At 45.1% G+C, this 72,089-nt stretch overlaps 2 protein-coding genes across 7 annotated transcripts in view; both read left to right on the top strand.

Moving 5' to 3' along the window:
- The window catches only part of LOC139555291 (zinc finger protein 40-like), a 111,866-nt gene extending 92,273 nt beyond the window's left edge, over positions 1-19,593 (top strand). For 5 of the 6 annotated variants that reach the window (XM_071368979.1, XM_071368976.1, XM_071368978.1 and 2 more), the window contains 6 exons: positions 1-2,952; positions 3,127-3,263; positions 3,384-3,559; positions 11,479-11,565; positions 15,335-15,867; positions 17,451-19,593. The exon at positions 1-2,952 is cut by the window's left edge and continues 2,885 nt beyond it. In XM_071368979.1, the coding sequence (XP_071225080.1) occupies positions 1-2,952; positions 3,127-3,263; positions 3,384-3,559; positions 11,479-11,565; positions 15,335-15,867; positions 17,451-18,782 (5,217 nt within the window). In that variant the 3' untranslated portion in view covers positions 18,783-19,593. Of the gene's footprint in view, positions 2,953-3,126; positions 3,264-3,383; positions 3,560-11,478; positions 11,566-15,334; positions 16,039-17,450 lie in introns of all 6 variants that reach the window. The other variant, XM_071368981.1, reaches the window with a different exon arrangement.
- Positions 19,594-28,296: 8,703 nt separating this feature from the next.
- On the top strand, positions 28,297-34,594 carry LOC139555265 (endothelin-1-like). Its single transcript, XM_071368926.1, has 5 exons — positions 28,297-28,531; positions 28,987-29,146; positions 29,254-29,403; positions 29,811-29,981; positions 33,347-34,594. The coding sequence occupies exons 1-5, from the start codon at positions 28,471-28,473 to the stop codon at positions 33,465-33,467; spliced, it is 663 nt and encodes a 220-aa protein (XP_071225027.1). The 5' UTR covers positions 28,297-28,470; the 3' UTR covers positions 33,468-34,594.
- The last annotated feature ends 37,495 nt before the right edge of the window (positions 34,595-72,089 follow it).

Below are 72,089 nucleotides of genomic sequence, written 5' to 3' on the forward strand. Positions count from 1 at the left end.
ATTAGAAAAAGAAGGAAAATGAAGAGTGTTGGTGACGATGATGACCAATCACCAACTGACACCAATCCCCCATGCTCTGTTAGTTTTGATTCTTGCCAACTATCAACAGCCAGTTCAGGTCAGACATTTTCTCAGCACTCTATCATGGTTGATCTACTGCCTAAAAGCAACCCACCGCAAATACCTCAAATTCAGCTAGTAGCAGGAGTTACAGAATCAAGACTGTCACCGATCAGAGAAACCCAGGTTAACACCTCTGGTAAAGAAAGAGGCGACCTACAGAGGCAAGGCAGCGGTACATCAGTTATCAGACATACCAACTCTCTAAGCAGGCCCAATTCATTTGAGATCTCTGAATCTATTGACAGAGCCTCTCCTGTTGATTTCCTGGACAAAGATGGCCATAGAACAGGAAAAATTAAGGCAGATGCTACAGCCAATCTTTCATTAGAGAGCTACCATGAAAAGATGTCCATACCTAAATGTGCCAACCAGGGAGGGATGGAAAACCGTGTTGACCGCACATTAGCAGCAGTGGCTGAGAGCTGTGCTGCTGTCCAGCAGTCTCGCCTGGTTCGCCAAAACAACATTCCTGAAATCCTGGTCACAGAGGAACCTGATCGGGAGCATAACGGTCATAGCACTGAGCAAGGGGAAAAGGCTGCAGATACATTCAACTGGCCCCAGAGGAGCGAGAGCCTGTCCAAGCTACCCACAGAGAAGCTTCCACCCAAGAAGAAGAGAATCCGTCTGGCTCAGATGGAGCACTCCTCTGGAGAATCCAGCTTCGAGTCCTCACTGTCTCGAAGCCTCAGCAGGGACAGTAGCCTCTCAAGATGTTCCAGCGTATCAGCCTCCTTCGACTGGGACGAGCCATTAAGGTCCGAGAGTCCCTCCAGAGGAGAATGTGTCAACAAAATCTGTGATCTTCAAGGGCTACCAATAGCCTTCAACACCCTAGGGGTCCCTGGCATGATGAGACGTGCTGCCTCAGAACAGATCAGTTGCACTCAACCCTCAGTGGAGATCTCTTGCGACTATCGCAGCAAGTCCTTCGACTGTGGCAGTGGGTCTCCCAGCAGGTCTCTGCCACCCAACAGGTCAATGTCACCAATGGAACTGCGAAAGAGTGCTCAAACCTCCTCGTCTCCGCATGTACCTCTCATTGAAAGGCGAAGGGGGCCACTGGTTCGCCAGATGTCTTTAAAGATTGGGCCGGAGAGTCAGCAACATGTCGGCAATCATGCCATCGCTGTCCAGAGGCTCCCCACTGTAATCTCTATATCTCAGCAGAGGCCTCAACAGATGCAACAGACTGCCAACAATCCTCCTATTGCCCAACCTTTTATTTTGCATTCTGGAAAAACTCTCCAGCAACACAACAACGAAAAAATGGTGCAAAGCATTAACCTGGGCAGCCAAAGTCAACTGCCTCAAGTTCATGGTCTTCCACACCCTTGGCACCTAACATCAAGGGTTCAGACATGCCAAAATCTACAGCAATCTGCAGTTAATGTCGTGATCAGCCAAGAAGATGCTCAGAACAAGTCTGCTGACTCTCAAGACAAGAAAAGCTTTGTGCCCAAGTACCAACTGCGGTGTCCTGCTCTGAGATCAAGCATAACATACTCTTCCACACAAGGTACTCAGACAACCTTGCCCGTCTTAACAATACCCATTGCCAACCGGATGCAAAGTGTGTCAAAGTCTTCAGATGTTCTCCACAATGTCTATGTGGCACAGCCGTGTCATCAGATTGTAGGGAATAAGACACAGTCGATAATATTGCCTATAGGCCTACAAAACAACCGACCTTCTCAAAACCAGCCAGGTGCTCCCCAATTGCCACAGATCCTGATAACCCATGAGCTGATGCACCCTTCCCCCTCTGTGGCCAGTAAAGGCAGCCTCTACAACCTTCATGTTGTAAATACAGACACAAAGACTGTACCAGATATGAACAAGGACAGGCCTCCAGCATCTGCTGGCCTTCAAGTAAAACACAGTTTAGTTTCCAATACCCAGAACCATTTTGGTGAAACTCAAATAGCTCCCTCCCTGGGCTCCTTACACTGCACCCAGAAAATGGCAGCTGTGACCCTCTGTCCACAACAGGAGCCCATTGCCTCAAGCAAGAGAATGCTCTCCCCTGCCAATAGCCTGGACATCGCCATGGAAAAACATCAGAAGCGAGCAAAGGATGAACATGGTGCTGCATGCCTCACTGACGGCAGGTCCGTCAACTACCTGAACTCCAACATGGCAGAGGTGACTAGACAACGGAAACTAATGCTAGTCCGGCAGGTGTGCGCCACTGAATCATCAGACAGTCCCATTGAAACTGTGGCTCCTCCACTGCAACACGAGAAACCAGAGGATGAAAAGAACGCCCAGACTCCTAATAACCGCAAGACTATGACACCTGAAAGCACCGAACAGGATGAACCATCTACTGTAGTTGCTCAATTACAGCCAAGCTTTGCATTAACCACCTCTCCAGGAAGTCACGTCTCCGCCGTGCCAGCGAACGCCTGCCTGAAGCCTCAAGACAAGAGCGAGGAACAGAAATGGCCCCCTGCCAAGTGTCCCATTAGACCCTCTACTTTCCACGGACAGGTGAAACTGGCCTCATCTGTATCTGTGGTCAACACACGAGACAGCCACCGCCTGTCTTTCCCCAGCCTGAAAACTGCCACCACCTTCACCTGGTGTTACCTGATGAAGAGGAGGCCTCTGCATGTCCCCCAGACGGACCAGAAGGTCTCGGCCTACTCCACCTGGGCGGTGAGCCCCAACAACCCCCACCCACTGGGCCTGCCCACCAAGGTGGTGATGTCTCTCTTCAACTCCAAGCAGAACTCAAAGAAAATACACTACACAGAGGCCATAACGACAAGTATGAAATCAGACATCTTGGCCTATTCAAGCAAGCTGAAAGACGTCATGCCTAAGGTTACAACCATTTTGCACATTTATTTTGTATTTGTATTATCAGTGTTAAATGTTCTAGTCCTTAATCCAATCAATTTGAGCCATCATTTTATGATGGAAATTTGTGAAGGAGCCTTGTTATCACATGATCTTTTCTTGTGCTTAGCTATTTTCTCAAATCAACTTACTCCCTAGGTCCTAAAGCATCAGAAGTCTCTAACAGCTGAGAATAACAGCAAAGTGAAACCTGAGACTCAGGTGAGCAGTGAATCAGACAAGGATTCTTCCTCATCCAAACTAGAGCCACGGAGAGTCAAAATATTTGATGGAGGGTATGTATCTCAGCCATATTCAAAATATTTCACATTTATTTGATTTAAATAATTTAAGGATTTTGAATTGTTTGGTTTAATACACTTGATTATTTCTCACCTCTTCTGTCAACCGTGCAGATTGAAATCTAACGAAGACTATGTGTACGTGCGTGGGCGGGGTCGTGGTAAATACATCTGTGAGGACTGTGGGATCCGCTGCAAGAAGCCCAGCATGCTGCGTAAACACATCCGCACCCACTCGGACGTACGGCCCTATCACTGCACCCACTGCAACTTCTCCTTCAAGACTAAAGGTCAGTGCTGACGGCAGCAGTAGCGTGGTCTGGCTTATAATACATTAATCAATAGTTGTTACACTAAGTGACCAAAAGTATGTGGACATCTCATTCCAAAATCATGGGCATTAATATGGAGTTGGTTCCTTCTTTGCTGCTATAACAGCCTCCACTTTTCTGGGAAGGCTTTCCACTAGATGTTGGAACATTGCTGCGGGGAACTTGCTTCCATTCAGACACAAGAGCATTCGTGAAGTCAGGTACTGATGTTGGGCGATAAGGCCTGGCTTGCAGTCGGTGTTCTAATTCATCCCAAAGGTGTTCGATTGGGTTGAGGTCAGGGCTCTGTGCAGGCCAGTCAAGTTCTTCAGCAAAGATCTCGACCAACTATTTCTGTATGGACCTCGCTTCGTGAACGGTGGCATTGTAATTTTGAAACAGGAAAGGGCCTTCCCCAAACTGGTACCACAAAGTTGGAAGCACAGAATCCTCTATAATGTAATTGTATGCTGTAGTGTTAAGATTTCCCTTCACTGGAACTAAGGGACCTGAACCATGAAAAACAGCCCAAGACCATTATTCCTCCTCCACCAAACTTTACAGTTGGCACTGTGCATTGTGGCAGGTAGTGTTCTCCTGGCATCTGCCAAACCCAGATTCGTCGGTCGGACTGCCAGATGGTGAAGAGTGATTCATCACTCCAGAGAACGCATTTCCACTGCTTCAGAGTCCAATGGCGGAAAGCTTTACACCACTCCAGCCGACGCTTGGCATTGCACGTGGTGATCTTAGGCTTGTGTGTGGCTGCTCAGCCATGGAAACCCGAATCCACTAATTTAAAGGGGTGTCCACATACTTTTGTGTATATTTATATAGGTTATATCTGACTGTAACTTCATTATTTTTATTTATTTTTATTTCACCTTTATTTAACCAGGTAGGCAAGTTGAGAACAAGTTCTCATTTACAATTGCGACCTGGCCAAGATAAAGCAAAGCAGTTCGACACATACAACAACACAGAGTTACACATGGAGTAAAACAAACATACAGTTAGTAATACAGTAGAAAAATAAGTCTATATACAATGTGAGCAAATGAGGTGAGATAAGGGAGTTAAAGGCAAAAAAAGGCCATGGTGGCGAAGTAAATACAGTATAGCAAGTAAAACACTGGAATGGTAGATTTGCAGTGGAAGAATGTGCAAAGTAGAAATATAAATAATGGGGTGCAAAGGAGCAAAATAAATAAATAAATACAGAGGTAGATGTTTGCCCTACATTATAGATGGACTATGTACAGGTGCAGTAATCTGTGAGCTGCTCTGACAGCTGGTGCTTAAAGCTAGTGAGGGAGATAAGTGTTTCCAGTTTCAGAGATTTTTGTAGTTCGTTCCAGTCATTGGCAGCAGAGAACTGGAAGGAGAGGCGGCCAAAGGAGGAATTGGCTTTGGGGGTGACCAGAGAGATATACCTGCTGGAGCGCGTGCTACAGGTGGGTGCTGCTATGGTGACCAGTGAGCTGAGATAAGGGGTGACTACCTAGCAGGATCTTGTCGATGACCTGGAGCCAGTGGGTTTGGCGACGAGTATGAAGTGAGGGCCAGCCAACGAGAGCGTACAGGTCGCAGTGGTGGGTAGTATATGGGGCTTTGGTGACAAAACGGATGGCACTGTGATAGACTGCATCCAATTTATTGAGTAGGGTATTGGAGGCTATTTTGTAAATGACATCGCCGAAGTCGAGGATCGGTAGGATGGTTAGTTGGCAGCATGAGTGAAGGATGCTTTGTTTGCGAAATAGGAAACCAATTTTAGATTTAACTTTGGATTGGAGATGTTTGATGTGAGTCTGAAGGAGAGTTTACAGTCTAACCAGACACCTAGGTATTTGTAGTTGTCCACATATTCTAAGTCAGAACCATCCAGAGTGATGATGCCGGACGGGCGGGCGGGCAGGTGTAGGCAGCGATCGGTTGAATAGCATGCATTTAATTGTACTTGTATTTAAGAGCAGTTAGAGGCCATGGAAGGAGAGTTGTATGGCATTGAAGCTCGTCTGGAGGGTTGTTAACACAGTGTCCAAAGAAGGGCCAGAAGTATACAGAATGGTGTCGTCTGCGTAGAGGTGGATCAGAGACTCACCAGCAGCAAGAGCGACATCATTGATGTATACAGAGAAGAGAGTCGGCCCAAGAATTGAACCCTGTGGCACCCCCATAGAGACTGCCAGAGGCCCGGACAACAGGCCCTCTGATTTGACACACTGAACTCTATCAGAGAAGTAGTTGGTGAACCAGGCGAGGCAATCATTTGAGAAACCAAGGCTATTGAGTCTGCCTATGAGGATGTGGTGATTGACAGAGTCGAATGCCTTGGCCAGGTCAATGAATACAGCTGCACAGTATTGTTTCTTATCGATGGCGGTTAGGATATCGTTTAGGACCTTGAGCGTGGCTGAGGTGCACCCATCACCAGCTCTGAAACCAGATTGCATAGCGGAGAAGGTGCGGAGGGATTCGAAATGGTCGGTAATCTGTTTGTTGACTTGGCTTTCGAAGACCTTAGAAAGGCAGGGTAGGATAGATATAGGTCTGTAGCAGTTTGGGTCAAGAGTGTCCCCCCCTTTGAAGAGGGGGATGACCGCAGCTGCTTTCCAATCTTTGGGAATCTCAGACAACACGAAAGAGAGGTTGAACAGGCTAGTAATAGGGGTTGCAACAATTTCGGCAGATAGTTTTAGAAAAAAAAGCTCCAGATTGTCTAGCCCGGCTGATTTGTAGGGGTCCAGATTTTGCAGCTCTTTCAGAACATCAGCTGACTGGATTTGGGAGAAGGAGAAATGGGGAAGGCTTGGGCGAGTTGCTGTGGGGGGTGCAGTGCTGTTGACCGGGGTAGGGGTAGCCAGGTGGAAAGCATGGCCAGCCGTAGAAAAATGCTTATTGAAATTCTCAATTATAATGGATTTATCGGTGGTGACAGAGTTTCCTAGCCTCAGAGCAGTGGGCAGCTGGGAGGAGGTGTTCTTATTCTCCATGGACTTTACAGTGTCCCAGAACTTTTTTGAGTTTGTGCTGCAGGAAGCAAATTTCTGCTTGAAAAAGCTAGCCTTGGCTTTTCTAACTGCCTGTGAATATTGGTTTCTAACTTCCCTGAAAAGTTGCACATCACGGGGGCTATTCGATGCTAATGCAGAACGCCACATGATGTTTTTCTGTTGGTTAAGGGCAGTCAGGTCAGGAGAGAACCAAGGGCTATATCTGTTCCTGGTTCTACATTTCTTGAACGGGGCATGCTTATTTAAGATGGTGAGGAAGGCATTTAAAAAAAAATAAAAAAATAACCAGGCATCCTCTACTGATGGGATGAGATCAATATCCTTCCAGGATACCCGGGCCAGGTCGATTAGAAAGGCCTGCTCGCTGAAGTGTTTCAGGGAGCCTTTGACAGTGATGAGTGGAGGTCGTTTGACCGCTGACCCATTATGAACCCACCTTTATAAATGTAAGGTGTATTTAAGCAATAAGGCCCAAGGGGGTGTGGTATGTGGCCAATATACCACGGCTAAGGGCTGTTCTTAGACACAACGCAAACCCCAGATGTGCCTTATTGCTATTATAAACTGGTTACCAATGTAATTAGAGCAGTAAAAATAAATATTTTGTCATACTGGTGGTATACGGTCTGATATACCACGGCTGTCAGCCAATCAGCATTCAGGGTTTTAACCACCCAGTTTATATTATACATGAATGCAGTGGTGAAAGAAAGTAGATGTAATTTCTTACCGGTACAGGACAACGAAGTGCGCGCGCACATTTTTTTTATACTACAAAAATTACAGCGTAGCGTACCTGACACTGACAAACAAACAAATCAATAAAAACGATTTTGTCTAATCCATATAATCGGCCTACGGAAAGAGTAGACACAAATATAATATGACGTCCATCTAATCTGGAGGAGGAAAAGATTGTCCAAAAACAAACAAAAGTGGCACTGACCCAATGATGAAGACAGTGAATATGCACACTCACCGAGGATATGGCCGATGTTCTCCGCTGGCACCAATAAGATAGGCTACTGTTCGCTCAATTAAGTTACGCATTTTGATAACTAAAAGACAGATTGGAGTCTTTTCATTGTCATCTCTTCACAGCAATAGCCATTTGCTTTCCAAACTGTTTTATCCTGATTGTATTTTTAAATATTGCGATATGCCTGGCTTCATCTGTCTGCTTTTCACTGACAGTCGCAACTCAACAATCATCTATTTGGTATTTGCAGCGCGCTCTGCCCAAATTGCGGGCCCTTGTTACTAGGCTATGCGATTTTAAAAACAATCCACTTTTATTTATTTTTAAGAAGCTAATGGTTCTCTGTGGCCAAATCATCTGAGTTCATAGCCCGTTTTGAATGTTTTATTTCCTCATAGACAGGAGTAAGCTAATTAGGCTATATACTTTTGGCAATTTAATTCCATTTACTTTAGGGAAAGCTTCACCTGGCCTTATGGACCCGCTGTCTATGCCTTTTAATGTGGCAGAAACACAACCAGTCATGATGTTTTCATCTGATTGTTAAGTGATTGTTTGACTAAAGCGCTCCTGTAAGGCTACCCGCTGCTCATTCGTCCACTCACAAAATAATTTCAGCATCCAAATCCCAACAGTGCACTGTGCACTCGCAATTTGATGAATGGAAAGAGACATTGTGATGATATTCTGCAATTTTTCATTAGGCCTACACCTGTAGCATGAATTGATGCATCCGCTGTTGTCCGCGCGCACCTCGGGTCTCGGCCACTCATCTCCACCTTGACAAAATGCAAGTGTTGTCCTCAAACCACAAAGCAATTTGAAAGCGTATTCCACCCGGTTTCCAGTCAATTAGCTAGTTGTCCATGTGTCTGACATGCAGTACTGTTAATAGTGTAATAACCTATAGTTTCTTTTGGCATGTTGTAATTGTGATAGAACGTGAGCCTATCGATATGGCTTACCCACTACTATTAATTTTTGCCGGGACGCCGTACCGGACCTTGCCGCCTTACTTTAACCCCTGCCTTAATTTACACCTTAAGGTATATATATACCTTTTGGTTTACAATAACGAATGGCTTTAAGCTGTCTATTACAGATTTATAAATCAGTAATATCTGAAAATGAATTATTATAAACTACTTATAAGCCTTTATAAATGTTAAGGTATAATATACTGTATATGTTAATGTAAAGTGGTCGGCAGGTAGCCTAGTGGTTAGAGCGTTGGACTAGTAACCAGCAGGTAGTCTAGTGGTTAGAGCGTTGGACTAGTAACCAGCAGGTAGTCTAGTGGTTAGAGCGTTGGACTAGTAACCAGCAGGTAGCCTAGTGGTTAGAGTGTTGGACTAGTAACCAGCAGGTAGTCTAGTGGTTAGAGCGTTGGACTAGTAACCAGCAGGTAGTCTAGTGGTTAGAGCGTTGGACTAGTAACCAGCAGGTAGCCTAGTGGTTAGAGCGTTGGACTAGTAACCAGCAGGTAGCCTAGTGGTTAGAGTGTTGGACTAGTAACCAGCAGGTAGTCTAGTGGTTAGAGCGTTGGACTAGTAACCAGCAGGTAGTCTAGTGGTTAGAGCGTTGGACCAGTAACCAGCAGGTAGCCTAGTGGTTAGAGCGTTGGGCCAGTAACCAGCAGGTAGCCTAGTGGTTAGAGCGTTGGGCTAGTAACCAGCAGGTAGCCTAGTGGTTAGAGCGTTGGGCCAGTAACCAGCAGGTAGCCTAGTGGTTAGAGCGTTGGGCTAGTAACCAGCAGGTAGCCTAGTGGTTAGAGCGTTGGGCCAGTAACCAGCAGGTAGCCTAGTGGTTAGAGTGTTGGACTAGTAACCAGCAGGTAGTCTAGTGGTTAGAGCGTTGGACTAGTAACCAGCAGGTAGCCTAGTGGTTAGAGCGTTGGACTAGTAACCAGCAGGTAGCCTAGTGGTTAGAGTGTTGGACTAGTAACCAGCAGGTAGTCTAGTGGTTAGAGCGTTGGACTAGTAACCAGCAGGTAGTCTAGTGGTTAGAGCGTTGGACCAGTAACCAGCAGGTAGCCTAGTGGTTAGAGCGTTGGGCCAGTAACCAGCAGGTAGCCTAGTGGTTAGAGCGTTGGACTAGTAACCAGCAGGTAGCCTAGTGGTTAGAGCGTTGGGCCAGTAACCAGCAGGTAGCCTAGTGGTTAGAGCGTTGGACTAGTAACCAGCAGGTAGTCTAGTGGTTAGAGCGTTGGACCAGTAACCAGCAGGTAGCCTAGTGGTTAGAGCGTTGGGCCAGTAACCAGCAGGTAGCCTAGTGGTTAGAGCGTTGGACTAGTAACCAGCAGGTAGCCTAGTGGTTAGAGTGTTGGGCCAGTAACCAGCAGGTAGTCTAGTGGTTAGAGCGTTGGGCCAGTAACCAGCAGGTAGTCTAGTGGTTAGAGTGTTGGGCCAGTAACCAGCAGGTAGTCTAGTGGTTAGAGCGTTGGGCCAGTAACCAGCAGGTAGTCTAGTGGTTAGAGCGTTGGACTAGTAACCAGCAGGTAGCCTAGTGGTTAGAGCGTTGGACTAGTAACCAGCATTTAGCCTAGTGGTTAGAGCGTTGGACTAGTAACCAGCAGGTAGCCTAGTGGTTAGAGCGTTGGACTAGTAACCAACAGGTAGCCTAGTGGTTAGAGCGTTGGACTAGTAACCAGCAGGTAGCCTAGTGGGTAGAGCGTTGGACTAGTAACCAGCAGGTAGCCTAGTGGATAGAGCGTTGGACTAGTAACCAGCAGGTAGCCTAGTGGATAGAGCGTTGGACTAGTAACCAGCAGGTAGCCTAGTGGTTAGAGCGTTGGACTAGTAACCAGCAGGTAGCCTAGTGGTTAGAGCGTTGGACTAGTAACCAGCAGGTAGCCTAGTGGTTAGAGCGTTGGACTAGTAACCAGAGCTGACAAGGATAAAAATCTGTCGTTCGGCCCCTGATCAAGGCAGTTAACCCACTGTTCCTAGGCCGTCATTGAAAATAAAAAATTGTTCTTCACTGGCTTGCCTAGTTAAATAATGGTAAATTAAATTTAAAATTTTTTAAAAAAAGTGTGAACATTCTTTTTTTTAACTCGACAGCTACTTTTTGTTTGATCGTCTACCAGTAACTGACTGCAGCAGCAGGCTGTTGCTTTGGTGTCGTAGGCGATATGCACTGAAAACACTGTTGATATTTTGTTGGACAAGGAAACACGCATTGTGAGCCCAATTACGCACTGTTCAATGAAATTGAAGGATAGTTCATTTAGAATGAGGGCATATATTCCACTTTATTACTTAATTCCTACATTTTAATGCGTTTTTTAAAATTTCAACCGAGTTTCGCTCTAATCTTTTTCCTGTTTGAAACCCTAGGTCGTTTTGAAGACTTTGTCTCTTTCCGTCTCTTAATAAAAGACAGTACGATTCACCATTCCGTCTACACACACTGCAGAACAGTAACATAACACAGTGTCAGCACAACATCCCACGTTCCCTTTACTCACCCATTACATATGCTGTCTGCCCAGAGACCGTGGCTTTGTCTCATATGGCGCTCTAGTCCCTACATAGTGCACTACTTTTAACCAGAGTCCTATGGGCCCTAGTCAAAAATAGTGCACTATAAAGGGAATAGGGTGCCATTTGGAACACAAAGTGTTCTCAGTCTTACGTAAGCTCCTCCTGTGCAAGCCCCTCCCATCTCAACAAACCTTCCAAAATGTTTTTCAAATAAACCCCTTATTGGTAAGTAGGTTACTATGTGATTTTAGCGTTTCATTTCAGAGTGCTCCTCAACTTGTAAAGAGCATCTCATTTTATATTGTTGCTATGGCATTGATGTTACAAATAAAGTAAGCAAGCATTTCACTGTTGAATTCGGCCCATGTGACAAATACAATTGTATTTTATTTAATAAACTTGAATCTCTTCCCACAGGGAATCTGACCAAGCATATGAAGTCCAAGGCACACAGTAAGAAGTGTATAGAGATGGGTGTGGAGGACCAGGATGCAGAAGACTCAGGTACGTCACATATCAGCTTCGACCCACCGTACTGTAAAACACACAGGCGTACTGACGTAGGGGCATATGTTCTGGGAAGACATACATAGTTGTTCTGCCTATTTATAATGGGAATTCACCACCGGGTCTGTAATACACACAGGCGTACTGACGTATGTGCTGGGATGACTGTTATGAAGCCAGTTCATCAGCTCTCTCAATGAGAGACAGAAATAAACACATTCCTCTTAGGTCAAAGGGATATTACAGATTTGTAGTAATATTTTAGATTTTTTTTAACTTTCAGTGTCAGATCTCTTAATCCACACAGATCCCCTAGCTAAACTGGGATTAACTAACTCAGGTTTAAGCCTTTGTTTATAACACAAAATGTGAATTTGATTAGGAAGGTTTATAAAACAGCTTTTGTTTAAGAGGTGGCTGTTACACTCCGTGTCTTCCTTGTCATTTTGATTTAAATCAAGAGACGCTGTGGGTTTCAGACTCCTACAGTATGTGTAACTGGATAACGCCTCACACAGACACATTCGCGCTCGGACAGAAGCCCAATGTAACATCATCGGGTGAATCCAACACCTCTCTCCTATGCCTCTAGTAACAGAATCACCCTTCCACATTCCTTTTGATAGTTGTCCTGATAATGACTATACACCGCTATGAAATGCCGACTGTCACGGTCTGTGTTGTGATGTCACTGCTAGGGTCCTAATTAGACATTCTAAATGCAGCTTGTTCTCCTCTTTACTGGGAGGCATGTGGGCGGCATGCACAGGCAGCATTTAGGGAGGGGTAATTGCTGTGTCTAATTTTACACAAATGGAGGGAGAGGAAGAGAGAGGAAGAGATAATGATAGATAGGGAGAAAGGAGAAGAGCGTAAGAGAGGAAGACATCAATAGAGCGAGAGAGAGAGAACGAGAGAGAGAGAGAGAACGAGAGAGAGAGAGACAGAACGAGAGAGAGAGACAGAACGAGAGAGAGAGACAGAACGAGAGAGAGAGACAGAACGAGAGAGAGAGAGAACGAGAGAGAGAGACAGAACGAGAGAGAGAGAGAGAGACAGAACGAGAGAGAGACACAGAACGAGAGAGAGACACAGAACGAGAGAGAGACACAGAACGAGAGAGAGAGACAGAATGAGAGAGAGAGACAGAACGAGAGAGAGAGAGAACGAGGGAGAGAGAGAGAGAACGAGAGAGAGAGAGAACGAGGGAGAGAGAGAGAGAACGAGGGAGAGAGAGAACGAGGGAGAGAGAGAGCGAGGCTAAAAAGCTTTCTATGGTCCCGGGCCGGTACTGAGAGGATATTTGTTTTTATCCTTCCTTCTGCCTGTGGTGGCCTGTGGTGGCCTGTAAGGCCTGTGGTGGCCTGTGGTGGCCTGTGGTGGCCTGTAAGGCCTGTAAGGCCTGTGGTGGCCTGTGGTGGCCTGTAAGGCCTGTGGTGGCCTGTGGTGGACTGTAAGGCCTGTGGTGGCCTGTAAGGCCTGTGGTGGCCTGTGGTGGCCTGTAAGGCCTGTGGTGGCCTGTGGTGGCCTGTAAGGCCTGTGGTGGCCTGTAAGGCCTGTGGTGGCCTGTAAGGGTGTGAATGTGAATCACCAGTCCTTCAAATCTAAAGTGCATCCCAAATGGAAACCTATTTCCTACATAGTGCACTATATAGGACATAGGGTGCCATTTTGGACAGACTCATTATTGACCCAGTCTTAATGCTATTCCTTGGCAGACTTTCTTACTGTGGGGAGGGATATAGTCTGTACCAGATATCTGATTTTCAAAGTTCCCACATGAATGTTGGTTAATATCTCAACATATTGACACCGCTATCTCAGATCAATGTTGGTTAAGATCGTCGTGGCCAAAAGTTTTGAGAATGACACAAATATACAACTGTATATATGTACTGCTGTCTCGGGTCAATGTTGGTTAATATATATATACCGCTGTCTCAGATCAATGTTGGTTAATATATATATATACCGCTGTCTCAGATCAATGTTGGTTAATATATACCGCTGTCTCAGATCAATGTTGGTTAATATACACTGCTCAAAAAAATTAAGGGAACACTAACATAACACATCCTAGATCTGAATGAATGAAATATTCTTATTAAATACTTTTTTCTTTACATAGTTGAATGTGCTGACAACAAAATCACACAAAAATTATCAATGGAAATCAAATTTATCAACCCATGGAGGTCTGGATTTGGAGTCACACTCAAAATTAAAGTGGAAAACCACCCTACAGGCTGATCCAACTTTGATGTAATGTCCTTAAAACAAGTCAAAATGAGGCTCAGTAGTGTGTGTGGCCTCCACGTGCCTGTATGACCTCCCTATAACGCCTGGGCATGCTCCTGATGAGGTGACGGATGGTCTCCTGAGGGATCTCCTCCCAGACCTGGACTAAAGCATCCGCCAACTCCTGGACAGTCTGTGGTGCAACGTGGCGTTGGTGGATGGAGCGAGACATGATGTCCCAGATGTGCTCAATTGGATTCAGGTCTGGGGAACGGGCGGGCCAGTCCATAGCATCAATGCCTTCCCCTTGCAGGAACTGCTGACACACTCCAGCCACATGAGGTCTAGCATTGTCTTGCATTAGGAGTAACCCAGGGCCAACCGCACCAGCATATGGTCTCACAAGGGGTCTGAGGATCTCATCTCGGTACCTAATGGCAGTCAGGCTACCTCTGGCGAGCACATGGAGGGCTGTGCGGCCCCCCAAAGAAATGCCACCCCACACCATGACTGACCCACCGCCAAACCGGTCATGCTGGAGGATGTTGCAGGCAGCAGAACGTTCTCCACGGCGTCTCCAGACTCTGTCACGTCTGTCACATGTGCTCAGTGTGAACCTGCTTTCATCTGTGAAGAGCACAGGGCGCCAGTGGAGAATTTGCCAATCTTGGTGTTCTCTGGCAAATGCCAAACGTCCTGCACGGTGTTGGGCTGTAAGCACAACCCCCACCTGTGGACGTCGGGCCCTCATACCACCCTCATGGAGTCTGTTTCTGACCGTTTGAGCAGACACATGCACATTTGTGGCCTGCTGGAGGTCATTTTGCAGGGCTCTGGCAGTGCTCCTCCTGCTCCTCCTTGCACAAAGGCGGAGGTAGCGGTCCTGCTGCTGGGTTGTTGCCCTCCTACGGCCTCCTCCACGTCTCCTGATGTACTGGCCTGTCTCCTGGTAGCGCCTCCATGCTCTGGACACTACGCTGACAGACACAGCAAACCTTCTTGCCACAGCTCGCATTGATGTGCCATCCTGGATGAACTGCACTACCTGAGCCACTTGTGTGGGTTGTAGACTCCGTCTCATGCTACCACTAGAGTGAGAGCACCGCCAGCATTCAAAAGTGACCAAAACATCAGCCAGGAAGCATAGGAACTGAGAAGTGGTCTGTGGTCACCACCTGCAGAACCACTCCTTTATTGGGGGTGTCTTGCTAATTGCCTATAATTTCCACCTGTTGTCTATTCCATTTGCACAACAGCATGTGAAATGTATTGTCAATCAGTGTTGCTTCCTAAGTGGACAGTTTGATTTCACAGAAGTGTGATTGACTTGGCGTTACATTGTGTTGTTTAAGTGTTCCCTTTATTTTTTTGAGCAGTGTATATATACCGCTGTTTCAGATCAATGTTGGTTAATATATATATACCCCTGTCTTGGTAACTAAGAGCCCTCTATCTCTCTGTCTTGGTAACTAAGAGCCCTCTATCTCTCTGTCTTGGTAACTAAGAGCCCTCTGTTTCTCTTCCCCAGGAGACCATAGCCAGGTGGGCAGTACAGACCGCCCAGATTCAGACGGAGAGGACTCCGAAGGTGCTGATGATGACAACGAAGATGATAATGAGGAAGAGGAGGATGACAGCCAGGCTGAGTCGGGCCTGTCCACCAACCCCTCGGTCTCAGCCAGCCCCCAGCACATCCCCTCCTCCCTCCAGGCTGAGCTCCCTCCCAGCTCCCTTCTGGCCCAGTTGTCCATCCACCACCACCACCACCCAGCTGCCCTGTCACTCCCCCAGCCCCCTGCCTCCGACTCCCACACCCACGATGCCTCAGACACAGAATCCGTGCCCATGCTGAGCCCTGTCTCCCTGGTCAAGCAGATGTCCATCTCCGGAGGCTTCTCCAGCCCCTTGCCCTACTCCCCGCCCCCCCACACATCTGGCACAGAGTCGGTGCCCATGATGAGCCCTGTCTCGCCGTGCAGGCAGATGTCCATCGATTACCCTGACTTTGACGTGCCCCCTTGTCCCCCCGCACCGGGCAAGAGCTGCTCCAAGCTCAGCCAGGTGAGCCCCACCATGTGCTCCTCCTCCCCCCATCCTCTCTCTCTCCATCCCAGTCACTCTGCACTTTCATACCCTTTCATACCCATACCCTTTCATACCCATACCCTTCCATACCCATACCCTTGAATCCCTTATGCGAGGCACTTCAGCAAATCTGTTCTGAATGAAAAGGTGAATGTATTTCTGATTATCAGCTTTCAATGAATGGCTCGTTTCTAGTCACATGCACTATATATACAAAAGTATGTGGACACCCCTTCAAATTAGATTATTTGGCAATTTCAGCCACACTCGTTGCAGACAGTTGTATACAATCGAGCACACAGCCATGCAATCTCCATAGACAAACATTGCCAGTAGAATGGCCTTAGTGAAGAGCTCAGTTACTTATAACGTGGCACCGTCATAGGACGCCACCTTTCCAACAAGACAGTCTGTCATATTTCTGCCCTGCTAGAGCTGCACCGGTCAACTGTAAGTGCTGTTATTGTGAAGTGGAAACACCTAGGAGCAACAACGGCTCAGCCGAAAAGTGGTAGTCCACACAAGCTCACAGAACGGGACCGCCAAGTGCTGAAGCACACAGCGCCTAAAAATAGTCTGTCCTCGGTTGCAACACTCACTACTTACTGAGTTCCAAACTGCCTCTGGAAGCAACGTCAGCACAATAACTATTCGTCGGGAGCTTCATGAAACTGGTTTCCATGGCCGAGCATCCACACACAGGCCTAAGATCACCATGCGCAATGCCAAGTGTTGGCTGGAGTGGTGTAAAGCTTGCTGCCATTGGAGTCCAGAGCAGTGGAGACGCGTTCTCTTGAGTGATGAATCACGCTTCACCATCTGGCAGTCCTACAGACGAATCTGGGTTTGGCGGATGCCAGGAGAACGTCTGCCCGAATACATAGTGCCAACTGTAAAGTTTGGTGGAGGAGGAATAATGGTTTGGGGCTGTTTTTCAAGGTTGGGCTAGGCCCCTTAGTTCCAGTGAAGGGAAATCTTAACGCGACTGCATAAAATAATTTTTTTGACGATTCTGTGCTTCCAACTTTGTAGCAACAGTTTGGGGAAGGCCCTTTCCTGTTTCAGCATTACAATGCCCCCATGCACAAAGCGAGGTCCATACAGAAATTATTTGTTGAGATCGGTATGGAAGAACTTGACTGCTCAGCACAGAGCCCTGACCTCAACACCATCTAACACCTTTGGGATGAATGTGAGCCCGTCCTAATCGCTCAACATCAGTGCCTGACCTCACTAATGCTCTTGTGGCTGAATGGAAGCAAGTCCCCGCAGCAATGTTCCAACATCTAGTGGAAAGCCTCCCCAGAAAAGTGGAGACTGTTATAGCAGTAAAGGGGGCGACCAACTCCATATTAATGCTCATGATTTTGGAATGAGATGTTTGACAAGTAGGTGTCCACTTACTTTTGGTCATGTGGTGTATCGTCTTCTCATGTCTTTTCAATAAGTTGTTCCTGTGAAAAGGCATGAGGAGTATGTTCAGTGTTGGTCCTGTTTCCAGATCAGTCATGCAGTAAGTAAAGGTCATAATTACTAGTTTTTATTTTGCTCTTTCCCAGGATGGCACTTTGGCCCTGTCAGTGAGTGACCCAGGTGTCCCTGTCGGGACAGATGTCAGCACTCAGACCTCCTCCTATGGCCTCCAGTCATCCTCCTACAGCCCCTTGCACTTTCCTTCCCAGGGCCCGACCCAAGGACCAGGGGCCACACAGGGGACAAACACCCACCTCTTCAGCCACCTGCCTCTGCACTCCCAGCAGCCCTCACACTCCCCCTACAACATGGTCCCCGTGGGGGGCATCCAGCTGGTTCCCGCTGGCCTGGCAGCCTATTCCACCTTCGTGCCCATCCAGGCTGGCCCTGTCCAGCTCACCATCCCCGCTGTGAGCGTCATCCACCGGAACACCAGCCCCCTCCCATTCCACAACTCCTCTAACTCCCCCGAGGCTGATGGTATGGTGAGTCCCTCATCCCCCGTCAACCAGCTTCTGGTGGTCCAGGAGCCCATCAGTAGTATCATGCCCTGCTTCCCCCTTGGGCAGGTGGCTGGGCTGGGGCAGGTGGCTGGGCAGGGGCAGGTGGCTGGGCAGGTGCCTGGGCTTGGGCAGGTGACTGGGCTGGGGAAGGTGGTTGGTCTACCGGCCCTCGGGGCCTCCCACCAGACGCTGCAGTCCATGGGTCTGGAGACTCTGACACTGACCAGCTCAGAAGGCCTGACCTCCACCCAGCTGCTATCCCAACGTGGCCTGTCGCTCAATGCCACCTTGGGCCTGCATGTCCTGGCTCACACCCCCACCTCACAGAGCAGGACAGTCCCCCACCACCACACCCACATCTCCGGCCTGCAGATCCTCAACATCGCCGTTCCCACCCTCATCCCCTCCCTCAGCCCCCTCTCCGGCCTCAGTCCCCTCGCCGGACCCTTTGAGAGGCAGGGCAGCCTCGATGCCCCAGGAGCCCCACGGGCCCCTCAGCCCTCCTCTCAGACTGAAACCGGACCCTCAGTCAGCTGTCTGTCTGCTGCTTCCCATCCCACCGCCACCCTGAGGGGAAGTCTCGCCCAGGAATTGGCATCATCATGCAGCAGATCAGGGTCAGGGGGTTCCGGAGGTTCCAGAGGCTCTGATGACACACAGACTTCAGAAAAGAAAGAGAGGGTAACAACATCGCTAGCACAGCCAGGTCCAGCCCCAGCTCCGGCCCCAGCTCCAGTTCCAGCCCCAGCTCCTGACAGCGGTCTGGATAAGAATAAGAAACCTCCAGCAGAGGGAGCCAGTGAGCCTGTCACGCCTCGGAGGCAGTCGATGCCCTCACGACAGCAGGAAACGGAAGACTACAATGATGACTCGGCATCCAGCGATGATGAGGACAGACTGGTCATCGCCACCTGAAACCCCCAACCGAATAGCCTGATTAAAACCAGACTGAATGCTGAGTTTACAATGGTGATCTCAACGTTCAATCTGGTTAACCAGGCTACTTATCAATGTTCTTATTTTGTAATGGTTGTCACTTTCTAAGACTGAAAACACTTCAGGGTGGGTTTGTTTCTCTGCAAATCACCATTCCAAGCACAGTTTCTGACATTCATATTGTATGTGCAATCAATAGATGCTTATGATAATGATCTTTTAACTTTTTTGTCAGCTCCAGACAATTTTTTCTTTTGTACATGTTGTATAGACAATTGTGCCTTTTTTGTAGTTGCTTGTTTTAGTAACCTGTAAATAATACCTTACAAATTCAGTAGTTGCTTGTTTTATTAACCTGTAAATAATAACTTACAAATTCAGTAGTTGCTTGTTGTATTAACCTGTAAATAATACCTTACAAATTCAGTAGTTGCTTGTTGTATTAACCTGTAAATAATACCTTACAAATTCAGTAGTTGCTTGTTTTATTTCAATGAAATGGAACTAAATAGAAAAAAATTTACCTTACCGGTTTTATTTTGGAAAGTTTTTAACGTCAATTGTAAATTTATGAGAAGAAAAAAATGAATGTGTTGTACTTGGACATTTCTATGGATTTGGGGCATTGTTTCTGTGTACAGATGTTGTGTTCAACTATTTATTACAGTATATTCCATGTGGTGCCCATGATGGTTCATGTCCATAGGTATGTGTAATATGGTAGCTTTTCATTGCAGTATCACTATTATTATCAACTGTATCAGTAAAACTTTGTTTACACACATACAAAGGTTATTCCGTTTTTTTGTCTCCGATGCATATAACATGTTTCCACAATTTAATACATTGAAATTAAAATAAAATTGAATTGGGGGAAAAATATCTAATTATGTTTAGATGATTAAACAGTAGTAAAATGCATTTTTCTTTTACTATGCATTGACCTTTAACCTTCCGTCTACATGACTTCAATCTACACTACACTGAGAACAGGACTTTAAATACAGTACATTACATTCTCTGAAGTATTTCACTGAATGTTCATGGATGAAAACAAATTGTCTACATGTATAAAGATGTTAAAATCAACGTGTAATTCAACACTCAATCGTACTGCAACAGCCTGGGCTCCTGAGTGGCGCATCAGTCTAAGGCACTGCATCTCACTGCTAGAGGCGTCACTACAGATCCTGGTTCAATTCCAGGCTGTATCAAAACCGGCCGAGTCCCATAGGGAGGCGCACAATTAGCCCAGCGTTTTCTGGGTTTGGCCGGCGTAGGCCGTCATTGTAAATAAGAATTTGTTCTTAACTGACTTGCCTAGTTAAATAAAGGTTACATAAAAGACTCAACGGTTCAATGTTAACGTCTTCAAATCCACTGTTACACAATTTTCTGTATTACATAATGTTCCAGTCAGCCTAATAGTTGCACTTGCTCTCAACAGCGCTTTCGTATTTCACGGAAAATTGTTATTATCATCAGGAACGAGAGGATGTCAGTGGGCATTGACCCAACAGACATAATCAGACCTCTGTCTAACCAGACCAGAGAGGGAGGGGGACATCAGACCTCTGTCTAACCAGACCAGAGAGGGAGGGGGACATCAGACCTCTGTGCCTGACCAGAGAGGGAGGGGGACATCAGACCTCTGTGCCTGACCAGAGAGGGAGGGGGACATCAGACCTCTGTGCTTGACCAGATACAATGCTATTTCACAGAAAGTAAATTGACCACAGACTTTCAGCACGCATATAGGGAAGGACACTCAACAAGCACAGCACTTACACAAATGACTGATGATTGGCTGAGAGAAATTGATGATAAAATGATTGTGGGGGCTGTCTTGTTAGAGTTCAGTGCAGCTTTTGACATTATTGATCGTAGTCTGCTGCTGGAAAAACGTATGTGTTATTGCTTTACACCCCCTGCTATAATGTGGATAAAGAGTTACTTGTCTATCAGAACACAGAGGGTGTTCTTTAATGGAAGCCTCTCAAATATAATCCAGGTAGAAGCAGGAATTCCCCAGGGCAGCTGTTTAGGCCCCTTACTTTTTTCAATCTTAACTAACAACATGCCACTGGCTTTGAGTACGGCCAGTGTGTCTATGTATGTGAATGCCTCAACACTATACACGTCAGCTACTACTGCGACTGAAATGACTGCAACACTTAACAAAGAGCTGCAGTTAGTTCCAGAATGGGTGGCAAGGAAATAAATATTTCCAAAACTAAAAGCATTGTATTTGGGACAAATCATTCACTAAACCCTAAACCTCAACTACATCTCGAAATTGAACAAGTTGATGTAACTAAGGTGCTTGGAGTAACCCTGGGTTGTAAACTGTCATGATCAAAACATATTGAAACAACAGTAGCTAAGATGGGGAGAAGTCTGTCCATACTCTGTCTTCTTAACAACACTATCAACAAGGCAGGTCCTACAGGCCCTGGTTTTGTCGCACTGTTCAGTAGTGTGGTCAGGTGCCACAAAGAGGGACTTGGGAAAATTGCAGTTGGCTCAGAACAGTACACAGTGAGATAACATTAATGACATGCATGTCAATCTCTCATGGCTCAAAGTGGAAGAGAGATTGACTTCCTCATTACTTGTTTTTGTAAGAGGTGTTGACAAGTTGAAGGTACCAAGCTGTCTGTTTAAATTACTAGCACACTGCTCGGACACCCATGCATACCCCACAAGACATACCACCAGAGGTCTCTTCACAGTCCCCAAGTCCAGAACAGACTATGAGAAGTGCACAGTACTACATAGAGCCATGACTACATGGAACTCTATTCCACATCAGGTAACTGATGCAAGCAGTAGAATCAGATTTAAAAAGTAGGTAAAAATACACCTTATGGAACAGTGGGGACTGTGAAGTAACACAAACATAGACACAGACACATGCACACACACACATGATAACATACGCACTATATACAGTACACATGTACACATGGATTTGCATTGTAGATACGTGGTAGTGGAGTATGGGCCTGAGGGCAAACTCTTAGTGTGTTGTGAATTCTGTAATGAATGTATTGTAATGTTTTTAAAATTGTATAACTGCCTTAATTTTGCCCGGACCCCAGGAAGAGTAGTTGCTGCCTTGGCAGCAGCTAATGGGGATCCATAATAAATACAAATACAAAACCAGACCAGAGAGGGAAGGAACTTTGTGCTCATCTCAAGGGGATTACAGTAAAACTCCTCATTACCCCAGTAGATTGGTTGCGTCCCAAATGGCACCCTATTCCCTGCATAGTGCAATATTTTGGGGCCCTGGTCAACAGTAGCACACTATATATATATATAGGGCGTCATTTGGGATGCAGAAGTGAATCATCAGCCTGTCATGGCCGGAGAGAGGGAGTCTGACTCTGTCTGTTACTCAGTTTTGTTGGGGTCTCGGAACTAGAGGATCCTGGGGTGAGGCAACAGAGACGCCTAGAGGATGACCACCCTCAATGCTGATGTCCTTGGCATAGTGGAGCGGGTGAGAGGATGTTGCTATAGCTAAAATATCCAGCAAATCAGAGACAGACAGAGGCAGAGAGAGAGAGACAGACAGAGCGGGAGAGAGAGAGAGAAAGGGAGAGAGACAGACAGAGCGGAAGAGAGAGAGAGAGAAAGGGAGAGACACAGACGAACAGAAAGAGAGACAGATAGTCAGACAGAGAAGGGAACATGAGAGAGAGACAGACGGAGAGCTGGAGAGAGAGAGACAGAAAGGGAGAGAGACAGACGGACAGAAAGAGAGACAGATAGTCAGACAGAGAAGAGAACATGAGAGAGAAAGGGGGGGTGTGCAACACCAAAGCAGCTTTGTCGTGATATGCTAGCTCCAGCCAAGGCCCTTTGAGGTGATGACTATAGGGTCGTCGGCTATGAAGCTGCTTCATAAGGCTCTGATGAATAGGAAACAGGCTCTGGTCCCTCCATCACAGGCTGATGTCCTGCAGCCAGGAACACAAGGCGTCTGTCCCAAACGGTATCCTATTCCCTTTATAGTACATCTATTGGCCCTGGTCAAACGTAGTGCACCGTAAAGGGAATAGGGTGCCATTTGGAATTTAAACAATCTGTTTCCTGGCCAATGGAAAATGTAAAACCAAGCACTTGATTAGGCCTGTCAGAGCTGTTTCAGGATGTTTTACTTGAGGTTGTACCACTTTGTACCGCCAGTTCCCACCATGTGGAACTCTCCATCATTAAGCCAATGTGCATCTCGATCTCCGGCCAAATAGACTAGGGGAGACCGGGGATGGATGTAACTCGGGATAGATGTAACACTCTCGATATCTGCCAATCAGGAACAAGCTCAAATCATGTCTCGTTGTGCACATGCTCAGTTTAGTCCTCAACCCTCATGTGAAGAAACAAAACCCTGTGATCGACTGCACGTTTGATTGACAAAAATACTATTTTGAGATAAGAAAGTAATGTTTTGCGGGGCAAATTTGTTTTTTTGATGGCATCACCTTCTTTGTGATTAGATTCACAAAACGTATGACTATTTCTGAACAAAATGTTCTCAATAAAGACTTTCAATATCTCGTTGCATGTCATGATTGAAACATTATTTCAAACGGTTACATGCAACCCCAAGCCCTGTTACAACTGACCCAGGAGGTGGGGTAACATTTCACCCCAAGCCCTGTTACAACTGACCCAGGAGGTGGGGTAACATTTCACCCCAAGCCATGTTACAACTGACCCAGGAGGTGGGGTAACATTTCACCCCAAGCCCTGTTACAACTGACCCAGGAGGTGAGGTAACATTTCACCCCAAGCCTTGTTACAACTGACCCAGGAGGTGGGGTAACATTTCACCCCAAGCCCTATTACAACTGACCCAGGAGGTGGGGTAACATTTCACCCCAAGCCCTGTTACAACTGACCCAGGAGGTGGGGTAACATTTCACCCCAAGCCCTGTTACAACTGACCCAGGAGGTGGGGTAACATTTCACCCCAAGCCCTGTTACAACTGACCCAGGAGGTGGGGTAACATTTCACCCCAAGCCCTATTACAACTGACCCAGGAGGTGGGGTAACATTTCACCCCAAGCCCTATTACAACTGACCCAGGAGGTGGGGTAACATTTCACCCCAAGCCCTGTTACAACTGACCCAGGAGGTGGGGTAACATTTCACCCCAAGCCCTGTTACAACTGACCCAGGAGGTGGGGTAACATTTCACCCCAAGCCCTGTTACAACTGACCCAGGATGTGGGGTAACATTTCACCCCAAGCCTTGTTACAACTGACCCAGGAGGTGGGGTAAATTGTAACATTTGAGACAAAGTCACACCTTGTCTGTTGGATGTAAAGAGATAATACCTATACCAAGTTATAGCAGACAGAAGAGAAGTTGTTCCAGTCACATTTTGAATGTAGAAGCTCAATCTCTGAGAAATTGACAAAAAAAATCTAAACATTTACATTTTAGTCATTTAGCAGACGCTCTTATCCAGAGCGACTTACAGTAGAGTGCATAGATTTTTTAATTTTTTTTTTACATACTGAGACAAGGATATCCCTACCGGCCAAGAGCAGACGCTCTTATCCAGAGCGACTTACAGTAGAGTGCATACATTTTATTACATTTTTACATACTGAGACAAGGATATCCCTACCGGCCAAGAGCAGACGCTCTTATCCAGAGCGACTTACAGTAGAGTGCATACATTTTATAACATTTTTTAAAATTTATTTTTATTTAAATTTATCTTTTTATTTTAATTTTTTTTTACATACTGAGACAAGGATACCCTACCGGCCAAACCCTCCCTACCGGCCAAACCCTCCCTAACCCGGACGACGCTATGCCAATTGTGCGTCGCCCCACAGATCTCCCGGTTGCGGCCGGCTGCGACAGAGCCTGGGCGCGAGCCCAGCCCAGCCTGGGCGCGAACCCAGAGACTCTGGTGGCGCAGCTAGCACTGCGATGCAGTGCCCTAGACCACTGCGCCACCCGGGAGTTCTAAACCATCCCTGGTCTCCCCTACAACAGCACTATTTGTAGTCTAACGTTTTAACATTTGTGGCACAAATCCAATGCAAGTCAATGGTATCTACAGTGCATTTGGAAAGTATTCAGACCCCTTGACTTTTTCAACATTTTGTTACGTTACAGCCTTATTGTAATATGTATTAAATACGTTTTCCCCCTCATCAATCTACACACAATACCCAATAATGACAAAGCGAAAACAGGTTTTTAGAAATTTTTGAAAATGTATTAAAAATAAAAAACCTTTGCTATGAGACTCGAAATTGAGCTCAGGTGCATCCTGTTTCCATTGATCATCCTTGAGATGTTTCTACAAGCTTTATATCTGGAGGAAACCTGGCACCATCCCTATGGTGAATGGTGGATGCAGCATCATGCTGTGGGGATGTTTTTCAGCGGCAGGGATTGGGAGACTAGTCAGGATCGAGGGAAAGATGAACAGAGCAATGTACAGAAAGATCCTTGATGAAAACCTGCTCCAGAGCGCTCAGGACCTCAGACTGGGGTGAAGGTTCACCTTCCAACAGGACAACGACAGTAAGCACACAGCCAAGACAATGCAGGAGTGGCTTCGGGACAAGTCTCTGAATGTCCTTGAGTGGCCCAGCCAGAGCCCGGTCTTGAACTCGATCGAACATCTCTGGAGAGACCTGAAAATAGCTGTGCAGCGACGCTCCCCATCCAACCTGACAGAGCTTGAGAGGATCTGCAGAGAAAAATGGGAGAAACTCCCCAAATACAGGTGTGCCATGTTTGTAGCGTCATACCCAAGAAGACTCAAGGCTGTAATCACTGTCAAAGGTGCTACAACAAAGTACTGAGTAAAGGGTCTGAATACTTATGTAAATGTGATATTTCAGTTAGAATTTTTTATATATTTGCAAAAATTTATAAAACCGGTTTTTGCTTTGTCATTATGGTATATTGTATGTAGATTGATGAGGGGTAAAAAACAATTTAATCAATTTTAGAATAAGGCTGGAAATTTGGAAAATGTCAAGGGGTCTGAATATTTTCTGAATGCACCGTATATTAGCATATTAGCATGTCCAACTCATCCTAAAGTATCAAAAAATGTATTCACTGATGTTACTTATAGATGATTTGGATATGAAGCACGGAAATGCTAATTGACTTGCATTGGATTTGTGCCACAAATGTTAAAAAGTTAACATTTTAAACAGTAGCCAGGTAAACAAAACCAAATAATGGGTTGCTGTCATACCTGGACAACAGATGGATTAGAGATTAGGGTTAAGTGCCTTTCTCAAGGACACATCGACAGATTTTTCATCTTTTCGGCTCGGGTCTTCAAACCAGCATTTTGAATTTTGGGTGAACTATCCCTTCAATGTCACACTCAAAATAACATGCAAAAACAGTTTGGTTCATTGCAAATATGCTAACCTTTATGACAGTATACCTCCCGAGTGGCGCAGAGGTCTAAGGTACTGCATCTCAGTGTAAGAGGCTTCACTGCACTCCCTGGTTCAAAGTCCCCTGGTTCAAATCCAGGCTGCATCATATCTGGCTGTGATTGGGAGTCCCATAGGGCGGTGAACAATTGGCCTGGGGTAGGTCATTGTAAATAAGACTTTTTTCTTAAATGACTTGCCTAGTAAAATAAAAGTTCAATTTAAAAAAATGATGAATAAAACCGGGATAAAGTACATGGGGGATGTCATCAACAATGTTTTCCATTATGTAACGAGCGGCAATATAGCCTATTCCTACTCCCAAGCTGAGTGACAGGGTCTCTACCTTTTCACACCATCAAATCAAATGTATTTGTCACATGCTTCGTAAACAACATGTGTTGAGCAGTGGTGGAAAAACTATTGGCCTATGTCATACTTGAGTAAAAGTAAAGATACCTTAAAAGAAAGTGACTCAAGTAAAAGTGAAAGTCACCCAGTAAAATACTACTTGAGTAAAAGTAAAGATACCTTAATAGAAAATGACTCAAGTAAGAGTGAAAGTCCCCCAGTAAAATACTACTTGAGTAAAAGTCTAAAAGTAATTGGTTTTAAATATACTTAAATATCAAAAGTAAATGTAATTGCTAAAATATACTTAAGTATCAAAGTAAAAGAAAATGTAGAAATCAATTCACATTTCTTATATTAAGCAAACCAAACGGCATGATTTTCATGTTTAAAAAAATATATTTACAGATAGGCAGGGGCACACTTAAAGACTCAGACATCATTTACAAAGGAGGCATTTGTGTTTAGTGAGTCCACCAGATCAGAGGCAGTAGTGATGACCAGGGATGTTCTCTGTTTAGTGAGTCCACCAGATCAGAGGCAGTAGTGATGACCAGGGATGTTCTCTGTTTAGTGAGTCCTCCAGATCAGAGGCAGTAGGGATGACCAGGGATGTTCTCTGTTTAGTGAGTCCTCCAGATCAGAGGCAGTAGTGATGACCAGGGATGTTCTCTTGATAAGTGCGTGAATTAGACCATTTTCCTGTCCTGCTAAGCATTCAAAATGTAACTTTTGGGTGTCAAGGAAAATGTACGGAGTAAAAAGTATGTAGTGTGTATGTAATGTAGTCTAGTAAAAATAGTAAAAATAGTAAAGTAAAGTACAGATACCCCCCAAAAAACGACTTAAGTAGTACTTTAAAGTATGTTTAAGTACTTTACACCACTGGTGTAGACCAACAGTGAAATGCTTACTTAGGGGCCCTTACCAACAATGCAGAGAGAATAAAACATAAATAATATAAAAAATAATAACACAAGGAATAAATACACAATGAGTAACGATAACTTGGCTGTCTCTTTATGTACAGGGTACCATCTTTAGTTTGGCCCGAGGGAAAATGCACTCTGCGCCATTCTGGCTAAAGCATCCATCATAGGTAACATTTAGAGTACCATGACCATAATGTAGTCCGCAATGCCTGCGTAATAGTCCACTGTAGGACTAACTCAAGTAAATTGCATCGAGTTGGTTCTAGTTGCAATGACATATTCCCTTGATGTTGGATGTCTTCAAGATATACTTTAGTTCGAATTATTCGGTTAATCACAAATAAATATATCTATCATATGTCTATTGAATGATGTATATATATATACTCATTATTGTCAAGTCAAGCAGAACTTAACGTCTGTGGTTAACATTTAAAATAATTATAGAGAATCTCTAGAGAACTCTGGCGATGTCAAGCTCATCTATCGATACTTTGTCTCCATCTAGTGTCCCGGCACCGCATGTACCTCTTCTGTTCCCTATTCAGAACTTGGCTTGCGCCGCCGCACGCCAACCGGCGTCTCCATCCCTCCCTCGGAATCGAGGAATTTCTAAGTTCTTATCTTGGTTTGCACGTTGCTTGTCGGTGAATATTAACAAACAGCATTGTCTACGAATAAGCCAAAGGACCAACTTGTTTACACGCGACTGAAGGGGAGAGGGGGGGAGGAGGTGAGTGCTTAGTATATAAAGTACAGAAGGCAGACATGTGGATCCACTGACAGAACAGTGCAAGTGGTATGCTTTTGCGCTCCTTCTTAAAGAGATAACTTGTATCCAAACGTACGCAGTTGCCACTGTGTCGCTTTTTGGAACTTTTTCCTTGACTAAGGAATATTCAATTTTGTGAAAAGGTTATTCTTTCTGGACTAAAGAAATATCAAGATGGATTTAAGAATACTTTTCTCCGTGTTGTCAATTATGTACTCTGGAATTGTACATACAGGTAAGATCTTGCAAAAGAGACTCATGTTTTGTTAGACTAACTCTTGAATAGGCTATACATGTGTGTTTCAGTATTTTTTTCAACATAAACGGTCAAATCAGTGCAAGTATAATAAGATAATATTAGATAATGAACAATATAATAATATAACAATAAATATTCATCCTAAATACTCTAATCCCCCGTGAAGTCATATAAGTAACCTCTTTGATTATTCATTGTTGTGATATTGTTATAATATTATATGTATGAACATTATGAAGAAAAGGATTAGGTTGTCAAACTTATAAGCACTGCGTTTTAGGCATTTGACTGTGCAAACCGGTGGCTAGGTTACTGCGGCAAGCCATTGACATTCCAAGTATCCCGTCATAACATTAGATACATATGACAATTTCTGTCAAAGATTCAATATTGGTTATAATTAACATGCCATGATACTTTCTCCTTCACAGTTTCATCTGCCCCTGCGGGAAAAGAAACAGCGGTAGCCACCACAGCCACCCCGGTGCCAGTGCGCCGCATCAGGAACAAGCGATGCTCCTGCGCAACGTTCCTGGACAAGGAGTGTGTTTACTTCTGTCATCTGGACATCATATGGGTCAACACGCCTGAGTACGTCACTTTTCCAACCGATTCTATCGATTCTATTCTATTAATTCTATGTAATGTAACTGGCTGGCTTGGTTACAGTTGGCTAATGATTTCGTTCATGTATTTAGGCGCGTGGTTTCCTACGGACTGGGCAACGCATCTAGAAAGAAGCGGGCAATTAAGGATCCCGAGGTCTCCCAACAGGACCCTCGATGTCAGTGCGTCAGTGAAGATGACCGCACGTGCATAAGCTTCTGTCAGCTGGAAAATCACCTCAGGTATAACACGTTGCAAAACATTAGCACACCACTTTATTTAGTTCTAACTTGTCAGAACCTATTTGCATAATGGCATTAGCCTGCTATTTGGGGGTAATTACGCTTGTTCCATTCCATTACAGCAACGTGGATGTTGCAACATTGTAGCCTGTACACATTACGATAAATACATCACATTTTGTGTTTGGTAGCATTTATTTCAAATATACGTCTCTATTTATCTTGGTGATCTATTCAGTTCGATTCTCATTTGAGCTGCTGCCAACAAAGCAAATCACCGTAACCTGTGTGAACAAGTTCACACGTCGGCGTGTTATTTTCTCCCTTAAATGTTGCGAAACCATAAGGATTCATGGAAGTCGACTCAATGCTCATGTATTGTACACGTTCGCTCTTTCTTTCTTTAGATACGGGGCAGCAGGAGTGATCCGTCCTGCGCCAGACACCGTGATCCGTCCTGCGTCAGACACCGTGATCCGTCCTGTGCCAGACACTGTGATCCGTCCCGCCCTTATTGAGTATGCTGGGAGGCGGCAGTGCAAACACAAGCTGGCAGCCAAAACGTCTAGGATTAAAAGGTAAGAGAAACCACTCTGCTTAGACTGAAAATAAACAAAGAAACAAACATCTTCTTGGTATCATTTCTTTATGTGGGAGATGTGATATGGAATTTACACACTCAGACTCAGACTACCAGGGCATGTATCAGCCCATTGCAGAAGTGGCTGTCACATCTCCTTTCACTATCATCTGTTTAGAAACCTAACGCTCCCAGTCTGCTCTGTTAGAAACATAACCCCTGTCAGTCTGCTCTGTTAGAAATCTATCGCTCTCAGTCTGCTCTGTTAAAAACTAACCCCTGTCAGTCTGCTCTGTTAGAAACATAACCCCTGTCAGTCTGCTCTGTTAGAAACCTAACACTCCCAGTCTGCTCTGTTAGAAACCTATCGCTCTCAGTCTGCTCTGTTAAAAACATAACCCCTGTCAGTCTGCTCTGTTAGAAACATAACCCCTGTCAGTCTGCTCTGTTAGAAACATAACCCCTGTCAGTCTGCTCTGTTATAAACATAACCCCTGTCAGTCTGCTGTTATAAACATAACCCCTGTCAGTCTGCTCTGTTATAAACATAACCCCTGTCAGTCTGCTGTTATAAACATAACCCCTGTCAGTCTGCTCTGTTAGAAACATAACCCATGTCAGTCTGCTCTCTTAGAAACATAACCCCTGTCAGTCTGCTCTGTTAAAAACTAACCCCTGTCAGTCTGCTCTGTTAGAAACATAACCCCTGTCAGTCTGCTCTGTTAGAAACCTAACGCTCCCAGTCTGCTCTGTTAGAAACCTATCGCTCTCAGTCTGCTCTGTTAAAAACATAACCCCTGTCAGTCTGCTCTGTTAGAAACATAACCCCTGTCAGTCTGCTCTGTTAGAAACATAACCCCTGTCAGTCTGCTCTGTTATAAACATAACCCCTGTCAGTCTGCTGTTATAAACATAACCCCTGTCAGTCTGCTCTGTTATAAACATAACCCCTGTCAGTCTGCTGTTATAAACATAACCCCTGTCAGTCTGCTCTGTTAGAAACATAACCCATGTCAGTCTGCTCTGTTAGAAACATAACCCCTGTCAGTCTGCTCTGTTAGAAACCTAACCCCTGTCAGTCTGCTCTGTTAGAAACATAACCCCTGTCAGTCTGCTCTGTTAAAAACATAACCCCTGTCAGTCTGCTCTGTTAGAAACATAACCCCTGTCAGTCTGCTGTTATAAACATAACCCCTGTCCGTCTGCTCTGTTAGAAACATAACCCCTGTCAGTCTGCTCTGTTAAAAACATAACCCCTGTCAGTCTGCTCTGTTAGAAACATAACCCCTGTCAGTCTGCTCTGTTAAAAACATAACCCCTGTCAGTCTGCTCTGTTAGAAACATAACCCCTGTCAGTCTGCTGTTAGAAACATAACCCCTGTCCGTCTGCTCTGTTAGAAACATAACCCCTGTCATTCTGCTCTGTTAGAAACATAACCCCTGTCAGTCTGCTCTGTTAGAAACATAACCCCTGTCAGTCTGCTCTGTTAGAAACATAACCCCTGTCCGTCTGCTCTGTTAGAAACATAACCCCTGTCCGTCTGCTCTGTTAGAAACATAACCCATGTCAGTCTGCTCTGTTAGAAACATAACCCCTGTCAGTCCGCTCTGTTAGAAACATAACCCCTGTCAGTCTGCTCTGTTAGAAACATAACCCCTGTCAGTCTGCTCTGTTAGAAACATAACCCATGTCAGTCTGCTCTGTTAGAAACATAACCCCTGTCAGTCTGCTCTGTTAAAAACATAACCCCTGTCAGTCTGCTCTGTTAGAAACATAACCCCTGTCCGTCTGCTCTGTTAGAAACATAACCCATGTCAGTCTGCTCTGTTAGAAACATAACCCATGTCAGTCTGCTCTGTTAGAAACATAACCCATGTCAGTCTGCTCTGTTAGAAACATAACCCCTGTCCGTCTGCTCTGTTAGAAACATAACCCCTGTCAGTCTGCTCTGTTAGAAACATAACCCATGTCAGTCTGCTCTGTTAGAAACATAACCCCTGTCAGTCTGCTCTGTTAAAAACATAACCCATGTCAGTCTGCTCTGTTAGAAACATAACCCCTGTCAGTCTGCTCTGTTAGAAACATAACCCCGGCCAGTCTGCTCTGTTAGAAACATAACCCCTGTCCGTCTGCTCTGTTAGAAACATAACCCATGTCAGTCTGCTCTGTTAGAAACATAACCCCTGTCAGTCTGCTCTGTTAGAAACATAACCCATGTCAGTCTGCTCTGTTAGAAACATAACCCCTGTCAGTCTGCTCTGTTGTAACCCCTGTCAGTCTGCTCTGTTATAAACATAACCCCTATCAGTCTGCTCTGTTATAAACATAACCCTTGTCAGTCTGCTCTGTTATAAACATAACCCCTATCAGTCTGCTCTGTTATAAACATAACCCCTGTCAGTCTGCTCTGTTATAAACATAACCCCTGTCCGTCTGCTCTGTTATAAACATAACCCCTATCAGTCTGCTCTGTTATAAACATAACCCCTATCAGTCTGCTGTTATAAACATAACCCCTGTCAGTCTGCTGTTATAAACATAACCCCTGTCAGTCTGCTGTTATAAACATAACCCCTATCAGTCTGCTCTGTTATAAACATAACCCCTATCAGTCTGCTCTGTTATAAACATAACCCCTGTCAGTCTGCTGTTATAAACATAACCCCTATCAGTCTGCTCTGTTATAAACATAACCCCTATCAGTCTGCTCTGTTATAAACATAACCCCTGTCAGTCTGCTGTTATAAACATAACCCCTATCAGTCTGCTCTGTTATAAACATAACCCCTATCAGTCTGCTCTGTTAGAAACATAACCCCTGTCAGTCTGCTGTTATAAAGATAACCCCTATCAGTCTGCTCTGTTAGAAACATAACCCCTGTCAGTCTGCTGTTATAAACATAACCCCTATCAGTCTGCTCTGTTATAAACATAACCCCTGTCAGTCTGCTGTTATAAACATAACCCCTATCAGTCTGCTCTGTTATAAACATAACCCCTATCAGTCTGCTCTGTTAGAAACATAACCCCTGTCAGTCTGCTGTTATAAACATAACCCCTGTCAGTCTGCTGTTATAAACATAACCCCTGTCAGTCTGCTGTTATAAACATAACCCCTATCAGTCTGCTCTGTTAGACACATTAATAACATGGAAACATATAAGGTAAATGGCTGAGCATGTCTGTTTGACTGCAGGCGCTATGACAGGTAAGTTAGGATGTTGACAACTGATTGACATCAATGCAAATCACAATCAACATCACCTGAATTGCACTTACTTAATATTAGCCCCTGAGAGGATAAATAAAGTTGTTTGAGTCTGATCATTGGTGTGTAACAGGTCTCTCCTCTTTTTCTCCAGGGTGAAACACAGAGACCACAAAGCAGTTGGCCCCTCAGCTCTAAGGGCCACAGTGAAAGCTTGCCTGCTGCTGGAGAAGTGGATGGTGAAACAACGACACAAGCCGAGAGAAGGGAGATGAGGAGAGAGATGAGGAGAGAGATGAGGATACACAGGTGCACCTTGTGGGAGATGTCCACATACTCTGTCACACTCACAGAGGGTAGAGATTCATCCATCTCTTTCTATCCACCTGCCATTGGGGACTCATATGCTGTGGTCCCTGGAGATGCATTGGATACTCCACAGGAAGCCTGCCACTGGACACCCATGTTGGCTCAATGGTGTGCGTCATGAAAGGGGATGAATGACTGTGCTGGTGGGTGCCGCGTCCAGTCTCTCCATTGAACGTGTCCCTCTTCATCAGAGAGATGCAGACGGTCGGAGATACATGCAGGAGAAATCAGAGGAACGGGTGTCAACTTTATTGACACCCCATCCTAAAGACAAGGATGGACACTTGATGGTCCTCCCATGTACTGTCTGTGGACACACCCCTTTGGACTTCAGCTGCAACTCTCATAAAGAAATTCAGATCATATCCGATGACTTGAATGACTGAATCTTGAATCTCTACATTCCTTTGACTGTCACTGGATTTGAGAGACCCGGGCTACTTCACACCACAGCATCAGAAGCGCTGTTGCTGCTAGCCTGTCCAAAAGCTCTTGTGTCTGCTCTTTTCAAGAAAATGTTGGATTCCAAGAAGATCACAATCTCATAGACTTATTGAATTGACTGTATGGCCTGGCATAAGTAACTCAACAGATTGATTCCAGGTGTTGTCATAGTTTGACTGAGGGTTGCCACCTTTGACAGACCTCACCTTTCCAAATGATTCATTAGAACTTGTGAGTTTTCTGCTAATATTGATTTCTGTCTATGTTTGTCTGAGATTTCTCTATACACATTGTATAACAATTAATCACTATATATTTAATACACACTGTAGGATAATTAATCACTATATATTTAATACACATTGTATAATAATGAATCACTATATATTTAATACACATTGTATAATAATTAATCAATATATATTTAATGCACACGGTTCTATCCCTATGTTTTATTTATTGCATTCATTTATAGTCATATTGGCCCATGATATGATAATATGTTGTATGTCATTTCTGTGAAATAATTTTGTCGCCAAGACAGTTTTGGCAAAACTTAGGGAAATAAATTGTCACACTTATTTAAAATGACTTTACCTATCTGTCTGTTACACACTCACAAACATTATATCTCAACTCACTTCAATTCAATTCATTTATTATTGATAGATCTTTATTCTCCCCGAAGGGCAATTTGTTTACACACAGAAACACAAAGTGTCTAAGTGGAATTATTTGCATCAAAAGTTTCATGATTTCAGCTCAAAAATGACAGTTGGAAGTGATGATGTCACAATGGAGAGCCTCAGAATCTTGACCAATCCCACGTTAACGGATGGAGTGAAAAAAGACGACAACAAAGTGAATAACGTAAAAAGTACAGCAGATATCAAAAAATGTGTATTGATCTGAACAGCTGCTGTAGATATGCTGTAGATATGTTGTAGACATGGGTCAAAGTGGTTTGTAATCAAATTAGATTCCCGAATAACCCTTCACAACCACTGATCTCAGATCGCTGACCTTTCACCTAGTCTCTCTGTTTATTTCTGAATCACGGAGGAACACAGAGAAGCGGCAGCAGTGGGAATGGGATCTGTCTTCACCAACCTGTTTTAAAATGAACTCCCCTTCACCGCTCACCTCTACTGTACACAAAATAGCCAGATAGTGCAAACCACAGGCAGTCTTTGAAGACTACTGTACATCCCAAATGCCACCGTATTCCCTATGTAGTGCACTACTTTTGACAGGGCCTTGGTCAAAAGTAGTGCACTATATAGGGAATAGGGTGCCATTTGGGATGCAGACTTGAATAATGCGATCCATAAATAACAGGAATGAACAGAAGTCCTTTGAGCCTCAGGGTACGTCCCAAATGGCACCCTATTCCCTAAATAGTGCACTACTTTTGACCAGCGCCCTTTCCACTATAAAGGGAATACTGTGCCATTTGGGACACAGACAGACTGTTGGAGACCTGAGATAATGAGAAAGTGCTGTGTCGACTAAAAAGTGATTGTGTGGAAGATTACCAAAGTGTGATATGAATAATAAGGTTAACCTCAACCCTTCCATCATTGTGTCAAAAAAATGCAAACTCTGTAATTTGTCAAACAGCTGCAAGGGAGAATCTTTTGTGTGAAAAGTGGGACAAAAGTTACATCTTGCTTAACTTACTCTATAATTTCTGGTAGTCAGAGGTGCTTTCCTCTCTCCATTTCGATCAAGATAGGAATACTCAAACTTTGCTTTCTCTGATACGACAAGTGACTCAACTCAGCAAAATTCACAAATCAACCGGCCTGAGTCAATCTGAAGCGATTCTCTAACAGCAGCCCTCGCCTTAGAGACCCACCTTCCCTGCACTCTCTGAGGTTCTGTTGATACATACAGAGCATTCTGAAAGTATTCAGACCCCTTCACTTTCCCCACGGTTTGTTTTACGCCTTATTCTAAAATGGATGAAATCATTTTTTCCCTCATCACAGTACCCCAATACCCCATAAACAGGTTCGTAGACATTGTTTGAAAAGGTATAAAAAGATAAAAACAGAAAATACCCTTATTTACATAGGTATTCAGACCCTTTGCTATGGGACTTGAAATTAAGCTCAGGTGTATCCTGTTTCCATTGATCATCCTTGAGATGTTTCTAAAACTTGATTGGAGTCCACCTGTGGTAAAGTCAATTGATCGGAAGTCAGTAGTACAACTGAATGCATCTTCTGCATCTAACCCAACCACTGCCTTAATCAACATCCACAGCACCCAGGGAGCAGTGGGGTAACTGCCTTAATCAACATCCACAGCACCCAGGGAGCAGTGGGGTAACTGCCTTAATCAACATCCACAGCACCCAGGGAGCAGTGGGGTAACTGCCTTAATCAACATCCACAGCACCCAGGTAGCAGTGGGGTAACTGCCTTAATCAACATCCACAGCACCCAGGGAGCAGTGGGGTAACTGCCTTAATCAACATCTACAGCACCCAGGGAGCAGTGGGGTAACTGCCTTAATCAACATCCACAGCACCCAGGGAGCAGTGGGGTAACTGCCTTAATCAACATCCACAGCACCCAGGGAGCAGTGGGGTAACTGCCTTAATCAACATCCACAGCACCCAGGGAGCAGTGGGGTAACTGCCTTAATCAACATCCACAGCACCCAGGGAGCAGTGGGGTAACTGCCTTAATCAACATCCACAGCACCCAGGGAGCAGTGGGGTAACTGCCTTAATCAACATCCACAGCACCCAGGGAGCAGTGGGGTAACTGCCTTAATCAACATCCACAGCACCCAGGGAGCAGTGGGGTAACTGCCTTAATCAACATCCACAGCACCCAGGGAGCAGTGGGGTAACTGCCTTAATCAACATCCACAGCACCCAGGGAGCAGTGGGGTAACTGCCTTAATCAACATCCACAGCACCCAGGGAGCAGTGGGGTAACTGCCTTAATCAACATCCACAGCACCCAGGGAGCAGTGGGGTAACTGCCTTAATCAACATCCACAGCACCCAGGGAGCAGTGGGGTAACTGCCTTAATCAACATCCACAGCACCCAGGGAGCAGTGGGTAACTGCCTTAATCAACATCCACAGCACCCAGGGAGCAGTGGGGTAACTGCCTTAATCAACATCCACAGCACCCAGGGAGCAGTGGGGTAACTGCCTTAATCAACATCCACAGCACCCAGGTAGCAGTGGGGTAACTGCCTTAATCAACATCTACAGCACCCAGGGAGCAGTGGGGTAACTGCCTTAATCAACATCCACAGCACCCAGGTAGCAGTGGGGTAACTGCCTTAATCAACATCTACAGCACCCAGGGAGCAGTGGGGTAACTGCCTTAATCAACATCCACAGCACCCAGGGAGCAGTGGGGTAACTGCCTTAATCAACATCCACAGCACCCAGGGAGCAGTGGGGTAACTGCCTTAATCAACATCCACAGCACCCAGGGAGCAGTGGGTAACTGCCTTTTTCAGGGGTAGAACGACAGATTTCTACCTTGTCAGCTCAGGGATTTGATCCAGCAACCTTTCGGTTACTGGCACACCGCTCTAACCACTAGGCTACCTGCCGCCCCCAACATGATTTGGAAAGGCACACACCTGTCTATATAAGGTCCCACAGTTGATAGTGCATGTCCGAGCAAAAAATAATTGTCCGGAATTGTCCATAGAGCTCCAAGACAGGCACAGATCTGGGGAAGGGTACCAAAAAGCATAGAATGTATAGAAGCGTAGAATGTCCCCAAGAACACACTGGCCTCCATACATTTTAAATGGAAGGAGCCTGGCCAAACCGAGCAATCGGGGAGAAGGGCCTTAGACAGGGAGATGACCAAGGACCCGATGGTCTCTCTGACAGAGCTCCATAGTTACTCTGTGGAGATGGGAGAACCTTCCATAAGAACAACTATCTCTGCAGCACTCCACCAATCAGGCCTTTATGGTAGACTGGCCAGACGGAAGCCACTCCTCAGTAAAGGACAAATGACAGCCCGCTTGGAGTTTGCCAAAAGTTACCGAAAGACTCTCAGACCATGAGAAACAAGATTATTCTATGCTTTATCTTGGCCAGGTCGCAGTTGCAAATGAGAACTTGTTCTCAACTAGACTACCTGGTTAAATAAAGGTGAAATAAAAAATAAAAATAATCTGATCTGATGAAACCAAGATTGAACTCTTTGGCCTGAATGCCAAGCGCCAAGCGTCACGTCTGGAGGAAACCTGGTACCATCCCTACAGTGAAGCATGGTGGTGGCAGCATCATGCTGTGGGGATGTTTTTCAGCGGCAGGGACTGGGAGACTAGTCAGGATCGAGGGAATGATGAATTGAGCAAAGTACAGAGAGATCCTTGATGAAAATCTGCTCCAGAGCGCTCAGGACCTCAGACTGGGGCGATTGTTCACCTTCCAACAGGACAACAATCCAAAGCACACAGCCAAGACAACGCAGGAGAGGCTTCGGGACAAGTCTCTGAATATCCTTGAGTGGCCCAGCCAGACCCCGGACTTGAACCCGATCAAACATCTCTGGAGAGACCTGAAAATAGCTGTGCAGCGACGTTCCCCATCCTACGGGTGCCTATGGGCTCTGGTCAAAAGTAGTGGACTATGTAGGGAATAGCTTTCCATTTGAAACGCAGCCTTAGATTCCTTCTCGGCCCGTATAACTCAATAAGGGCAGTGGTTGTGGCCAGTGTGTTAGTGGTACCTGGGACTGAATTCTCTACGCTCTGTGTTATATTTCACTGGCTGATTGACAGTCAAGGGACAGCTCTGTAAATATACACTTTCTGCAGGCCTAGAGCCGCAGAGGAGAAGAGACACTGAATGTAATGTCTGTTCTTTAGGTAACTTGTGTCGGTTTCATGTAAGGTATATGTCAGTTACAACAATCCTACATAATACGTGCCATTTGACCGGTAGCCTGTGTGGTCTGTGTCGTGTGATACACTCAGGGTTCAACAGAACCTGTCACAGTCTATTGAGATGTCAAAACTTCCAATTGGGTAATACTATGCATTTTATACTGTGTGTGGAGTTCATGCTATATGGCTTCTCACTACATTGCAGAGATCACGTACTGTAGTTTTTATGCCATGAAGAACTGAGAAGGTTATGCCACATGCCAGCCTATCAGAGTGTAGAAAAGGACAGCTCTTCCATGACATTTTCAGCACATCAGGTGCTTTCCGCTTCTTTTGCAATGCTGCGATTACTGTGGTGAAAAGGGCCAATTCAGACTTAGCAAATGGTACGCCTGTCCTACGCACGCCTTCCCTAAGCACGCCTGTCCTACGCACGGCGGTCCTACGCACGCCTGTCCTACCCAGGCCTGTCCTACGCACGCCTGTCCTACGCACGCCTGTCCTAAGCACGCCTGTCCTACCCACGCCTGTCCTACGCACGCCGTTCCCACACACTCTTCTCCCAGTATTTGGTGTTCAGACCTACCTTATTCAGTTACATAACACGCTCTGCAGGTGTGGCTACCTTGCACGCTCTCATTCAATCGGGTTTTCAGTACATTCATCTTAAGTCATTCCTTTACTGCACCTTTTAATTAGAGTTTTGTCTACAGACTCACTAGACTACATAGATGAAACAGGTTCAGAATATCAGGGATTACAGACTCACTAGACTACATAGATGAAACAGGTTCAGAATATCAGGGATTACAGACTCACTAGACTACATAGATAAAACAGGTTCAGAATATCAGGGATTACAGACTCACTAGACTACATAGATAAAACATGTTCAGAATATTAGGGATTACAGACTCACTAGACTACATAGATGAAACAGGTTCAGAATATCAGGGATTACAGACTCACTAGACTACATAGATAAAACATGTTCAGAATATTAGGGATTACAGACTCACTAGACTACATAGATGAAACATGTTCAGAATATCAGGGATTACAGACTCACTAGACTACATAGATAAAACAGGTTCAGAATATCAGGGATTACAGACTCACTAGACTACATAGATAAAACAGGTTCAGAATATCAGGGATTACAGACTCACTAGACTACATAGATAAAACAGGTTCAGAATATCAGGGATTACAGACTCACTAGACTACATAGATAAAACAGGTTCAGAATATCAGGGATTACAGACTCACTAGACTACATAGATAAAACAGGTTCAGAATATCAGGGATTACAGACTCACTAGACTACATAGATAAAACAGGTTCAGAATATCAGGGATTAAAGACTCACTAGACTACATAGATAAAACAGGTTCAGAATATCAGGGATTACAGACTCACTAGACTACATAGATGAAACATGTTCAGAATATCAGGGATTAAAGACTCACTAGACTACATAGATAAAACAGGTTCAGAATATCAGGGATTACAGACTCACTAGACTACATAGATGAAACATGTTCAGAATATCAGGGATTAAAGACTCACTAGACTACATAGATAAAACAGGTTCAGAATATCAAGGATTACAGACTCACTAGACTACATAGATAAAACAGGTTCAGAATATCAGAGATCAGTTAAAGAAAGACATCTAAATATATGCATATTTGTCTTTCAGCACCAATTGGTAGACTTAAAAATAATCTGATTTTGTACATTATTTAGGTTTAGGAAAGTATTTATGAATTATTTAAAAAAACAGGTTTGGAGAGCCTTTACGCACCAAATAAAGAAAACAGTGGTTTGATTCATTCGGAAAATTGCCACAATCAGACGGATTACTCATATACCTAGCTCTTATCAATAGCTCTTATCAATAGCTCTTATCAATAGCTCTTATCAATAGCTCTTATCAATAGCTCTTATCAATAGCTCTTATCAATAGCGCTTATCATTAGCTCTTATCCAGTATAAATTACCGTGCACGGAGGATGGTGTAATTTCTATTGAAAAAATTAATCTTTTAGATCTGATAAAAGATAATACTTTTATCTCCAATACTTTTTTTCTCCATCATCTATGAAATGCAAGAGAAAGGCCAATATATGATTTAGCAATCTAGGCGCAATTTACATTTTGGCCACTAGATGACAGCACTGTATGTGCAAAGTTTTAGACTGATCCAATGAACCATTGTATTTATGTTCAAAATGTTGTATCAAGACTGCCCAAATATGCCTAATGAGTTTATTAATACATTTTCAAGTTCATAACTGTACACTCCTAAAACAATAGCATGGTACTCTTTCACTGTAATAGCTACTGTAAATAGGACAGTGCAGTTAGATTAACAAGACTTTAAGCTTTCTGCCCATATGTCTATGTCCTGGGAAATGTTCTTGTTACTTACAACCTCATGCTAATCACATTAGCCTACGTTAGCTCAACCGTCCTGCGGGGGGGGGGGGGGGGGGGCACCGATCCTGTAGAGGTTAAATTCAAAGTCAGAATGCTCAAACTGTCAGATTTCTCCTCCCACTTAAATCTCAGCCTTGCACATGATGCACCTCACACAACATGTATTTGTGGTGAGTGAGGAAAAAATAGACGCTCTCGAAAGAGATGATCAAAATCTCTTTCAAATTTCTTAAAGTCTTTTTCTTCCAAACTATTCCCTCTCCTCTTTCCCTTTCACCTGTCAATCAGATGCCTGCTGCAACAGGCTCTGGAGACACTCAATGCAAATCGGAAGGAAAGTCTACGTTACCTAACCAGACTATTTAGCCAATCAACAGCAAGCGTTGTGCCCCTGGCCTGTTCAGAAGAACTTTCTCCATTTACTTTCTCATGCACGCATAGTTTAATAACACCATGATGATGTTTGTAAGGATTTCCTGTTGACTACAGGGAAGAGATTTATCAGAGATCAATCTGCTGATATTTATACACTCTTTTGAGAAGGAAAAGGGAACTTAATAGAGAGGAACTGATTGGATGTTTGATAACGGTTATGTTTATGGCTCCAGCCGTCAGTAGGATGTTTGATAACGGTTATGTTTATGGCTCCAGCGGTCAGTAGGATGTTTGATAACGGTTATGTTTATGGCTCCAGCCGTCAGTAGGATGTTTGATAACGGTTATGTTAATGGCTCCAGCCGTCAGTAGGATGTTTGATAACGGTTATGTTTATGGCTCCAGCCGTCAGTAGGATGTTTGATAACGGTTATGTTTATGGCTCCAGCGGTCAGTAGGATGTTTGATAACGGTTATGTTTATGCCTCCAGCCGTCAGTAGGATGTTTGATAACGGTTATGTTAATGGCTCCAGCCGTCAGTAGGATGTTTGATAACGGTTATGTTTATGGCTCCAGCCGTCAGTAGGATGTTTGATAACGGTTATGTTTATGGCTCCAGCGGTCAGTAGGATGTTTGATAACGGTTATGTTTATGGCTCCAGCCGTCAGTAGGATGTTTGATAACGGTTATGTTTATGGCTCCAGCGGTCAGTAGGATGTTTGATAACGGTTATGTTAATGGCTCCAGCCGTCAGTAGGATGTTTGATAACGGTTATGTTTATGGTTCCAGCGGTCAGTAGGATGTTTGATAACGGTTATGTTTATGGTTCCAGCGGTCAGTAGGATGATAATGACAACAGTAATGATGGTGGTTTTGTTCTAATCATTGTATTATCACCATTTACACATCTCCAAAAGCTCTTAACCCCGAAATCCTGAAACGTCCTAACAAAAGGCTCCTTGGGTCTTTGTGCTTTTCCATTCAGGTTCCAAACTCTGGATCTTTTCTTCAAAGAAAGAGAAGATGACCTTTTATGACATCAGTGTTAACCCACTAATCCTTTCTAAAGCGCTGCTGTGCTGTGGTGGGGAGCAGTTAGTTCCTGTGTACCTGGATGCTGAAAAGGTTAACAACTCATGGAGAGGCCTGGGGCCGTTGGGCCCAAGCAACAATGGTCCTCAGCCTCTGAGTTATGCAGCCTCTCTGCACGGGACTCCCCAGAGACATTAGCTTTGGCGTAACTCATTAGGCTTTTGAATAGGTCCGGCTTCTAACATAATAGTCCATTACATTGCATGGAATCTCCTCGACTCGACAGGAATTTGCGAGCAAACAATGGGACTGTGTGCTAGATACGTCAGGGAGGGCTGGCCTTAACCTCTGATGTCCCACCGCCTGCCTCACTCGCCCTGCCCCTGCCGCTCCCTACCTCCACACACCCTGTTATCCAACTCCCAGACCCGCCAGTGCCAACGGATCTCACGAAACCCTGGAACCCTGTCCGGTCACCGGGTCTAACCTCACTGACACTCTGACTCACTCTGCCTCAAATGGTACCCTATTCCCTATACACTGCACTACTTTTGACTATGGGCCCCTGGTATATAGTGCGCTATAGGGAGTAGGGTGCCATTTTGAATGAGTGTCCCGGGACTGGAGAGAAGCCTGTCTGGAAAAGCCATGGCGGCTTCACTGCTTTGAGTCAATTTGATGTGGTACTGTCTCTGCACCTGGGCCCGGCCCGGGGTGATGACACACTTCTCAGACGTGATTATGGGAATCTGTACAGCTATCATTCAGCACTCAGTCAGTCAGTCTGCGTGTTGCAGTAATCCATTGCCCCTATTCAGCCTCCTCTCCTATATCCTCCCCTGTCTGCTGTCTGACTGGCCTAGCTAAATCTCTCTCTCTCTCACTCTCGCTCGCTCTCTCGCTAGGAGCACAACAACCGCTGAGCAGTTCTATGGAGTTTCAGAATTATTTTAAAAGCATGGGAACCGGTTAATAAAGTTATTTTACGTTCCAGGTATTTTTTTCCAGTACAACAAAAAAAAACGCAACAACGCACCTCTATGTAAAGCCCTCACTCTGTCACTCAGAAACATATGAGTACTGTCTGCCTGCCAGCTGAAAATCTTTGACAGTGTGTGTACGTGTGCCTCCTCCTTCATTCGGACTTCACAGCCTACACATGTCCGTCAATCACGCATGTAAACAATTAGCTCTAGCTGGCCCGCTCCATAGCAAGCTGCTCTATCCAAAAGTAATTTAATGTCTAGCTAAATGTTTAAAAAAAAGAAGTTATTTCAGAGGTGTAAAAAAGATCAGAAAGGACCGATATAAGCCGTTATTTTGGGGGGTTTGAACCGGTTCAGAACTTTATTTTGCTGGTTGGAACAGTGGAATCCTTTTTTTTTTTAAAGGGTTCTGTTCAGATTGAAACAATTGAACAACAATTTTGGTTCCAACACTTGCTCTGTACTTTGAACGGTGGTTTCCCAGACACAGATTAAGCCTAGTCATGGACTAAAAACCATTTCTGATGGAGATTCTTCATTGAGCTGGCTTTTTAGTCCAATATCAAATATTTTCTTTGTAATAATTCAGTATCTTACTGTGATTGTTTTAAATTAAAATGGTCAAAAAGAAACAAAAATAGCTTCTTAGCAGAGATATATTTCTCAAGCCATAATTTTGCTAGGACTGTCTGGAAGTGATCTGAGTGGGGAGGGGAAAACTGAAAATGAGTTGTTATTGGCAGAGCGTTTTGGAACTGTTTCTTATTGGTTGATTAAGCAATTTACTGCCTGGTGATGTCACCAAGCAGGCCAAAGCTCCATCCCACCAAAACAATTCAGGGGGTCTTTTCAAACTGCTCTTACACTAAAAGAGCATTATCATAATGTTCCCAATATCACAGTATTATTATTACAACCTCATAGTGTGGATATATATATATATATATTCACTGCCCTAAGCCTTTATTCTGTGTCCAGGACACCGCCCCTGATTGTACAGTATCCCTTTAAATGTTTGCTCTGCTGGTTTTACAGATGTAGGCCTACATATCCACAGGTATTGCTCATGAAAAGTTAAAGATGGAATGATTTACCCTCTGTAAAGTTCATCAATGCCTCTAGGCCTGTTATCCAGAAAGAGCTATGCCTGCCCTGCCTTTCTCTCACTCAAAGCCCCAACCAGAGGAATTAGCTGCAGGTAATGGTATTTTTGGATCAGGTGCGTCACGCCATAGAATGTTAAGACCGTGCAGTGCAGACTTACATTTGCCAAAACCAGAGGTGAGGTGAAGTTCCCTGTGCAGTCTGATGTCGGCCCTAGTGTTCTGTGGTAAGTATGAGACTGGCTACAGGGATAAGAAACAGGGATTCTGTGCCTGAACATAAATTGCCTTGCTCGCACCTGGAGAGATTAGTTGTCCTCTGTCAATATTGAGTCTGATAAGCGTATTGGAATTAAGTGTGCATTTTGCTATAAGTCACCCTTACAGGCAAATAGATATTATTTATGTTGCCAATGAAAATAAGGTAAGACATTGAGAAAGCAGTGGCTGGCGGTCATTTAGCACACATGGCAACACTTAGGCTGCGTACCAAATGGCACCCTATTTCCTTAACGCACACTACTTTTGATTAGAGTCCTATAGGCTCTCGTCATCAGTAATGCACTATATAGGGAACAGGGTACTATTTGGGACGCAAAACTTGGTAGCAAAAGCTCCCATGTTGCTGTTTGCATTGCCATCCTTTGTGAGTCTGTTTGTTTACATTGCTAGGCAGGTGAAGATTAAGCTATCTCTGTCTTTCCCTCCCTCCCGCTCTTCCCCTCTCTCTCTCTATCTCCCCCTCTCTCCCCCCTCTCTCTGTCAATTCAATTCAATTCAAGGGCTTTATTGGCATGGGAAAAGCATGTTAACATTGACAAAACAAGTGAAGTAGATAATAAACAGAAGTGAAATAAACAATAAAAATGAACGTGTAAACATTACACTCACAGAAGTTCCAAAAGAATAAAGACATTACAAATGTCATATTATGTCCATATACAGTGTTGTAACGATGTGCAAATAGTTAAAGTACAAAAAGGAAAATAAATAAACATAAATATGGGTTGTATTTATAATGGTGTTTGTTCTTCACTGGTTGCCCTTTTCTTGTGGCAACAGGTCACAAATCTTGCTGCTGTGATGCACACTGTGGTATGGGAGTAGATATGGGAGTTTATCAAAATTGGATTAGTCTCTCTCTCTCTCTTGCACACACACACACACACACACACACACACACACACACACACACACACACACACACACACACACACACACACACACACACACACACACACACACACACACACACACACACACACACACACACACACACACACACACACACACACACACACACACACACACACACACACACACACACACACACACACACACACAATTCTGTCCACAGAGAGAGACAGGCCAATTAAACAGTATGCCAGAGCCTCCCCTTCACTTGGACTTCTGTACTGTGTAGATAACTAGAAACACCCTGTATTAACCGTGCAATTAATATGACCAAATGTCAGTCTTTATTCTCTTTACTTTCGACTTCTGTGTGCTGAATGATTCATACTACAGTATACTGTAGGTTGATTACCTCGTCCACAGGCTCCACAACCACACAGAGAGAGAGAGAGAGAGAGAGAGAGAGGGAGAGAGAGAGAGAGAGAGAGAGAGAGAGAGAAGAGAGAGAGAGAAGAGAGAGGGAAGAGACAGAAGAGAAAGAGAGAGCAAAAGACAGAGAGAGAGGAGAGAGAGAGAGAAGAGAACAACAGAGAGAAGAGAACGAGAATGAGAGAGAGTGTCAGCTGGATAGACCAGATTAGTAGGTGTATGACGCATGTTAGTTGACATGTTAAGAGGAATGATATCGATATAAGGTTAATCTTCCAAACATGAATCAGAGGGGCATGATCAATCATCTATGTCACCACTTGGTACGAAAGTCAGTAGCTTATTAATTAGGGCAAAGGTGAGCACCTGTTATTACGCCAAATGGAGCACTTCACTGAGTACTGTCTATCCTAGTGGAGCACTCTGTTATGACTCCGCTGAGTACTGTCTATCCTAGTGGAGCACTCTGTTATGACTCTACTGAGTACTGTCTATCCTAGTGGAGCACTCTGTTATGACTCCGCTGAGTACTGTCTATCCTAGTGGAGCACTCTGTTATGACTCCGCTGAGTACTGTCTATCCTAGTGGAGCACTCTGTTATGACTCTGCTGAGTACTGTCTATCCTAGTGGAGCACTCTGTTATGACTCCGCTGAGTACTGTCTATCCTAGTGGAGCACTCTGTTATGACTCTGCTGAGTACTGTCTATCCTAGTGGAGCACTCTGTTATGACTCTGCTGAGTACTGTCTATCCTAGTGGAGCACTCTGTTATGACTCTGCTGAGTACTGTCTATCCTAGTGGAGCACTCTGTTATGACTCCGCTGAGTACTGTCTATCCTAGTGGAGCACTCTGTTATGACTCCGCTGAGTACTGTCTATCCTAGTGGAGCACTCTGTTATGACTCCGCTGAGTACTGTCTATCCTAGTGGAGCACTCTGTTATGACTCTACTGAGTACTGTCTATCCTAGTGGAGCACTCTGTTATGACTCTGCTGAGTACTGTCTATCCTAGTGGAGCACTCTGTTATGACTCTGCTGAGTACTGTCTATCCTAGTGGAGCACTCTGTTATGACTCTGCTGAGTACTGTCTATCCTAGTGGAGCACTCTGTTATGACTCTGCTGAGTACTGTCTATCCTAGTGGAGCACTCTGTTATGACTCTGCTGAGTACTGTCTATCCTAGTGGAGCACTCTGTTATGACTCTGCTGAGTACTGTCTATCCTAGTGGAGCACTCTGTTATGACTCTGCTGAGTACTGTCTATCCTAGTGGAGCACTCTGTTATGACTCTGCTGAGTACTGTCTATCCTAGTGGAGCACTCTGTTATGACTCTGCTGAGTACTGTCTATCCTAGTGGAGCACTCTGTTATGACTCTGCTGAGTACTGTCTATCCTAGTGGAGCACTCTGTTATGACTCTGCTGAGTACTGTCTATCCTAGTGGAGCACTCTGTTATGACTCTACTGAGTACTGTCTATCCTAGTGGAGCACTCTGTTATGACTCTACTGAGTACTGTCTATCCTAGTGGAGCACTCTGTTATGACTCCACTGAGTACTGTCTATCCTAGTGGAGCACTCTGTTATGACTCCACTGAGTACTGTCTATCCTAGTGGAGCACTCTGTTATGACTCTACTGAGTACTGTCTATCCTAGTGGAGCACTCTGTTATGACTCTACTGAGTACTGTCTATCCTAGTGGAGCACTCTGTTATGACTCTGCTGAGTACTGTCTATCCTAGTGGAGCACTCTGTTATGACTCTGCTGAGTACTGTCTATCCTAGTGGAGCACTCTGTTATGACTCTGCTGAGTACTGTCTATCCTAGTGGAGCACTCTGTTATGACTCTGCTGAGTACTGTCTATCCTAGTGGAGCACTCTGTTATGACTCTACTGAGTACTGTCTATCCTAGTGGAGCACTCTATTATGACTCTACTGAGTACTGTCTATCCTAGTGGAGCACTCTGTTATGACTCTACTGAGTACTGTCTATCCTAGTGGAGCACTCTGTTATGACTCCACTGAGTACTGTCTATCCTAGTGGAGCACTCTGTTATGACTCCACTGAGTACTGTCTATCCTAGTGGAGCACTCTGTTATGACTCTGCTGAGTACTGTCTATCCTAGTGGAGCACTCTGTTATGACTCTGCTGAGTACTGTCTATCCTAGTGGAGCACTCTGTTATGACTCTGCTGAGTACTGTCTATCCTAGTGGAGCACTCTGTTATGACTCTGCTGAGTACTGTCTATCCTAGTGGAGCACTCTGTTATGACTCTGCTGAGTACTGTCTATCCTAGTGGAGCACTCTGTTATGACTCTGCTGAGTACTGTCTATCCTAGTGGAGCACTCTGTTATGACTCTGCTGAGTACTGTCTATCCTAGTGGAGCACTCTGTTATGACTCTGCTGAGTACTGTCTATCCTAGTGGAGCACTCTGTTATGACTCTACTGAGTACTGTCTATCCTAGTGGAGCACTCTATTATGACTCTACTGAGTACTGTCTATCCTAGTGGAGCACTCTGTTATGACTCCACTGAGTACTGTCTAGCCTAGTGGAGCACTCTGTTATGACTCCACTGAGTACTGTCTAGCATAGTGGAGCACTCTGTTAGGCCTCCACTGAGTACTGTCTATCCTAGTGGAGCACTATGTTATGACCACTGAGTACTGTCTATCCTAGTGGAGCACTCTGTTATGACCACTGAGTACTGTCTATCCTAGTGGAGCACTCTGTTATGACTCTACTGAGTACTGTCTAGCCTAGTGGAGCACTCTGTTATGACTCCACTGAGTACTGTCTATCCTAGTGGAGCACTCTGTTATGACTCCACTGAGTACTGTCTATCCTAGTGGAGCACTCTGTTATGACTCTACTGAGTACTGTCTATCCTAGTGGAGCACTCTGTTATGACTCTACTGAGTACTGTCTATCCTAGTGGAGCACTCTGTTATGACTCCACTGAGTACTGTCTATCCTAGTGGAGCACTCTGTTATGACTCTACTGAGTACTGTCTATCCTAGTGGAGCACTCTGTTATGACTCTACTGAGTACTGTCTATCCTAGTGGAGCACTCTGTTATGACTCTACTGAGTACTGTCTATCCTAGTGGAGCACTCTGTTATGACTCCAATGAGTACTGTCTAGCCTAGTGGAGCACTCTGTTATGACTCCACTGAGTACTGTCTATCCTAGTGGAGCACTATGTTATGACCACTGAGTACTGTCTATCCTAGTGGAGCACTCTGTTATGACCACTGAGTACTGTCTATCCTAGTGGAGCACTCTGTTATGACTCTACTGAGTACTGTCTAGCCTAGTGGAGCACTCTGTTATGACTCCACTGAGTACTGTCTATCCTAGTGGAGCACTCTGTTATGACTCCACTGAGTACTGTCTATCCTAGTGGAGCACTCTGTTATGACTCTACTGAGTACTGTCTATCCTAGTGGAGCACTCTGTTATGACTCTACTGAGTACTGTCTATCCTAGTGGAGCACTCTATTATGACTCTACTGAGTACTGTCTATCCTAGTGGAGCACTCTGTTATGACTCCACTGAGTACTGTCTAGCCTAGTGGAGCACTCTGTTATGACTCCACTGAGTACTGTCTAGCATAGTGGAGCACTCTGTTAGGCCTCCACTGAGTACTGTCTATCCTAGTGGAGCACTATGTTATGACCACTGAGTACTGTCTATCCTAGTGGAGCACTCTGTTATGACCACTGAGTACTGTCTATCCTAGTGGAGCACTCTGTTATGACTCTACTGAGTACTGTCTAGCCTAGTGGAGCACTCTGTTATGACTCCACTGAGTACTGTCTATCCTAGTGGAGCACTCTGTTATGACTCCACTGAGTACTGTCTATCCTAGTGGAGCACTCTGTTATGACTCTACTGAGTACTGTCTATCCTAGTGGAGCACTCTGTTATGACTCCACTGAGTACTGTCTATCCTAGTGGAGCACTCTGTTATGACTCTACTGAGTACTGTCTATCCTAGTGGAGCACTCTGTTATGACTCTACTGAGTACTGTCTATCCTAGTGGAGCACTCTGTTATGACTCTACTGAGTACTGTCTATCCTAGTGGAGCACTCTGTTATGACTCCAATGAGTACTGTCTAGCCTAGTGGAGCACTCTGTTATGACTCCACTGAGTACTGTCTATCCTAGTGGAGCACTATGTTATGACCACTGAGTACTGTCTATCCTAGTGGAGCACTCTGTTATGACCACTGAGTACTGTCTATCCTAGTGGAGCACTCTGTTATGACTCTACTGAGTACTGTCTAGCCTAGTGGAGCACTCTGTTATGACTCCACTGAGTACTGTCTATCCTAGTGGAGCACTCTGTTATGACTCCACTGAGTACTGTCTATCCTAGTGGAGCACTCTGTTATGACTCTACTGAGTACTGTCTATCCTAGTGGAGCACTCTGTTATGACTCTACTGAGTACTGTCTATCCTAGTGGAGCACTCTGTTATGACTCTACTGAGTACTGTCTATCCTAGTGGAGCACTCTGTTATGACTCCACTGAGTACTGTCTAGCCTAGTGGAGCACTCTGTTATGACTCCACTGAGTACTGTCTAGCCTAGTGGAGCACTCTGTTAGGCCTCCACTGAGTACTGTCTATCCTAGTGGAGCACTATGTTATGACCACTGAGTACTGTCTATCCTAGTGGAGCACTCTGTTATGACCACTGAGTACTGTCTATCCTAGTGGAGCACTCTGTTATGACTCTACTGAGTACTGTCTAGCCTAGTGGAGCACTCTGTTATGACTCTACTGAGTACTGTCTATCCTAGTGGAGCACTCTGTTATGACTCCACTGAGTACTGTCTATCCTAGTGGAGCACTCTGTTACGACTCCACTGAGTACTGTCTATCCTAGTGGAGCACTCTGTTATGACTCCACTGAGTACTGTCTATCCTAGTGGAGCACTCTGTTATGACTCCACTGAGTACTGTCTATCCTAGTGGAGCACTCTGTTAGGCCTCCACTGAGTACTGTCTATCCTAGTGGAGCACTCTGTTATGACTCCACTGAGTACTGTCTAGTCTAGTGGAGCACTCTGTTATGACTCCACTGAGTACTGTCTATCCTAGTGGAGCACTCTGTTATGACTCTACTGAGTACTGTCTATCCTAGTGGAGCACTCTGTTATGACTCTACTGAGTACTGTCTAGCCTAGTGGAGCACTCTGTTATGACTCTACTGAGTACTGTCTAGCCTAGTGGAGCACTCTGTTATGACTCTACTGAGTACTGTCTAGTCTAGTGGAGCACTCTGTTATAACCACTGAGTACTGTCTAGCCTAGTGGAGCACTCTGTTATGACTCTACTGAGTACTGTCTAGCCTAGTGGAGCACTCTGTTATGACTCTACTGAGTACTGTCTAGTCTAGTGGAGCACTCTGTTATGACTCCACTGAGTACTGTCTATCCTAGTGGAGCACTCTGTTATGACTCTACTGAGTACTGTCTATCCTAGTGGAGGACTCTGTTATGACTCCACTGAGTACTGTCTATCCTAGTGGAGCACTCTGTTATGACTCTGCTGAGTACTGTCTAGTCTAGTGGAGCACTCTGTTATGACTCCGCTGAGTACTGTCTATCCTAGTGGAGCACTCTGTTATAACCACTGAGTACTGTCTATCCTAGTGGAGCACTCTATTATGACTCTACTGAGTACTGTCTATCCTAGTGGAGCACTCTGTTATGATCGCTGAGTACTGTCTATCCTAGTGGAGCACTCTGTTATGACTCCGCTGAGTACTGTCTATCCTAGTGGAGCACTCTGTTATGACTCTACTGAGTACTGTCTAGCCTAGTGGAGCACTCTGTTATGACTCCACTGAGTACTGTCTATCCTAGTGGAGCACTCTGTTATGATCGCTGAGTACTGTCTATCCTAGTGGAGCACTCTGTTATGACTCCGCTGAGTACTGTCTATCCTAGTGGAGCACTCTGTTATGACTCCGCTGAGTACTGTCTATCCTAGTGGAGCACTCTGTTATGATCGCTGAGTACTGTCTATCCTAGTGGAGAACTCTGTTATGACTCCACTGAGTACTGTCTATCCTAGTGGAGCACTCTGTTATGATCGCTGAGTACTGTCTATCCTAGTGGAGCACTCTGTTATGACTCTGCTGAGTACTGTCTAGCCTAGTGGAGCACTCTGTTATGACTCTACTGAGTACTGTCTATACTAGTGGAGCACTCTGTTATGACTCTACTGAGTACTGTCTAGTCTAGTGGAGCACTCTGTTATGACTCTACTGAGTACTGTCTAGTCTAGTGGAGCACTCTGTTATGACTCTACTGAGTAATGTCTAGTCTAGTGGAGCACTCTGTTATGACTCTACTGAGTACTGTCTAGTCTAGTGGAGCACTCTGTTATGACTCTACTGAGTACTGTCTAGTCTAGTGGAGCACTCTGTTATGACTCCACTGAGTACTGTCTAGTCTAGTGGAGCACTCTGTTATGACTCCGCTGAGTACTGTCTATCCTAGTGGATCACTCTGTTATGACTCTGCTGAGTACTGTCTATCCTAGTGGAGCACTCTGTTATGACTCCGCTGAGTACTGTCTAGCCTAGTGGAGCACTCTGTTATGACTCTGCTGAGTACTGTCTAGCCTAGTGGAGCACTCTGTTATGACTCTACTGAGTACTGTCTAGCCTAGTGGAGCACCCTGTTATGACTCTACTGAGTACTGTCTATCCTAGTGGAGCACTCTGTTATGACTCTACTGAGTACTGTCTAGCCTAGTGGAGCACTCTGTTATGACTCTACTGAGTACTGTCTATCCTAGTGGAGCACTCTGTTATGACTCTACTGAGTACTGTCTAGCCTAGTGGAGCACTCTGTTATGACTCTACTGAGTACTGTCTATCCTAGTGGAGCACTCTGTTATGACTCCACTGAGTACTGTCTAGCCTAGTGGAGCACTCTGTTATGACTCTACTGAGTACTGTCTAGCCTAGTGGAGCACTCTGTTATGACTCTACTGAGTACTGTCTAGCCTAGTGGAGCACTCTGTTATGACTCTGCTGAGTACTGTCTATCCTAGTGGAGCACTCTGTTATAACCACTGAGTACTGTCTAGTCTAGTGGAGCACTCTGTTATGACTCTACTGAGTACTGTCTATCCTAGTGGAGCACTCTGTTATAACCACTGAGTACTGTCTATCCTAGTGGAGCACTCTGTTATAACCACTGAGTACTGTCTAGTCTAGTGGAGCACTCTGTTATAACCACTGAGTACTGTCTATCCTAGTGGAGCACTCTGTTATAACCACTGAGTACTGTCTAGTCTAGTGGAGGACTCTGTTATAACCACTGAGTACTGTCTATCCTAGTGGAGCACTCTGTTATAACCACTGAGTACTCTCTAGTCTAGTGGAGGACTCTGTTATAACCACTGAGTACTGTCTAGTCTAGTGGAGCACTCTGTTATGACTCCACTGAGTACTGTCTATCCTAGTGGAGGACTCTTTTATGACTCCACTGAGTACTGTCTAGCCTAGTGGAGCACTCTGTTATGACTCTACTGAGTACTGTCTAGCCTAGTGGAGCACTCTGTTATGACTCTACTGAGTACTGTCTAGCCTAGTGGAGCACTCTGCTATGACTCTGCTGAGTACTGTCTAGCCTAGTGGAGCACTCTGTTATGACTCTACTGAGTACTGTCTATCCTAGTGGAGCACTCTGTTATAACCACTGAGTACTGTCTATCCTAGTGGAGCACTCTGTTATAACCACTGAGTACTGTCTAGTCTAGTGGAGCACTCTGTTATAACCACTGAGTACTGTCTATCCTAGTGGAGCAATCTGTTATAACCACTGAGTACTGTCTAGTCTAGTGGAGCACTCTGTTATAACCACTGAGTACTGTCTAGTCTAGTGGAGCACTCTGTTATGACTCTGCTGAGTACTGTCTAGCCTAGTGGAGCACTCTGTTATGACTCTACTGAGTACTGTCTAGTCTAGTGGAGCACTCTGTTATGACTCCACTGAGTACTGTCTAGTCTAGTGGAGCACTCTGTTATGACTCCGCTGAGTACTGTCTATCCTAGTGGATCACTCTGTTATGACTCTGCTGAGTACTGTCTATCCTAGTGGAGCACTCTGTTATGACTCCGCTGAGTACTGTCTAGCCTAGTGGAGCACTCTGTTATGACTCTGCTGAGTACTGTCTAGCCTAGTGGAGCACTCTGTTATGACTCTACTGAGTACTGTCTAGCCTAGTGGAGCACCCTGTTATGACTCTACTGAGTACTGTCTATCCTAGTGGAGCACTCTGTTATGACTCTACTGAGTACTGTCTAGCCTAGTGGAGCACTCTGTTATGACTCTACTGAGTACTGTCTATCCTAGTGGAGCACTCTGTTATGACTCTACTGAGTACTGTCTAGCCTAGTGGAGCACTCTGTTATGACTCTACTGAGTACTGTCTATCCTAGTGGAGCACTCTGTTATGACTCCACTGAGTACTGTCTAGCCTAGTGGAGCACTCTGTTATGACTCTACTGAGTACTGTCTAGCCTAGTGGAGCACTCTGTTATGACTCTACTGAGTACTGTCTAGCCTAGTGGAGCACTCTGTTATGACTCTGCTGAGTACTGTCTATCCTAGTGGAGCACTCTGTTATAACCACTGAGTACTGTCTAGTCTAGTGGAGCACTCTGTTATGACTCTACTGAGTACTGTCTATCCTAGTGGAGCACTCTGTTATAACCACTGAGTACTGTCTATCCTAGTGGAGCACTCTGTTATAACCACTGAGTACTGTCTAGTCTAGTGGAGCACTCTGTTATAACCACTGAGTACTGTCTATCCTAGTGGAGCACTCTGTTATAACCACTGAGTACTGTCTAGTCTAGTGGAGGACTCTGTTATAACCACTGAGTACTGTCTATCCTAGTGGAGCACTCTGTTATAACCACTGAGTACTCTCTAGTCTAGTGGAGGACTCTGTTATAACCACTGAGTACTGTCTAGTCTAGTGGAGCACTCTGTTATGACTCCACTGAGTACTGTCTATCCTAGTGGAGGACTCTTTTATGACTCCACTGAGTACTGTCTAGCCTAGTGGAGCACTCTGTTATGACTCTACTGAGTACTGTCTAGCCTAGTGGAGCACTCTGTTATGACTCTACTGAGTACTGTCTAGCCTAGTGGAGCACTCTGTTATGACTCTGCTGAGTACTGCCTAGCCTAGTGGAGCACTCTGTTATGACTCTACTGAGTACTGTCTATCCTAGTGGAGCACTCTGTTATAACCACTGAGTACTGTCTATCCTAGTGGAGCACTCTGTTATAACCACTGAGTACTGTCTAGTCTAGTGGAGCACTCTGTTATAACCACTGAGTACTGTCTATCCTAGTGGAGCATTCTGTTATAACCACTGAGTACTGTCTAGTCTAGTGGAGCACTCTGTTATAACCACTGAGTACTGTCTAGTCTAGTGGAGCACTCTGTTATGACTCTGCTGAGTACTGTCTAGCCTAGTGGAGCACTCTGTTATGACTCTACTGAGTACTGTCTATCCTAGTGGAGCACTCTGTTATAACCACTGAGTACTGTCTATCCTAGTGGAGCACTCTGTTATAACCACTGAGTACTGTCTAGTCTAGTGGAGCACTCTGTTATAACCACTGAGTACTGTCTATCCTAGTGGAGCACTCTGTTATAACCACTGAGTACTGTCTAGTCTAGTGGAGCACTCTGTTATAACCACTGAGTACTCTCTAGTCTAGTGGAGCACTCTGTTATGACTCCACTGAGTACTGTCTAGTCTAGTGGAGCACTCTGTTATAACCACTGAGTACTGTCTAGTCTAGTGGAGCACTCTGTTATGACTCCACTGAGTACTGTCTATCCTAGTGGAGCACTCTGTTATAACCACTGAGTACTGTCTAGTCTAGTGGAGCACTCTGTTATGACTCTACTGAGTACTGTCTAGTCTAGTGGAGCACTCTGTTATGACTCTACTGAGTACTGTCTATCCTAGTGGAGCACTCTGTTATGACTCTACTGAGTACTGTCTATCCTAGTGGAGCACTCTGTTATAACCACTGAGTACTGTCTAGTCTAGTGGAGCACTCTGTTATGACTCTACTGAGTACTGTCTAGTCTAGTGGAGCACTCTGTTATGACTCTACTGAGTACTGTCTAGCCTAGTGGAGCACTCTGTTATGACTCTACTGAGTACTGTCTATCCTAGTGGAGCACTCTGTTATGACTCTACTGAGTACTGTCTAGCCTAGTGGAGCACTCTGTTATGACTCTACTGAGTACTGTCTATCCTAGTGGAGCACTCTGTTATGACTCCACTGAGTACTGTCTAGCCTAGTGGAGCACTCTGTTATGACTCTACTGAGTACTGTCTAGCCTAGTGGAGCACTCTGTTATGACTCTACTGAGTACTGTCTAGCCTAGTGGAGCACTCTGTTATGACTCTGCTGAGTACTGTCTATCCTAGTGGAGCACTCTGTTATAACCACTGAGTACTGTCTAGTCTAGTGGAGCACTCTGTTATGACTCTACTGAGTACTGTCTATCCTAGTGGAGCACTCTGTTATAACCACTGAGTACTGTCTATCCTAGTGGAGCACTCTGTTATAACCACTGAGTACTGTCTAGTCTAGTGGAGCACTCTGTTATAACCACTGAGTACTGTCTATCCTAGTGGAGCACTCTGTTATAACCACTGAGTACTGTCTAGTCTAGTGGAGGACTCTGTTATAACCACTGAGTACTGTCTATCCTAGTGGAGCACTCTGTTATAACCACTGAGTACTCTCTAGTCTAGTGGAGGACTCTGTTATAACCACTGAGTACTGTCTAGTCTAGTGGAGCACTCTGTTATGACTCCACTGAGTACTGTCTATCCTAGTGGAGGACTCTTTTATGACTCCACTGAGTACTGTCTAGCCTAGTGGAGCACTCTGTTATGACTCTACTGAGTACTGTCTAGCCTAGTGGAGCACTCTGTTATGACTCTACTGAGTACTGTCTAGCCTAGTGGAGCACTCTGTTATGACTCTGCTGAGTACTGCCTAGCCTAGTGGAGCACTCTGTTATGACTCTACTGAGTACTGTCTATCCTAGTGGAGCACTCTGTTATAACCACTGAGTACTGTCTATCCTAGTGGAGCACTCTGTTATAACCACTGAGTACTGTCTAGTCTAGTGGAGCACTCTGTTATAACCACTGAGTACTGTCTATCCTAGTGGAGCATTCTGTTATAACCACTGAGTACTGTCTAGTCTAGTGGAGCACTCTGTTATAACCACTGAGTACTGTCTAGTCTAGTGGAGCACTCTGTTATGACTCTGCTGAGTACTGTCTAGCCTAGTGGAGCACTCTGTTATGACTCTACTGAGTACTGTCTATCCTAGTGGAGCACTCTGTTATAACCACTGAGTACTGTCTATCCTAGTGGAGCACTCTGTTATAACCACTGAGTACTGTCTAGTCTAGTGGAGCACTCTGTTATAACCACTGAGTACTGTCTATCCTAGTGGAGCACTCTGTTATAACCACTGAGTACTGTCTAGTCTAGTGGAGCACTCTGTTATAACCACTGAGTACTCTCTAGTCTAGTGGAGCACTCTGTTATGACTCCACTGAGTACTGTCTAGTCTAGTGGAGCACTCTGTTATAACCACTGAGTACTGTCTAGTCTAGTGGAGCACTCTGTTATGACTCCACTGAGTACTGTCTATCCTAGTGGAGCACTCTGTTATAACCACTGAGTACTGTCTAGTCTAGTGGAGCACTCTGTTATGACTCTACTGAGTACTGTCTAGTCTAGTGGAGCACTCTGTTATGACTCTACTGAGTACTGTCTATCCTAGTGGAGCACTCTGTTATGACTCTACTGAGTACTGTCTATCCTAGTGGAGCACTCTGTTATAACCACTGAGTACTGTCTAGTCTAGTGGAGCACTCTGTTATGACTCTACTGAGTACTGTCTAGTCTAGTGGAGCACTCTGTTATGACTCTACTGAGTACTGTCTATCCTAGTGGAGCACTCTGTTATGACTCTACTGAGTACTGTCTAGTCTAGTGGAGCACTCTGTTATGACTCCACTGAGTACTGTCTATCCTAGTGGAGCACTCTGTTATTACTCTACTGAGTACTGTCTAGCCTAGTGGAGCACTATGTTATGACTCTACTGAGTACTGTCTAGCCTAGTGGAGCACTATGTTATGACTCTACTGAGTACTGTCTAGCCTAGTGGAGCACTCTGTTATGACTCTACTGAGTACTGTCTATCCTAGTGGAGCACTCTGTTATAACCACTGAGTACTGTCTAGCCTAGTGGAGCACTCTGTTATGACTCTACTGAGTACTGTCTAGCCTAGTGGAGCACTCTGTTATGACTCTACTGAGTACTGTCTATCCCAGTGGAGCACTCTGTTATGACTCTACTGAGTACTGTCTATCCTAGTGGAGCACTCTGTTATGACTCTACTGAGTACTGTCTAGCCTAGTGGAGCACTCTGTTATGACTCCACTGAGTACTGTCTATCCTAGTGGAGCACTCTGTTATGACTCTACTGAGTACTGTCTATCCTAGTGGAGCACTCTGTTATGACTCTGCTGAGTACTGTCTATCCTAGTGGAGCACTCTGTTATGACTCTACTGAGTACTGTCTAGTCTAGTGGAGCACTCTGTTATGACTCTACTGAGTACTGTCTATCCTAGTGGAGCACTCTGTTATGATCACTGAGTACTGTCTATACTAGTGGAGCACTCTGTTATGACTCTACTGAGTACTGTCTATCCTAGTGGAGCACTCTGTTATGACTCTGCTGAGTACTGTCTATCCTAGTGTAGCACTCTGTTATGACTCTACTGAGTACTGTCTATCCTAGTGGAGCACTCTGTTATATCCACTGAGTACTGTCTATCCTAGTGGAGCACTCTGTTATGACTCCACTGAGTACTGTCTAGCCTAGTGGAGCACTCTGTTATGACCCCACTGAGTACTGTCTATCCTAGTGGAGCACTCTGTTATGACTCTACTGAGTACTGTCTAGCCTAGTGGAGCACTATGTTATGACTCTACTGAGTACTGTCTAGCCTAGTGGAGCACTCTGTTATGACTCTACTGAGTACTGTCTATCCTAGTGGAGCACTCTGTTATAACCACTGAGTACTGTCTAGCCTAGTGGAGCACTCTGTTATGACTCTACTGAGTACTGTCTAGCCTAGTGGAGCACTCTGTTATGACTCCACTGCACCACCTCCCGGGTGGTGCAGTGGTCTAAGGCACTGCATCGCAGTGCTAGCTGCGCCACCAGAGTCTCTGGGTTCACGCCCAGGCTCTGTCGCAGCCGGCCGCAACCGGGAGGTCCGTGGGGCGACGCACAATTGGCATGGCGTCGTCCGGGTTAGGGAGGGTTTGGCCGGTAGGGATATCCTTGTCTCAGTATGTAAAATGTAATAAAATGTATGCACTCTACTGTAAGTCGCTCTGGATAAGAGCGTCTGCTAAATGACTAAAATGTAAATGTAAATGTACTGTCTATCCCAGTGGAGCACTCTGTTATGACTCTACTGAGTACTGTCTATTCTAGTGGAGCACTCTGTTATGACTCTACTGAGTACTGTCTAGCCTAGTGGAGCACTCTGTTATGACTCCACTGAGTACTGTCTATCCTAGTGGAGCACTCTGTTATGACTCTACTGAGTACTGTCTATCCTAGTGGAGCACTCTGTTATGACTCTGCTGAGTACTGTCTATCCTAGTGGAGCACTCTGTTATGACTCTACTGAGTACTGTCTAGTCTAGTGGAGCACTCTGTTATGACTCTACTGAGTACTGTCTATCCTAGTGGTGCACTCTGTTATGATCACTGAGTACTGTCTATACTAGTGGAGCACTCTGTTATGACTCTACTGAGTACTGTCTATCCTAGTGGAGCACTCTGTTATGACTCTGCTGAGTACTGTCTATCCTAGTGTAGCACTCTGTTATGACTCTACTGAGTACTGTCTATCCTAGTGGAGCACTCTGTTATATCCACTGAGTACTGTCTATCCTAGTGGAGCACTCTGTTATGACTCCACTGAGTACTGTCTATCCTAGTGGAGCACTCTGTTATAACCACTGAGTACTGTCTAGTCTAGTGGAGCACTCTGTTATGACTCTACTGAGTACTGTCTAGTCTAGTGGAGCACTCTGTTATGACTCTACTGAGTACTGTCTATCCTAGTGGAGCACTCTGTTATGACTCTACTGAGTACTGTCTATCCTAGTGGAGCACTCTGTTATAACCACTGAGTACTGTCTAGTCTAGTGGAGCACTCTGTTATGACTCTACTGAGTACTGTCTAGTCTAGTGGAGCACTCTGTTATGACTCTACTGAGTACTGTCTAGTCTAGTGGAGCACTCTGTTATGACTCTACTGAGTACTGTCTATCCTAGTGGAGCACTCTGTTATGACTCTACTGAGTACTGTCTAGTCTAGTGGAGCACTCTGTTATGACTCCACTGAGTACTGTCTATCCTAGTGGAGCACTCTGTTATTACTCTACTGAGTACTGTCTAGCCTAGTGGAGCACTATGTTATGACTCTACTGAGTACTGTCTAGCCTAGTGGAGCACTCTGTTATTATCCCACTGAGTACTGTCTATCCTAGTGGAGCACTCTGTTATGACTCTACTGAGTACTGTCTAGCCTAGTGGAGCACTATGTTATGACTCTACTGAGTACTGTCTAGCCTAGTGGAGCACTCTGTTATGACTCTACTGAGTACTGTCTATCCTAGTGGAGCACTCTGTTATAACCACTGAGTACTGTCTAGCCTAGTGGAGCACTCTGTTATGACTCTACTGAGTACTGTCTAGCCTAGTGGAGCACTCTGTTATGACTCTACTGAGTACTGTCTATCCCAGTGGAGCACTCTGTTATGACTCTACTGAGTACTGTCTATCCTAGTGGAGCACTTTGTTATGACTCTACTGAGTACTGTCTAGCCTAGTGGAGCACTCTGTTATGACTCCACTGAGTACTGTCTATCCTAGTGGAGCACTCTGTTATGACTCTACTGAGTACTGTCTATCCTAGTGGAGCACTCTGTTATGACTCTGCTGAGTACTGTCTATCCTAGTGGAGCACTCTGTTATGACTCTACTGAGTACTGTCTAGTCTAGTGGAGCACTCTGTTATGACTCTACTGAGTACTGTCTATCCTAGTGGAGCACTCTGTTATGATCACTGAGTACTGTCTATACTAGTGGAGCACTCTGTTATGACTCTACTGAGTACTGTCTATCCTAGTGGAGCACTCTGTTATGACTCTGCTGAGTACTGTCTATCCTAGTGTAGCACTCTGTTATGACTCTACTGAGTACTGTCTATCCTAGTGGAGCACTCTGTTATATCCACTGAGTACTGTCTATCCTAGTGGAGCACTCTGTTATAACCACTGAGTACTGTCTAGTCTAGTGGAGCACTCTGTTATGACTCCGCTGAGTACTGTCTATCCTAGTGGAGCACTCTGTTATGACTCCGCTGAGTACTGTCTATCCTAGTGGAGCACTCTGTTATGACTCTGCTGAGTACTGTCTATCCTAGTGGAGCACTCTGTTATGACTCCGCTGAGTACTGTCTATCCTAGTGGAGCACTCTGTTATGACTCCGCTGAGTACTGTCTATCCTAGTGGAGCACTATGTTATAACCACTGAGTACTGTCTAGTCTAGTGGAGCACTCTGTTATGACTCCACTGAGTACTGTCTATCCTAGTGGAGCACTCTGTTATGACTCTGCTGAGTACTGTCTATCCTAGTGGAGCACAATCAATAATTGTTCACAAAACAGCAGCATTTAAAGTGAGCAGCAACATCAACAGTCCCACCTGTGCCAAAGTACCAGGCTAGGCAGGAGGTAATATAGACCCAAGACATACCTAGAATGTGTCCCGAATGGCAACCTATTCCCTGCCTCTATAGTGCACTACTGAACTAGTTCCCTATATGAGGAATAGGGTGCCATTTGGGACACAGCCAATACCTAGGATTACAATCAGGGCATGGACGGGGCAGACGCTTGGAGCCTCCTCTATCATGCTGCCAGTGGCGGGCGGCCCGGTTCAGGACAACAACGCTAAGAACCCTGGGTAGTTGTTATGACTGGACGCCTGCCAGGTTATAAAATAGCGGGTTAGACAAACGCCGATCAGGGTTCTTCCTTTCTCTCCTCTATCTTCTTTTGTGTTAGCAACCTTTCATTGTCTTGGTTCATGCCAAGGGCTCCCCTCTCAAATGGCATTCTATTCCCTATATAGTGCCCTATGTGCCCTGGTCAATGTAGTGTACTATATAGGGAATAGGGTGCCATTTGGAACACATTCAAGGTGATTGTTCACCGTAACGTTTGAATGCTGTTGCCCTTCCACTGTCCCACAAAACAATGTGTGGTTTGATCTGACATTATTTATGATTTAATAAATAATAATAGGTTTAATTACTGTATGTATGTTTTCTCTAGACTTCCTGTGTTCTGTCAAGAGGTAGTAGAATTTCCTGATAGTATTCTGGCTGCATTAGTGGATTTTCATCGACTCTGACATCGTTTCCCCCCCCCGTGACCCATCTTCTTTGCCAACATTATGAAAAATGGTGACATTGGAACAATCTATTTGACATTTAATCTCAGCCAATCATATTACCTTGATTGATTTAGTCCCAGTGGAGTAGTGTATAAAACATGTATTTGTCACTGACAGACTTTGAATAGTAAGGTGTATGACCCACTGATAAACATGTCAGTTTCTTAGATTAAAGCAGATATTGGAGCAGAAATAGCTGTTAAATTTGATTCGGAAGAGGTCGAGAGATGTAGCAAGAGCAAGAGAACTTCAAAGAGGTAATTTATTAGACACTGTAGATTGCAAGTGAATAGTGTAGGCCTAATAATATGCTTGGTCCTGTAACACGATGAGATTGGGTTCAGAGGAAGGTAACATTCTGATCCTGAGGGAGAAACCACTGTGCAGGAGCTGGCTTGGAATGGGATCTATAAATACTGGATCCCTCCAGGAATGATTGATGCTGGCATGTACGCACTGGTACAATGTGGATACACCTGGCGTGTAAACATCACACCGCTTTGATGTGATTTGTGCAGGCCTACTGTAGGTCGAAGATGTAAGCTCTGCAGGCCTTTTACTACAGGTCTGTAACAAAGAGGTGTGAACCCCGGAAATGGGGTTCAGCTAGGTTTCTGTGGATGGCTGATATATTGACTACAGCTGATGAATTTGATCATATCCTTGTTGTTCTGTCAAAGGTCTGGAGAAAAAAAAACACCTATGGATGAACAATATGTTGTCTACAGCCATGATAAACATGTTTAACATTTCATTGTTTCCATGGTGATGTTCTATATAGTTCTATTGATGTATTATACCTCCACACCTCAAGCGTCCTAGAGTTCTAGAGTTCTAGAGTTCTAGAGTTCTAGAGTTCTAGCACATGTAGTTGTGATCAGTGAGGGCTCATAGCATCGTGGCACGCCAAGAAAAGACTCCTGGGCACTCCGGTGAACCTGTGTCTCAATTACAGATTATACAGATACACTCGCATACACACACACACACACACACACACACACACACACACACACACACACACACACACACACACACACACACACACACACACACACACACACACACACACACACACACACACACACACACACACACACACACACACACACACACACACACACACACACACACACACTACTAAATAAAACACTGGCGTGGTCCCAGTTGGTGTGCGGAGTGAGGGATCAGAGCTAGCGAGGTAGACCTGTTACTATCCTGGACCACTTTTGGATGAACCTCAGGACGTTGTTGTTGTGGAGCAGACCTGCTTAGCCCAGGAGGAATGCCTAACCCCAATGATAATCGTCCTCCAATGAGTTAGCCCCACCCCAACCCCCATGTGCCTGAAATAGATTGGAAAACTCAATGAGAGGCAACACCTGGTTTTGACATCACCTTTTGAACCTGTGCCTAGTATCCATCACAGCCTGTAAAATATAGATGCTTTGAATAGTTTCACCTGAGGTCACCTTTCATCTACAACTCGTTTAAACTTTTAGTGAACCTTGGTTTCTCAGTGTGATGCAGTACTGTATACAGAATACTACACACCGTTGGGCCACACGGGGCGCAGCAACGATCTATTGACCCAAATGCAGTAGAATTGTCCCTTTAAACCACAGACCAGGTTAACATCCACAGACTGGAACTGTCCCTTTAAACCACAGACCAGGTAGAGTTTAAAGGGTATTGACCCAAATGCAGTAGAATTGTCCCTTTAAACCACAGACCAGGTTAACATCCACAGACTGGAATTGTCCCTTTAAACCACAGACCACTTTCAGAAAGCAGACATGGTTTTAAATGCTATGTTAAAATGTTAACTTTGTTTGCTTTAGCCTGCTTGGACTGCCATATGGGCGGGGTTTACACTTTTGGGGCTTTTCTATTGGTCCCATTTCAAGAGGCAAGCTCAGTCCAACACTGCTGTACTACTGTAATATTTGAAATGATTTCAAATACTATTTGAACACAGGTCTATCAGGCACAAACTTTACGAATGGGTGCTGACCCTTCTCAACCAAAGTAGTAGACACGATGTCATAATTAGAAGACTATTATGACAACAGTAGAGGACATGGTCTTCTCATTTACTTTGCTGGGGTGACTTTTGTACAGCCTCCCTCCCTCCCTCCCTCCCTCCCTCCCTCCCTCCCTCCCTCCCTCCCTCCCTCCCTCCCTCCCTCCCTCCCTCCCTCCCTCCCTCCCACTCTCTCTGTAATGGTATTTTTCAAATGAGAGGTAACACATTCCTGGCTGTGTTTTTGTTTTTTTGCAGGATGGTGCATCTTTTCCAAACCTAGCTGTCAGTCTCCACCTAAGGCCCCAGTTGCCCCACTTCACAGCATACCACACTCACAGACGGACAGAGAAAAAAGGCAACGTTTCATTTGGGTTCTAGGATTCACTCTCTCACTCTCTCACTCTCCTCTAACAGGTATACCCCCAGCCAGTTACAGATCATTTTATAAAAATACAAAAAGTATCAAATTCATGATTATTACGGTAATAAGGCAATACATTACTATAATTCCTCCATGTAGAGTAAAGGTTTAGTAGTACATTTTTATTTATTTAAATGGACCCCACCCCCCCACCACCCAGCCACTGGTTTTAGGGAAGCTATCTGTCTGGAGATGACTTGAACCTGCACTATCCTGAATTAAAAGTTTCCAAATAAAGAGCACACACTGTCAACAGATGAGGACCAACTCTCTTTGTCTGTCACACAAACAACTCGCAGGAACACCATGATCCTAAACAACCTGCAAATAAAGTTCATTAGTGACGCTGCGTTATACAGAATATCTTTGTGTATGTCTGCATGTATAAGTTAGTATTTGGGTGGGGATATTACTACATTTGAGCCTTTCTAACACATTGAAGGTTTAAAGATAAGAGCAGAGAGGACCAGAGTATAGAACATCAGGATACAGAGAGAGAGAGAGAAAGAGAGAGAGAGAGAGAGAGAGAGAGAGAGAGAGAGAGAGAGAGAGAGAGAGAGAGAGAGAGAGAGAGAGAGAGAGAGAGAGAGAGAGAGAGAGAGAGAGAGAGAAAAAAGAGACAGAAGAGAACGAGAGACCGAAAGAGAGAGAGAAGCGAGAGAGAAGAGAGAGAAAGAGAGAGAAAGAGAAAGAGAGAGAAAGAGAGAGAGAGAGGAAGAGAGAGAGAGAGGATGCGAAAGAGAGAAAGAGAGAGAGAAAGAGAGAGAGAGAAGAGAGGGAAGAGACAGAAGAGAAAGAGAGAGCAAAAGAGAGAGAGGAGAGAGAGAGAGAAGAGAACAAGAGAGAGAAGAGAGAGAAGAGAGAGAGAGAGAGAGAGAGAGAGAGAGAGAGAGAGAGAGAGAGAGAGAGAGAGAGAGAGAGAGAGAGAGAGAGAGAGAGAGAGAGAGAGAGAGAAGAGAGAGAACGAGAGAGAGAGAGAGAGAAGAGAGAGAGACTGGAGGGCTTTCCTTCCGTCTCCACCAGCCTGTTAGTGTTTGGCCGTGAAATTGAGCGGAAAACGAAAGCATGGCCACCTGTTTTCTTTGTTTTCAGGGGTCTGACTGATAGAAGGCAAAGAGTTCCTCCAGAGCAGACACACACACAGCCCCCACTCCCTCAACCCTCTCACGGCTGCTTTCATGTCTAGGTCAGGGCCATCTCAAACCAGACCCTACGTCCCCAGGCCCTGATACCATACCTACCTGCTCCATTCAGGGGCCATGAACCCAGCCTTTTATGAGGGGGCTATTCGGGATGCCATTCATGCCATGGTGACCTTCCTTCTGTGGGGGAAACCTTCTCTGTGTTCAAAATGACACCCTACCCCACCTTATAGTGCCCTATGCCCTGGTCAAAAGTATCACATAGAGTACCATTTGGGAGACAGAAGGGAGGGACGGAGGCTAAAAACGTCTGTTTTTATCCTATACCCCCTTGTTTTCTGTCCGTATGCCCCAGCCTTCAGAGTCCACATGGAAAACACACGCTGAATGGACAGCAGTTGTGCCTCGACCAGGCCCGGTAAAACAATTGAGCGCATTTAGAGACCTAAATTATGACGTGATAAAGGGGACATTGTCTTTTTTGTTTAAATTCAAGCGTGAAGCAGATAGGATGACCCCTGGCCGTGACCCCACTCTCCGAGGGTGTCTCAGGGGGAGTGGGATATGCAAAAAAACACATTTCACACCTCACACTGTACAGGTCACACACTGGAACATGTGAGAAACAGGACAAATATAAGCCCTCCCTCCTATTTGACCTTTTTTAGCATGTGTGTTTACCCAGGATGCTCTGCTCAGTAACAATTTCCACTGATTTCCAGGTGTTTCGGATCTCACAAAATCACAGATGTGACATTTAATTTGATGTCCCTAGAGTTCTTGATATATGACACCTGGACCCATTAACCCTGAATAGAGCATGGAAGTGATTTGAGACAAGCTGACACTAATGTTTCGGTATTTATGACAAATATGAATCAACTGAATAGGGTACGAGAGCAGCAGAATGACATAACACACCATACCAAAACACTTGTTTTCAGTCCAGTGGCCCTTTATTTAAGGATGAGCTATTTGTTATTCTCCGGTACATTAGAATCAGTGAGCAGAATGTGTTATTCTCCGGTACATTAGAATCAGTGAGCAGAATGTGTTATTCTCCGGTACATTAGAATCAGTGAGCAGAATATGTTATTCTCCAGTACATTAGAATCAGTGAGCAGAATGTGTTATTCTCCGGTACATTAGAATCAGTGAGCAGAATGTGTTATTCTCCGGTACATTAGAATCAGTGAGCAGAATGTGTTATTCTCCAGTACATTAGAATCAGTGAGCAGAATGTGTTATTCTCCAGTACATTACAATCAGTGAGCAGAATGTGTTATTCTCCGGTACATTACAATCAGTGAGCAGAATGTGTTATTCTCCAGTACATTAGAATCAGTGAGCAGAATGTGTTATTCTCCGGTACATTAGAATCACTGAGCAGAATGTGTTATTCTCCAGTACATTAGAATCAGTGAGCAGAATGTGTTATTCTCCAGTACATTAGAATCAGTGAGCAGAATGTGTTATTCTCCAGTACATTACAATCAGTGAGCAGAATGTGTTATTCTCCAGTACATTAGAATCAGTGAGCAGAATGTGTTATTCTCCAGTACATTAGAATCAGTGAGCAGAATGTGTTATTCTCCAGTACATTAGAATCAGTGAGCAGAATGTGTTATTCTCCAGTACATTAGAATCAGTGAGCAGAATGTGTTATTCTCCGGTACATTAGAATCAGTGAGTAGAATGTGTTATTCTCCGGTACATTAGAATCAGTGAGCAGCCTGTACCATCATATTAAACCTTAATGGTCTTAATAGCTAAAGTTTCTCACATTTGAATCAGACCAGTGGTGCTCTCTCGTGGAAGCCTTACGTTCCAAATAGGAACGAAGAGGACTATGTAAGTAAAACAGCCCAGATAAGGGCTACATCAACCTATGAATGTTTACCTTCCCGTAACTCTGTTTGTGTGACACACGGGACACTTTAACCTAATTTGATGTGAATGTGTAAAGAAGAAATACCTAGATCACTAAAGTGGCTGTTTGCTCTGTATACTCTGTCTCTAGAGTAACTGTGGTCAATGATCAGGACTTAACATGTAACCACACAGGAACACAGTTAGAACGACTAAAGTGTGTTAAGTGGCTGACTCTCTCCCACCACCTCAGTATTTCTATACGTCTTTACCTTTACCTCGTCTTTACCTCACCCACAACAGAGTTGGTTGGAGACGCACCGTTGAGGCCATTTGCTCTACTAGGAGCTGAAAGGAATCAGGAAGTCACGCTCCCTGTTTTTCTGTGTTGTAGGCCTCCAGCAGAGCCACGTTGTGGGTCCTCTCATCTAATTATAATGTTATAACTTTTCATCCCCTGACCCCACACACACACACCATTCAAACCCTGCAGACATTATTTTCCTGGCCCTACAGAGGCTGACGGCCTCCTATATTACAGCAGATTCCATTTGCTCCTAGCAGAACTCAGCTAGGCGAAGCGAACGTTGGAGCCTAGCATACTCCCTTAAAAAAATAATTACAATGAAAATAGAGAAAAAATCTGCTATTTTACAGTTTGTCCCTCTTGATACGCCGTAGCACCAACACTTCCTCTAAATAGTCTGATGCAATCTAAGGACAAATCCATACGTTTTTGCAGAGGAGATCTTAGTCGAGCAATTTTACATCTAACTAAGATGTTCGGTGTAGTATTTTCTCAAGTGAAAAATGTGCATGAAAACTAGATGTCTCTCTTTGAATGACAACATACACTTAATTGAAGAATCCCTACTGTTGACCAATCACCGACTAAGGGGCGTAGACTCTGGCTACCAAACGGTGGCTTTTCTCAACAACAAAAATGTGTGTGCTCGAACAGCAAAAAAAAATACAACTGCCGAATGGTGCTGAACACCAAAAACGTCCCAAAATGTCATAATATGTGCGCAAACTGTTTTGACTGTAAACACATGGTAAACTTAAGACTGTGTCCAAAATGGCACCATATTCTCTATATAGTTTGCTACTTTACACCAGAGCCCTATGGGCCCAGGTCAAGAGTAGTACACTACATAGGGAATAGGGTTTCATTTGGGACTCTTCCTTAGGCTTGGAAATCTGGGTGGTATTAAAGGAGAAACTTGTTGTGATTAGTTGTGAGGTCAACCTTGGAAAGGTAATAAAGGAGAAAGTAGTTGTGATTGGTTGTGAGAACACCTTGGAAACCAGGGTGGTAAACTGGGCGGTAAACTGGGCGGTAAACTGGGTGGTACACTGGGTGGTACACTGGTTGGTAAACTGGTTGGTAAACTGGGCGGTAAACTGGGCGTAAACTGGGCGGTAAACTGGGTGGTAAACTGGTTGGTAAACTGGGCCGTAAACTGGGCGGTAAATTGGGTGGTAAACTGGGTTGTAAACTGGTTGGTAAACTGGTTGGTAAACTGGGTGGTTAACTGGGTGGTAAACAGGGTGGTAAACTGGGCGGTAAACTGGGCGTAAACTGGGTGGTAAACTGGGCGGTAAACTGGGCGTAAACTGGGGGGTAAACTGGGTGGTAGACTGGGTGGTAAACTGGGTGGTAACCTGGGTGGTAAACTGGGTGGTAAACTGGGCGGTAAACTGGGCGGTAAACTGGGCGTACACTGGGCGGTAAACTGGGTGATAGACTGGGTGGTAAACTGGGGGGTAAACTGGGCGGTAAACTGGGCATAAACTGGGCCGTAAACTGGGCGGTAAACTGGGGGATAAACTGGGTGTAAACTGGGCGGTAAACTGGGTGTAAACTGGGCGGTAAACTGGGGGGTAAACTGGGTGTAAACTGGGTGGTAAACTGGGCGGTAAACTGGGGGGTAAACTGGGCGTAAACTGGGCGGTAAACTGTGTGTAAACTGGGCGGTAAACTGGGCCGTAAACTGGGCGTAAACTGGGGGGTAAACTGGGCGTAAACTGGGCGGTAAACTGGATGGTAAACTGGGCGGTAAACTGGGCCGTAAACTGGGCGTAAACTGGGGGGTAAACTGGGCGGAAACTGGGCGGAAAAACTGGGTGGTAAACTGGGCCGTAAACTGGGCAGTAAACTGGGGGGTAAACTGGGCGGAAACTGGGCGTAAACTGGGCGGTAAACTGGGCGGTAAACTGGGTGGTAAACTGGGCGGTAAACTGGGTGGTAAACTGGGCGGTAACCCAGGTGGTTAACTGGGTGGTTAACTGGGTGGTAACCTGGGTGGTAACCTGGGTGGTACCCGGGTGGTTAACTTGGTGGTAAACTGGGTGGTAAACTGGTTGGTAAACTGGGCCGTAAACTGGGCGGTAAATTGGGTGGTAAACTGGGTTGTAAACTGGTTGGTAAACTGGTTGGTAAACTGGGTGGTTAACTGGGTGGTAAACAGGGTGGTAAACTGGGCGGTAAACTGGGTGGTAAACTGGGCGGTAAACTGGGTGGTAAACTGGGCGGTAACCCAGGTGGTTAACTGGGTGGTTAACTGGGTGGTAACCTGGGTGGTAACCTGGGTGGTACCCGGGTGGTTAACTGGGCGGTAAACTGGGTGGTAAACTGGTTGGTAAACTGGGCCGTAAACTGGGCGGTAAATTGGGTGGTAAACTGGGTTGTAAACTGGTTGGTAAACTGGTTGGTAAACTGGGTGGTTAACTGGGTGGTAAACAGGGTGGTAAACTGGGCGGTAAACTGGGCGTAAACTGGGTGGTAAACTGGGCGGTAAACTGGGCGTAAACTGGGGGGTAAACTGGGTGGTAGACTGGGTGGTAAACTGGGTGGTAACCTGGGTGGTAAACTGGGTGGTAAACTGGGCGGTAAACTGGGCGGTAAACTGGGCGTACACTGGGCGGTAAACTGGGTGATAGACTGGGTGGTAAACTGGGGGGTAAACTGGGCGGTAAACTGGGCGTAAACTGGGCCGTAAACTGGGCGGTAAACTGGGGGATAAACTGGGTGTAAACTGGGCGGTAAACTGGGTGTAAACTGGGCGGTAAACTGGGGGGTAAACTGGGTGTAAACTGGGCGTAAACTGGGCGGTAAACTGTGTGTAAACTGGGCGGTAAACTGGGCCGTAAACTGGGCGTAAACTGGGGGGTAAACTGGGCGTAAACTGGGCGGTAAACTGGATGGTAAACTGGGCGGTAAACTGGGCCGTAAACTGGGCGTAAACTGGGGGGTAAACTGGGCGGAAACTGGGCGGAAAAACTGGGTGGTAAACTGGGCCGTAAACTGGGCAGTAAACTGGGGGGTAAACTGGGCGGAAACTGGGCGTAAACTGGGCGGTAAACTGGGCGGTAAACTGGGTGGTAAACTGGGCGGTAAACTGGGTGGTAAACTGGGCGGTAACCCAGGTGGTTAACTGGGTGGTTAACTGGGTGGTAACCTGGGTGGTAACCTGGGTGGTACCCGGGTGGTTAACTTGGTGGTAAACTGGGTGGTAACCCGGGTGGTAAACTGGGTGATTATAAAGGAGGAACTCCATTATTAACTTTCCAAGGTGACCTCACA

The sequence above is a fragment of the Salvelinus alpinus genome, chromosome 26 (genome assembly GCF_045679555.1).
Source record: "Salvelinus alpinus chromosome 26, SLU_Salpinus.1, whole genome shotgun sequence".
NCBI lineage: Eukaryota > Metazoa > Chordata > Actinopteri > Salmoniformes > Salmonidae > Salvelinus > Salvelinus alpinus.

Bases quoted from the DNA above. Each gene is read 5' to 3' on its own strand.
- LOC139555265 (XM_071368926.1), top strand. From the start codon at position 28,471: ATGGATTTAAGAATACTTTTCTCCGTGTTGTCAATTATGTACTCTGGA. The intron at 28,532-28,986 runs GTAAGATCTTGC...TCTCCTTCACAG, and splicing joins CTCTGGAATTGTACATACAG to TTTCATCTGCCCCTGCGGGA. The intron at 29,982-33,346 runs GTAAGAGAAACC...CTTTTTCTCCAG, and splicing joins AAAACGTCTAGGATTAAAAG to GGTGAAACACAGAGACCACA.